The 64,337-nt window shown below is 38.0% G+C and overlaps 4 protein-coding genes and 1 long non-coding RNA gene across 6 annotated transcripts; 2 read left to right on the top strand and 3 right to left on the bottom strand.

Moving 5' to 3' along the window:
* The first annotated feature begins 10,729 nt into the window (after positions 1 to 10,729).
* Positions 10,730 to 29,083, top strand: LOC134648980 (phosphopentomutase). The gene is made up of 13 exons (XM_063503654.1): positions 10,730 to 10,830; positions 12,443 to 12,610; positions 14,570 to 14,661; positions 16,850 to 17,018; positions 18,127 to 18,203; positions 20,578 to 20,800; positions 21,494 to 21,678; positions 22,329 to 22,519; positions 23,413 to 23,534; positions 25,708 to 25,884; positions 26,179 to 26,275; positions 27,920 to 28,073; positions 28,915 to 29,083. Exons 1-13 carry the CDS (start codon positions 10,762 to 10,764, stop codon positions 29,015 to 29,017), a joined length of 1,827 nt encoding a protein of 608 aa, XP_063359724.1. The 5' UTR covers positions 10,730 to 10,761; the 3' UTR covers positions 29,018 to 29,083.
* Positions 29,084 to 31,320: 2,237 nt separating this feature from the next.
* Positions 31,321 to 40,077, bottom strand: LOC134648883 (cGMP-dependent 3',5'-cyclic phosphodiesterase-like). 2 transcript variants are annotated; one of them, XM_063503480.1, is made up of 16 exons: positions 39,887 to 40,077; positions 39,556 to 39,672; positions 38,802 to 38,897; positions 37,744 to 37,880; positions 37,090 to 37,195; positions 36,762 to 36,890; positions 36,238 to 36,389; positions 35,665 to 35,890; positions 35,264 to 35,418; positions 34,836 to 34,994; positions 34,201 to 34,289; positions 33,934 to 34,123; positions 32,863 to 33,004; positions 32,076 to 32,224; positions 31,883 to 31,979; positions 31,321 to 31,508 (listed from the first exon to the last, which is right to left on the bottom strand). In XM_063503480.1, exons 1-16 carry the CDS (start codon positions 40,037 to 40,039, stop codon positions 31,335 to 31,337), a joined length of 2,271 nt encoding a protein of 756 aa, XP_063359550.1. In that variant the 5' UTR covers positions 40,040 to 40,077; the 3' UTR covers positions 31,321 to 31,334. The 2 variants fall into 2 exon arrangements, with proteins under 2 accessions (XP_063359550.1, XP_063359543.1); XM_063503473.1 differs by lacking the exons at positions 38,802 to 38,897; positions 39,556 to 39,672; positions 39,887 to 40,077 and having other exon boundaries at positions 35,665 to 35,884; positions 37,744 to 37,860.
* A 205-nt stretch (positions 40,078 to 40,282) lies between these two features.
* On the top strand, positions 40,283 to 45,784 carry LOC134648793 (UBX domain-containing protein 1). Its single transcript, XM_063503354.1, has 6 exons — positions 40,283 to 40,412; positions 40,491 to 40,887; positions 41,230 to 41,414; positions 42,537 to 42,719; positions 44,962 to 45,080; positions 45,604 to 45,784. The coding sequence occupies exons 1-6, from the start codon at positions 40,363 to 40,365 to the stop codon at positions 45,645 to 45,647; spliced, it is 978 nt and encodes a 325-aa protein (XP_063359424.1). The 5' UTR covers positions 40,283 to 40,362; the 3' UTR covers positions 45,648 to 45,784.
* Positions 45,785 to 47,878: 2,094 nt separating this feature from the next.
* On the bottom strand, positions 47,879 to 49,122 carry LOC134648946 (ribonuclease Oy). Its single transcript, XM_063503605.1, has 3 exons — positions 48,966 to 49,122; positions 48,580 to 48,878; positions 47,879 to 48,381 (listed from the first exon to the last, which is right to left on the bottom strand). Exons 1-3 carry the CDS (start codon positions 49,010 to 49,012, stop codon positions 47,915 to 47,917), a joined length of 813 nt encoding a protein of 270 aa, XP_063359675.1. The 5' UTR covers positions 49,013 to 49,122; the 3' UTR covers positions 47,879 to 47,914.
* Positions 49,123 to 57,282: 8,160 nt separating this feature from the next.
* LOC134653461 (uncharacterized) lies at positions 57,283 to 58,405 on the bottom strand. The gene is made up of 2 exons (XR_010097259.1): positions 57,937 to 58,405; positions 57,283 to 57,542 (listed from the first exon to the last, which is right to left on the bottom strand). It is a non-coding gene; the product is annotated as an uncharacterized LOC134653461 (long non-coding RNA).
* Between the last annotated feature and the right edge of the window lie 5,932 nt (positions 58,406 to 64,337).

Here is a 64,337-nt window from a genome sequence, read left to right as displayed (position 1 = left end):
GGACCCAAGGATGGATTTAAGAAGTGGAGCCACCGAGATTTTTGATGTAAATTTTTAGTATCTACGAGGGGCGTTCAAAATATTCTCGGTATTGATATCTTACGACCTCTTCTAAAATTTCTTTCGTTACTGGCCGCTAAGGTTTATTCATTGACATTAAAAAAAAGTATAATTCGAACCGAGATGGTCTTTTGTTTTTCTGCAATTGCTGAACAAACATGAACATCATGTGCGAATTAACAATGTTAACTAAATTAGAACATCGATGCGTGATAAAATTCTTGACAAAACAGGGTAAAAATCAAAAAACCATAAAAGAGGAAATGGATTGTGTTTACCGTGAGTCTGCTCCTTCTTTATCTACCATTCAAAAGTGGTCAAGCGAGTTTAAACGCGGAAGGGAGAGTATTGAAGATGACCCTAGACCTGGCCGGCCTGTAGTAGCTACTTTACAAGAAAATATTGATAAAGTGGAAAAACTTATATTGAAAGATGGTCGAGTGAAGGTAAAATCTATAGCACAAGTAACCAATCTCTCTATTGGTACCGTACATGATATTATACATGACCATCTTAATATGTCAAAAGTAAGTGCAAGATGGGTTCCGCGAATGCTGACTCGGCTTCAAAAAGACATGCGTGTAGCTTGTTGTTCCGATTTTATTGACCTGTGCGGTGAAAATCCTGATGAGGTGCTGCAAAGAATAGTTACTGGAGATGAAACCTGGGTTCATCATTATGACCCAGAGGGTAAACAAGAGTCCATGCTGTGGCACATTAAGGGTTCAGCTCATCCCAAGAAGTTCAAGGTCATCCCTTCAGCTGGCAAGGTCATGGCCACGATATTTTGGGATTGTGAAGGAGTATTACTAATCGATTATAAAGAAAAAGGTGTAAATATCACAGGACAGTACTACGCTAACATTCTACGTCAATTAAAGGATGTAATTAAAGAAAAGAGGCGAGGAAAGTTAACCAAAGGTATTCTGCTTCTGCATGACAACGCCCCCGTCCATACTGCTCATATTGCCAAGGCAGCTATTGTTGAATGTGGGTTTAAAACTGTTACTCACCCACCGTATAGTCCGGACTTAGCCCTCAGCGACTTCTTTTTGCTCCCCAATCTTAAAAAGGATCTGCGTGGAAATAAATTTTCTGACGATGAAGCATTGAAGGCGGCAGTGGAGGAGCATTTTTACACGAAAGATAAAAAATATTTTTACGAGGGATTAAAAAAAATAATTGATCGATCTTTTAAGTGTATGAACATAGGGGGGGAGTATATTGAAAAATAAAAATATCAAACTTTTCGTACTTGTTTGTTTTCATTCTCATACCGAGAATATTTTGAATACCCCTCGTACATCATTTTAGTTACTAGGCCAAGTTTGGTATCGTTTTCGTATAAATCGGGGATGCCGAATTCATTTATGATAATTATAATGACACAATTCCGAAGTAAAAACACATAAAATATGAAAAAAATACTTTATTTTAATTCCTCTTCACGCTTAAACTGCTAAACCAATTTAGTAAATTTGGTATAGAGATGGTTTGATTCCCAGGGAAGAACATACTTTACATACTTACATACTTTTAATCTCAATAATAATCCCTTAAGGGAAGCTTAAGGGTGTGAAAAGGGAGGTGGAAATTTGTATGGGGATTCAATAACCGCTGACCCGATTTAGATAAAATTTGGTATAGAGATAGTTTGAGGCCAGGGGAAGAACATAGGATAGGTGGTTTTTATTCCAAAAAAAATCCCTTAAAGTGAAAGGTAAGGTGTAGGATTGTATGGGGAATCAATAAACGCTGAACCGATTTGGATGAAATCTATGTCTAAATCTTTGATTCAGTTGAAAATGATACTAAACTTGACTTAGAACCTAAACTTAAAGAATTATTAACCTCAGACGTCGCAGACGCTTAAAAACCCCTCCACCCCCCACCTGCATCAAAAATCTGGGTGGCTCCACTTCTTAAATCCATCCTTGGATCCTAAGGACCAATCCTGCCAAAGGAAATCTCTTGTTCATGCAACGCCGTCGTTAACTTTTTTGGTCTCTGAGCACACCCGACTGTACAAGTACATATTAGGAACTGCCTGTGTCCTGATATCAAAGTCATAGTTTTATGTTCAAAACAATTTCTGGTTTAAATTGACGATTGATTGGATTGTTCCCGTATACGCGTGTCGTCCTGGCGCCTGGCGTGACTCCTATTATTTGTACTGACTCGTTAAGCTTTTAAGCACCTTCCACACTGTGGAGCGGGCTTTACGTTTATAGTGGTACTTACATTTCACCTTTGTTACTTCAACATCTGAACTTCGCTTCGTTCGGTGGGCTCCAAGTGGGCTTCCAGTAACCAAATGACAATCGTTTTTAAAGCAAACGTCAATCGAAACTTTAAAAAGTTACTTAATTACTCACGTTATTTTCCGTTCCCAACTACTGTAATCACGTTTGCCATTAGCATCACCATCCCATAGAAAATTTAAATATGGTGTGTCAAAGGAATGTCTTATTTCAAACATAGACAGAGAGAGTCATATACAGTATAACACCCAAAAGAAAAGGATGAGTATAGTATTTTTTGTTCCTATTTACTGACAAATTGGTTTGACCATCTATTATGTTTTCTTTGATCTATATGATGCATTTTTCTACTGACAAAGTATATATAGCTGGTCAACCAAATCCTGTCAGTAAAAAAAGGCGCGAAATTCAAATTTTCTATGGGACGATATCCATTCGCGCCTACATTTTTCAAAACCGCCTTTTTCTACTGTCAAGATCTGGTTGACCAAGTATATGTTTGCCAGGGTAGGTATAACAGCCGTAACACATTACCACTCCGTTCAAGGTCACGGTGCGCCGCACCCATAAGTTAGACCGAGGAAGACATATCTGTTTCTCGCTCTCACTTTTGGGGGCGGCGCACCAAGGTCGCGGTGCGGTAGTGTGTTACGACTTGAACGTTTAACTCCATCCTATAATTTATAATGTAGTCTGTCAAGCCATTTCTGTCAGTAGAAGCAAATGTAACTCCGTAGATGTAAATTCTATAGTCCGTCAACCAAATCTTGTCAGTAGCAATGTAAAGCAAACTAAAGTAGGGCAACACTCAAAGAGCAGTATTGCGCTAAGAAAAGCAGCAATGTACATCGAACCAACAGTTTTTTTTTCCGCTTCTTAATCGTTGCAGGAGGTCTTTGGAGGTTTATTATAAATACTGGAAGGCACTTTAGTTTGTTAATACATTATTTATTATTTAATTCACAAACACAACATTTCATGACGGCTTTTGGAAGTAGAGTAATTGACATTCTCAAGTTTGAATTAAACATCATTCAAACTTGAGCTTCTGTATTCAAATTAAATGTGTCAAGCCAGTGTCGATTGCATATACACCCTCTACATACCAACACACCCCCTCAATCGACTCTGCTTGAAGCATTAATTTACAGCGCTATTCTTTAGTTAGGACAATATTCCAATAAATAATTTCATATAAGTACAATAATCAGAAAAAACATAACACATCCTGTATATTTCCCTCATATTACATCACCCTGTATATTTCCCACATATTACATCATCCTGTATATTTCCCACATATTACATACATGTAATCCCCATTCAACAAATACATTACAGTAAATTCTCATTCAACAAGATAAGTACTCAAATATTCCTCCACTCGATACGTCACCACAAATTATCTATAATAAACGTTTTATTCTTCCACTCTTTAATAAATCCTTTATTCTCCTGCTCGACTCATCAACAATAATCCTCTTCTATATTTCCTTTATACTCCCACTCGATTCTTCCATACTAATCATATTATATAAAATAAAACCTTTATTCACCGACTCAACTCTTCAACATCACTAATAATCTATACCTAATAACAATTCTAATACCAATTATAAAATATTAAAATACAGACTTAGAAACAAAAAACTCAAGGATATTTATCAGAAACGATGTAAAATGTACCTATTAAAGAGAATGTTACTCTTCTTCTTTTTTTTTTTTTTGTGATGGATGAGGTTAAATAATGATTCAGTTACACTTTCTACACTTACACCCCCTTAAGTGAATCATTATTAAGCACCCCCTCAATTTTGAATACATTTTGTTTCTAGAATCCTTGATCCTCAAGTTTTCTTTCAATAAGTACATATTTCTGTATTATAATATAAAAGTTTACACCCTATAAAAAAAAACTTACATACTACGATATAATATAAAAGAAAAACCCCGACATTTATTCAAAATAGTTATTAACGTTCACTTTAGCCCGCACTTATACTACATTGTCTACACTCAATAGCTCACATTATCACTAAAACACTAATCTTCGTTGACATTTTTCAAATTTTACAGCTGGTAAACTTTTCGTTAGTATATCAGCCAGCTGTGATCCAGTTGGACAGTATTTTACTGTAATCTGATTCTCGTCGATTTTCTCCTTTAGATAATAGTATTTTACGTCTATATGTTTGCTTCTTTTTCCCATGATTCCTTTCTTCATAAGCCAAATCGCAGACTGATTATCCACTCTCATCTCAACTTCGAGTTTTTCTTTGGTTATCTCATAGATCAGATCCCTTACGAACAGTAGTTCCTTACAACATTCTGCTGCTGCTATAAATTCTGCTTCTGTACTGCTTAATGCGACTACTGATTGTTTTCTTGAGCTCCATGCCACTGGTCCACCATTCAGCCAAATCACAAAACCAGAAGTGCTGCGTCTAGTGTCTGGATCTCCCGCAAAATCCGAATCACAATAACACCTGAGAACTTTATCATCTTTACTAAAGTGAATCCCTTTTTCTGCTGAACCTTTAAGGAATCGCAAAATTGTTTTAGCATTGTTTAAATCATTTAAATTTGGAGAATTTTGATGCCTCGAACAATAACCTACGTGAAAACTAATGTCTGGTCGCGTTTTATTCGAGAGATATAACAATGACCCTATCATCTCGCGGTAAAGCTCATGAGACTTTGTATCAACTTTAACAGATGGATGTTCTTCTATTATAATCGTTGGGCATTTACATTCTTTTGCATTTTCAAGATTAAATTTTTTTATGATTTTCTCACTATATGTCTTCTGAAAAATTTTAATCCCCTTCTTATCTTGCTTTATATCCAAACCTATATAATTAGTTACTTCATCTAAAATTCTTAGTTCGAAGGATTTTTGAATTGTATCTATTATATGCAATAGATCTTCTTCTCTTTCTCCGAGTACTAATCCGTCATCGACATATACTGCAAGGATAATTTTCCTTTCACCTTCCATGACAAAGATGCATTGATCAAGTTTCATTTGTTTAAAACCCATCTTTGTTAAGAACTCTGTAAACTTGATATTCCACATTAGTGGAGCTTGTTTTAAACCATACAAGCTCTTGTTTAGTTTGCATACTTTGCCTTCTTTGTCACTGTAGCCTTTAGGCACCTTCATATGTATATACATTCCTTCAAGTCTCCATGTAAAAAGGCCGTTTTCACATCAAACTGCTTCATCTTTAGACCTTTCGCTGCCGCAATTGATAATAGAATTCTTAAAGAAGTAGTATTGACTACCGGACTATATGTCTCATCATAATCTATTTTGTACTTTTGTTGAAAGCCCCTTGCAACTAGTCTGGCTTTATACCTACCATCAGACTTGACAGTAAAAATCCACTTGCTAGTAACTAATTTCCTTCCTTTTGCTTCTTGTTCATCCACAAATGACCACGTCTTATTTTCTTCAAGTGATTTAATTTCTTCTTCTATAGCTTGTTTCCATTTGTCCTTTTCTTTTGATTCTATTGCCTCCTCGTAGGTCAACATCGATGCTTCAGTGTCATAATTCATTAAATAATCTTTATATCTATCGGGTAGTCTACGTTCTCTGGCAGGCTGAACTCTTCTATTTTCATTATTATCACTATCATTATTTCGATTACGATTACTTTCAACTCGATTTTCAACTAGTTCAGTATCAACAGGTTCTTCATTTCCATCATAGTATTCTTCATTACTTTCTTCTTCTTCTACTTCTCGGTTTGTTTCACTTTCATTTATTTCAACTTCATTTGTTTCATTGTTATTTGTTTCATTGCCATTTGTTTCGAATTCATTTGTTTCTACTTCATTTGTTTCATCTTCATTTGTTTCGTCTTCACTTGTTTCACTACTCAATCTTCTCAAATGAATATCGCCTTCTCGAACACTCTCCATATTTCTACTACTCATTCTTTTTCTTAACATTTCACCTTCTCGACCTTCATTATTGTTGACTCTACCACCTTGATTTTCTTCCTGTCTATTAACTTCTTTATTTCGTGTTGTGCCTTCCCTAACCGTCTCTTCATTCTCTTCGAATATCTTCCAAAGACCTCTAATGCTTTCATCATTTTCTTCATTTAGATATATACCTTGCTCGTCTTCATTTATTCTTACATCCCTGGCTCTTACAATTGTTTTCGTTTCATCCACCCATATTTTGTAACCATTTCTGATATAGCCAATCAGAATTCCTTTATTACATCTAACTTCTAACTTTCGTACACCTGAGTTTATTTTATAATAGGCTGTTGAACCAAATCTTCTTATATGCGATACATTTGGTTTGAAGCCAAACCACATCTCAGCTGGAGTTTTGTCTTTACCTTCGGTGGGGCTTCTATTTATTAGGAAGCTGGCAGTTGTAAGTGCTTCGCCCCATAGATAGTTTGGAACACGGCCATCGAATATTAATGCTCTAGTTCTTTCTAACAGGGTTCTATTCAGTCTCTCCGCTTTTCCATTCAGTTGCGGCGTGTAGGGTATTGTTAGATCTAGAATTATTCCTTTAGAGTTGCACCAAGACATTAGATTATTGTTCGAGTATTCGCGTCCATTATCGCATCTTATTTTTTTCACTTTTGAATTGAAATGACTTTCCGCTAAAGTCACAAACTGTTTTATTTTGTCAAAGGCTTCACTTTTAAAAGTAATTAAATAAACGACACAAAAATGTGTAAAGTCATCTAGGAAAGTAATAAAATATTTTTTGTTATCCCAAGTGGGAGTTTCTATTGGACCGCAAACATCCGTATGAATTATTTCCAAAGGGAATTTAGCTTGAATTCTATTGTTTTTGAAAGGTTTTCTAGTCATTTTCGCTTTGACACATATTTCGCAAAAATGTTCTTGATTTGCCCCCCCAATTTTAATACCGTTTACCAATTTAGCTAGACGCGGCACATCCGATACGTGACCGAGCCGGCGATGCCAGATATCGACATTCTCGGAGAACAATACCTCTCGAACGATATTTGCAGAAAATTCTGTTTCATAGAGACCGTTTCTAGTTTTATAACCAGTAAGAATAATATTATTATGTTTCTTTACAGATACCTTATTTCCAGCGAAGAGTACAGATGCACCGTGATCAGTGATTGAACTTACAGATATCAGGTTTCTAGAAATTGCAGGAACATATAGTACATCTTCCAGTTCAAAAACATTTGTGTTGACTGTACCTATTGCTTGAGCGACGAGGTTCTCTGCATTGGCACATCTTATATCTACATTTATATTTTCTGTGGAATTTATGATATCATTATTGTAAAACATGTGGGAAGAAGCACCTGAATCAATTATAGCTCTAGTACTAGTCGTGTGTTTTATTTGTTCACTCACCAGGCTGAACGTACGGCAAAATCTTTCAATGTGTCCCTTCCTATTACATTTCCTGCATATTTTTGTAGAAAAACATTCACTGGAAGTGTGTCCACTTTTATTGCAAATGGTGCACTTTTTATTAAAGCAGAATCTCGCAATATGACCTGGCTGATTACAGTTAAAACACTTCTTTTCATTACTTTTCATGGCCTCTTCTGTTTGTGGATGTATTTCTGAGGGACTACTATCAAATAGCTTAAGTTCTTTTTGAATACGTTCAATGAGAGTATGTATGGTTTGATCAGATTTTGGAGTTACCTCCCATACAGTTCTAAAGAAATTTAAATTAGCTGGTAAGATTGTTAAAATCTTTTGTATAAGCATGTCATCATTTATTTTATTTGTGGTAGACTGTAGTTCGAAACACATATTTTGAAGTTTGCTAATATCCTGAAGTATATCTCCGCTGAATTTATAGTTGTAGAATTCAATTACCTTTAGGTGGCTGTCTTTTTCCACTTTGTAATTAAAGACAACATCTAACTTATCGAAGATATCCTTTGTAGTTGAGCAATTAATAACATAATGTAAGATATTCTCATCTATTGATTTTAAAATAAAATATTTAGCCTTTGCGGCTTTACCTTTATCTTCGCTGTCTTCTCCAACTCCTTTGACGTCCAGAAATAATTTTGCTAATTTACGCCACGTAGGATAGGAGGAATTTAAATTCAATTTGTTTAGGCAATCCATATTCTCCATCATTTAAAATTACGAACGGTATACTGAAACGTCAGACTGGTTGCTAGCCTTATTTTGTAAACAACTCCGTTGCTAGGCTTATCTTCTGAAATATTTGTGTACGAAAGCGACGAAAGCTGAATCGTTTTCCTGAAACACTAAAATTACTTATTTTACTTTATCTTCTGGGCTCCATAACCTCTTAATCGTTGCAGGAGGTCTTTGGAGGTTTATTATAAATACTGGAAGGCACTTTAGTTTGTTAATACATTATTTATTATTTAATTCACAAACACAACATTTCATGACGGCTTTTGGAAGTAGAGCAATTGACATTCTCAAGTTTTTTTTTTTTTTTTTTTTTTTTTTTTTTTTTTAATGGCGTTTATTCTCAAGTTTGAATTAAACATCATTCAAACTTGAGCTTCTGTATTCAAATTAAATGTGTCAAGCCAGTGTCGATTGCATATACACCCTCTACATACCAACACACCCTCTACATACCAACACCGCTGAGCGCGCCCTGCGTGCGTACGTCAATTCAAATTGTCACTCGCGGTTTATTGAAAAAAAATTGAAACATGGACGGACAATTTAAAAGCGATGTTAAAACAATGTTAATCAAAATGATGAACAAATTTGAAGATATCAAAAACAACTCCCTATAGTAGTGCTTATATTCTCTTTGTTCCCTATCTATGTCTTCTAAGTTTACTAAAATAAAATCATATCAAAATGCAGATAATTAGATAGTGCATATATTTGTTATTTACAATATAATATGCCACTTGTTAATGTAAATTAGTGTACTGTTCTGGATGAATATGACATACCTGTGTAATTTTTTTGATTGGTATATATTGTACAATATACATATTAAAAATAAAACAACTGATATTTGGGTGTTTATTTAATTTAAAGGTAAATAAGATAAGGGTCACTTTTCGACTTGGTTGCGTTTTACACGTACATAAACCGCCATAGGTAAGTATTGTCTGAAAAGATACTACCTACTACGAACGCCTTATATTGGGCAAGATTTAATCCTGCAACAAACATGTATGGATTAGGTAGATATTGCGAAAGAACGGCGATATAATCAAGGCTCTTAATACTGTTTAAAAGGTTTACCTTTGTAAATAGTCACAACTGATTGCTGAAAATATTAGACATGTGGGCCTATGGACGGTTTCCAGGACACAATTTATGGTCTTGTTGGATAGATTTAGGCATAGGTACGTTTTAATTTTATTTATGCCTTTTAACCCTAAAACAAAAAAACTGAACATAATCTTAAAAGTTCGAAAGAGTTCTTCCAATACTTGTCATAACCTCAATTTTTAGTAATGTTTACCATCAACGAGCATGATTGTACATTGTAGGCCCCTTAGCTTTGCTTATTCTTATTTAATGTATTGGTATTTAATGGTGACAGCAGAAATATCTCTTGAAACAGAAACGATTCAGAATGAAAACCAAATGAAAACAAATAAGGTGACGGCTGTCATTCACGATCCACATTCCACAGATAAAACACAGATGACACGCGTTTTGGAATTATTTGAACACAGTGTTGCTAACCCGCGATTTTTCAAATTTGCCGCCTTTTACTACTGACAAGATTTGGTTGACGGACTTTATTAGTCTAAGGAAAATACGTGCCTCGCAAATCAAGAAAAAGTTATTCTTGAATAGATGGCGCCAGACTTTTGGCCTATACTCGGGTATATGGCGTTGGCGACACCATATGATATTTAAATATTTTAAGACATTTCAGTGAAAGAACATGGGTGAAAGTTATATGGCGTACTATACTTGGTCAACCAGATCTTGACAGTAGAAAAAGGCGGCAAATTTGAAAAATGTAGGCGCGAAGGGATATTGTCCCATAGAAAATTTGAATTTCGCGCCTTTTTCTACTGACTTTATGGACATTTAAAGAATGCATTTATTTTGACATTATGTGTTATAGCCGCAAACTAAACGCAGCTGAAGTGTCAAGTCTCAAGTGTCAAACGTTATCACACATTTGTGTAAAACTTACGTTGCTCCTTAATGCATTATTTTAAAGGCTATTTTACAAAAGCTTGATTATTTGTAATCATTGTTGAATTCGATTCTTGTCGATAAAATAAGTTTAGATTCGGAGACCGGCCACGACGGTAGCGGCATTTTCAGCAATTATTTAATACAATAAAATTCAACAACGTTTTCTCTATTTGCCTTGGATGTGTTAAATATTCTCAAATTAATTATAATTATTAATAAAAAATAAAACTGAAGTTTGCCCAAGAAAGAAGAAGAAGCTTGTGTTTCACACAAAAATATATAAATCCGGCACAAAATGCAAGTTTGTAACAGTGGAGACCTAAAATTAGATGCTGCAGTGGAAGGATGGCTAAAAATAGATAAGGTAACTTTTTTATACACATGTAAAATTTTATTTTATTTGTTTGACAGTATGAACTAATTATTCGTTTCTCTCATAAGCTCTAAGATCAGCAAGGTCATTTTAATAAATGCACCACTGGTAGAAACTTGGTTTTATTGGATGGTGTGAGGTACTTAATTACAAATTGAATCTGGTTTGTTCTGGAGATTCATGCACTCTCAGTTAACTTTGGTGAGATCACTGACACTGTGGCTTACTTATAAATTAATAAGCTATGAAACTTAAGTTATGTACTGCATTATGAAGATAATTTACTTATTAGAGATAAATCACAATTACATAATATTGATCCAAAAGCATTGTTAAACCAGAATGGTTTGTCTCGATACTCCATTCCGCACTACTTAAATAAATAATTATACAGTACAGTACTTAAAAAACATCTAATTCGTAAACAACATAATGATTGCAAAAATTCACAAACTGAGCGCAATGATGATGAGCTAATGATGATGTCCATCAGCATCATTCCCGTGTAATGCATTATTTCCCCTAAGAACAAGCTGATGGACTTCTGTGATATTTATAAGACCTATGTACCAACACAGCTTTGACAATAAAGAAATCTTATCTTAACTAATTAAATGACTTTCTATTAAAATATTTTAATTTGTGTTTTTTACAAATAGTAGTCGGAAATTTCTACCCATGACATGGGTAGAAATTTCTCAGGAGGCATCTGTCGCATAAACGGAGGACCCTGGTTCGATTCCAGCCCTGGGCACTGGAGGCCTTAGTAATTTTTTCCTTTGTACATGACATTTATTTCGATTATAGGTAATGTACCATTTGAGATTAATATCCGCAACATTCTTGTTTTCATATGTAATTTTTTCTGATGTTAAAAAGCTTTTCCACTTGAGTCAAGATTTTGGCGTGATGCTTTCAAAATTTCCTTAACCTTGCAAGGCCCATTATATAGTAAATGGTAAATTGGATTATAATTTTTATTTGTTTAAGAAAGCAATGAATCAAATAAATGGTACCTCATTTGGTCTGTGGAAGGTTCTAATTAGACTGACATGGAGTGAACATTGTAATACACATTGAGTCTTAGGATGAAGCGGATTACTGTATTATAATTAGTTAGCACTAGGGTTTGCAATCCGGATCCAGAATGTATGAAATTATCCGGATCTGGATCCGGATCCGCGGATCTTGCCATACATTTCGGATCCGTCGTGCAAACCCTAGTTAGCACTGATATTATCCAGCATCACTGACACATAATTAGGAAATATCTCACTAAGCAACCGCAACACTTTCAAGTGATTCAGGTCACAGGATATTTTTCAATACCTATTAATATTGTTACAAAATAAATAAATTATATTTTACGCTACGCTCAAGGTTCATTTTTGGAATCTTTCGCTTGCTCGGGTAGGTATCAATATTAGTACGAGAGGTTAAACTATTTGCTGAAATTGACTTTTAATATTTATATGACTCTGTAATTAGCTAATTTCATTCTCATATTGGTAAAAAAGTGTAGCGCTTCATTATACTTATTGTTCACACTATACAGTGTTCAGCTACCAAATATTCAATAAACAGTACTGATCCTATCATGTAGAATCCAGATACAAGGAGGGAGGTCCTCGACGACATAGCAAACTCGCGATGGGACAAGCTGCGCGAGAGCATGCTGAAGCGGCAGAAGTTCGGCACGGCGGGGCTCCGCGGCCGCATGGGCGCCGGCTACACCGGCATGAACGACGTGGTCGTGCTGCAGACTGCGCAGGTCAGTGCCAATTCCATAATTTAAACTGCCTTTGCGTACCTGTACCTAGTGAATAGGCTTATACTTACATAGCTCGTTCGGGTTATGAATGCAGTAAACTACATTTTCATTTAATTAGGATCGATTGATAGTAACTTAAAAGGGTCTCTATTGTTTCCCAAAAAGTTTTAAGTAGTAGTAGTAGTAGTAATCACTTTATTGTACACAACACAGATTTACATACAATTTACAGAAATAAAGGTGCAAAGGCGAACTTATCCCTATAGGGATCTCTTCTTTTAAGTCATAATGTATTGTATCGTTAGTCATAATTTGTTTGGTTTAGAAACGGGGTTCAGGATTGCCATAAAACAAACCTAACCTACGAAAATCCTGAAAAGTTAACGGTTTCTGTTTTAAAACTAATGATAATATGACAAACAATACATTATGACTTAAAATTTTATGTGAAACAAAGGGACTCCTGACTTAAAACTACATGTATAGTAAATATACCCAGAGAAGCGGCATAGATTTATTTTTTATTGTACAAAGGAAAGTCCTCTTTTTTACACCAAATATCACATTGGATGCGGATTCGCACGCCGCTCCGGTGTGTAAGGGTGACATCGCTATATACGCGCATAACGCTGTTACGCTCATGCCCCGGAGCGACGTGCAAATCGCAATATTCACATCAGTATGATAACCGCAATAGAAGTATAATAGATATGTAATTACTTATATCGAAATTTCACATTATGTTTTTAGTACTTTCCTGCTACTATTTCTCTGCTAAGTTACGTTGATCAGCCCGTCGATTGTGGTTGATCTTGATGCTATCAGGCCTTGATCTTGTATAGCGAGCTATTTCGTTCAAAATTAATAATATTTGTTTTTTGTAGAAATGACAACTGAAAATGATGTACCTACAATATACATTATCACTGCTTTTGTTATCTAATGTCAGTAAGGTGGAACCCCTACCGAATTCATATCGATAAGCTGTTAAATCATAAATCATAAATTATTTATTTGCGTGAATAGGGTCAGATTACAATTGTTATATATACCTACATAAAGTTTCTCCTAATTCAACCGTCCACAAACAGCATGCAAATATTTGTTGTATTTCTTAAGTACTATAATAAAACATACATTACATTATGTACTTACTGTGTTATAATATACTGATCGTAAATATTAAAGTTGTCTCGATATTACAATACCTACTGTTACATAAAAATAAATATCGATCCATATTAAACTTTCGTGAGACATATTTCAAACTGTTTAGACGACAACGGTTATACTCACTTGAATTTTTAGTCGCTATTGGCGACATGTTTCGGGCCCTTCGGGGGTCCTTCTTCAGGCTAGAGTGCTCGCGGCGACTGCAACTCGTGCTAAAAATTCAAGTGAGTGAAACCGTTGTCGTCTAAACAGTTTAAATATAGATCCCTACTAGTTAGAACCGATTTTAATGAAATCATTCATTTCATAGTACTTGGGTCAATCAACTATTTGTTTGTTGTTATTCTGTCCCATCAGCGAGAGAGTTAGAAGAACGGCTGTACCATGTTCTACTAACATGCTCAGTAGATGTCCCATTATGGAAAGGTCTTTTAACTACCATAAAATGCAAGTTTGGTTCATTTGAATACGAAACACTTCGAATTTTAAGATTTTTAAGAGTGACTCAGGAGACCGTAACCATAGCAACGTGTGACAAGAAAAAGTTGATTAACCCACTTATAGTTTTTATCAATCACTAATTCACCATCTCCATAAAATATATATAAAACAGTTCCATTACTTAGATACCTACTGACAGACAACGCATTGCGTCTCATGCGTTCGAGCGCTAAACTACGGCGGCAGAAATGAGTGCCTTTCATCCCTTGGTTAACAATCTACTATTCCTATCTCGAGAAGCCAGATTAATGCATCGAATGTGTTAACACCGAATGTTCTTTTCAGGGCCTATGCTCTTATATCCAGAAGGAATGCCGCCAGAGTCAGCTGCACAAAGGCATCGTCATCGGATACGACGGCCGATACAATAGTGAAAGGTATATAAGTTGTTTCACTCACTATGGATGGCGGCAAGCGCGTTTAACCGTACAGTGTGGGAAACGACTAACCCGACAGATTTTAAAGATGTATTCCTGACCACATTTAGATACTAAAATGTTACCTATTAAAAGTTTTCTGAATTCGGTCTGGTTTTAAAGATAATGATGACAATCAATCAATCATTTATTTCAAACATAAGCCCATATAGAAATAGAATAGAAATAGAAAATATTTATTTGGCGTAAAAACACATTAGGTACAACGGATAGGATGCCGCTCAGCATAAGCAGTGTCTGTAAGACACTAGCGCGGTTTTCGGGGCACCCAAAATTAAAAGCTAAAACTTAAAACTAATACATAAACAGAACAAGACAGGACAGACATATTACGAGTATCTTATACCTTTAAACGAGCAATTCTCGGGGGCGAAAAATCGATCTAGCTAAGTCTTATCTCTGGGAAAACGCGGATTTTTGACTTTTTGTATGTTTTCCGAGGAAAGCTCGGTCTCCCAGATATTGTCTTCTTTATATCGTATTTGCTCCTTATGACCTCAGGAAGGCATGGTTATAATCTGTCGGGTTACTCGTTCCCATCCTGTATAATCGACCAGAATAAAAAGTAAGTACATCAAGTTGGACCTGCGTCCTGAGGGTGGTTGACTGTGGTTGCCAACTCTGAGTATAAGTTTCAAATTTCAACCTCTTACTGTTTTCGTGATACCTACCTATTTAGAGCCCGTTAGCAGACAAACGCACAGATGGACTCTACATTGAACACGTTTTGTTGTGATTAGATAATTATGTATTGTTTAGTAAATTGCCTCCATTGGCTCCATTTAGAGATAAGCTATCGGCTGTCATAAAAACACTACAGATTTCATCACAAGAAACGGTATGTAACAAGTAATTTACACTTATGTTAGCAGTACGTGACGTAGACGCTCGTGCGCTTGCTAATAATCTGAAAACGATGTTATTGTGGTCACCGTTGCATAACGCATTAGGTACAGATAAATGAGAATAGCTTTAGCTACGTCGTTCGTGTCTGTGACATTGACGCTCATTTGGCTGCTCTTGGGTTTTTTGTTACGCTATTAAGTACTTACTTCCTTGATTTTCGTTAGCAGTTCCTTGAGTTTCGTTGCGACAATTTCGTAATCTTATTGTAAAGATGTAAGAGGTTTACCGAGAGTCAGTAGTAGTGTTTCTATTACCTAGTTACCAACTAAAAATTTAATAGAAACCTCTGCCCTACCTACTACGTTCGACCAGTAGCATAAAATTGAAAAACTGTTTCATAATTTCGTTAGGTACTAAATAAAAAGTGCCTCTGACAATGGGTTTTCAATTCAATGCATTTGCATTGTTTAATAACGTACATTTCAAAAACATAAAAAAAAAACACACACACACACACACACCTAAAACTAATTAGACCTAAACACGCACTAATAATAATTGTAGATAAATATCCCCATGCAAGCCTATCAAAAGGCCGAGATTTATAGCCCGTGAATTTCAACGAGATACAAATAACTTATTGTAGATAGGTAATACCTAATTAAAAAAAAAACCGACTTTTAAAAACTTCAAATGCCATCATTGTATGATCTTCCTCATCAATTCCACTTCACAAATTGACTTCAATGGATACGAAATCAGTATAGTCTATATTATTAAAAGAGTCCCTTCGCAATCTCCAGGATCTCATAATCAGATCCTGATTCAATGACATCGAGGACTAGAATCGAGATTTGCATTAAAGTGTGAAGGTCTCAGCCAACAGGTAATTAGGCGGCGGCAAACCATGAGCTGTGAAAGAACGCTATCAAGCGATTTTTTCAAGCCCTGTATTAAAAAAAGTTCTAATTACAAAACAAAAGACTTATGACGTTATACATAAACGCGCTACAAGCTTCAATAAGCTAAAAATTGCTTCTCTTAATCTGTCACTAACCCCCGACACAAAAAGAGGAGTGCTACCTACCTATACGTTTGACGCCAATGTCTGTCTGTTGCATCGTAGTAGCTCTCAAACGGATGGACCTACAAATTTCTAATGCATAATTTTATGATTAGATTAATTACCGTAGGGTTTTTTTTATGTTTAATTTAATAGTCATTTTGACTTATGTATTTGTAAGACAAGCAGAAAACATATACTTATTTAAATTTCTCTCAGGTTCGCCGAATTGACCGCCCGCGTGTTCGTGTCCGCGTCAATCCCCGTGCACCTGTTCTCGGCCGTGTGCCCCACGCCGCTGGTGTCGTTCGCCACCATCCTGCTCGACGCGGCCGGCGGCGTCATGGTCACCGCCTCGCACAACCCCAAGGAGGACAACGGGTACAAGGTGATCTGATCTACCATGTTACAATTGTGACATGTATCCGTCCCCGTGCACCTATTCTCGGCCGTGTGCCCCACGCCGCTGGTGTCGTTCGCCACCATCCTGCTCGACGCGGCCGGCGGCGTCATGGTCACCGCCTCGCACAACCCCAAGGAGGACAACGGGTACAAGGTGATCTGAACTACCATGTGACAATTGTGACATGTATCCGTCCCCGTGCACCTATTCTCGGCCGTGTGCCCCACGCCGCTGGTGTCGTTCGCCACCATCCTGCTCGACGCGGCCGGCGGCGTCATGATCACCGCCTCGCACAACCCCAAGGAGGACAACGGGTACAAGGTGATCTGAACTACCATGTGACAATTGTGACATGTATCCGTCCCCGTGCACCTATTCTCGGCCGTGTGCCCCACGCCGCTGGTGTCGTTCGCCACCATCCTGCTCGACGCGGCCGGCGGCGTCATGGTCACCGCCTCGCACAACCCCAAGGAGGACAACGGGTACAAGGTGATCTGATCTACCATGTTACAATTGTGACATGTATCCGTCCCCGTGCACCTATTCTCGGCCGTGTGCCCCACGCCGCTGGTGTCGTTCGCCACCATCCTGCTCGACGCGGCCGGCGGCGTCATGGTCACCGCCTCGCACAACCCCAAGGAGGACAACGGGTACAAGGTGATCTGAACTACCATGTGACAATTGTGACATGTATCCGTCCCCGTGCACCTGTTCTCGGCCGTGTGCCCCACGCCGCTGGTGTCGTTCGCCACCATCCTGCTCGACGCGGCCGGCGGCGTCATGGTCACCGCCTCGCACAACCCCAAGGAAGACAACGGGTACAAGGTGATCTGATCTACCATAACGAGCTTACGAAATCCAAGCATGCCGTTCGTCATCTCGTTGGAGCTAATTATTCCGTTACGCGCTTTGATTAAAGCTTGGTTGACGGCAGGTTGTTAAGTCAAGGCATGAATAGTAACGTGTCGTGTTTATAATGTGCAATAACGAACCTTGTTGTAGTCTATCGTGTTTACATGGTGTACCAAACGTATTGTAGTCTAGCAGTTATTGATTATTTTGAACCGATCGACACAATCGCTTATTTTTTCAGGTTTACTGGGGCAATGGATCACAAATTACAGCTCCCCATGACCAACACATATTGGATGAAATATTACAGTATTTGGAGTAAGATTTATTTTAACATTATCTTTTTCGTTAGCTTAAAAAACTAAGACTACGACGCGTAGCCCTGACCGAGAGTTACTCCGTGCCCTTCCTCGCCTATTCACGGAGTCAACCAGGTAAATTGAGTACATTTTTGCATTCGATTTGCAGGTTTTTTCTATAAGAAGGGCAATCTACCTAATTCAGTGTTTAACATGAAGCAAAGAGTTATAGATTGTATAAGGGGAGTAAAGTCTAAGAAAAAAATCGTGGCCCTGAGTTGGACAGTTTAACTAGAAGGGCTATACGGGGACATATGTTTTGTGGAAACTGAATTGTCAAACGTAAACTGTTGATATCCAGTTACCGAATAAATGTATGCTGTCAATTTTGAGGCGGAACATTTTAGACTATTGTGGTACCTCTTTTCCTCTTCTGTTAATAACTCCTTGACGAGTACGTTAGTAAACTCTACACCGTGTTTTTTTAGGGTTCCGTAGCCAAATGGCAAAAAACGGAACCCTTATAGATTCGTCATGTCTGTCTGTCTGTCCGTCTGTCCGTCTGTCTGTCCGTCCGTATGTCACAGCCACTTTTCTCCGAAACTATAAGAACTATACTGTTGAAACTTGGTAAGTAGATGTATTCTGTGAACCGCATTAAGATTTTCACACAAAAATAGAAAAAAAACAATAAATTTTTGGGGTTCCCCATACTTCGAACTGAAACTCAAAAAATTTTTTTTCATCAAACCCATACGTGTGGGGTATCTATGGATAGGTCTTCAAAAATGATATTGAGGTTTCTAATATCATTTTTTTCTAAATTGAATAGTTTGCGCGAGAGACACTTCCAAAGTGGTAAAATGTGTGTCCCCCCCCCTGTAACTTCTAAAATAAGAGAATGATAAAACTAAAAAAAATATATGATGTACATTACCATGTAAACTTCCACCGAAAATTGGTTTGAACGAGATCTAGTAAGTAGTTTTTTTTATACGTCATAAATCGCCTAAATACGGAACCCTTCATGGGCGAGTCCGACTCGCACTTGGCCGCTTTTTTTTATTTCCGTTAATTTCAAGGGTGCATTTCAAGTAACTTTCTCAAAGACACCGATATTCTAATTAACTCCATTTCGGAGATAATCAATAATTTATTTTTTTGCTATAAGGCCTCTACAAGCGTGTACACTTGCCTTAGGGCCGGTTTACATATTAATTAGTGTTTAGAATGAGTTCATTCATTTTCTACTAAACTTAAGTACAATCTCGGTCGATCGATGTTCGAAATGACATTGATAAGTATGTCACAGATTTCAATTGTTTGGTTGAGTTAAATGTAATGCCCGTGTTACAACCACGCTATATGCTACATGTAATTAGTTTATAAACATATTTTTTTTTGTAAAAATAGCAAAAAAAATAAATTTTTTTAATTAACTATGCCATTTAGTTCTCTTAATAGTATTTTATGCAACCGTTGTTTAAGAGGGGTCAAAAAAGGCGAGTGGCGTGAGTAACAATTTGAGGCGAAGCCGAAAATTGTTAATAAAGACGCCACGAGTATTTTTTGACTCAGTTAAACAACGTTGCATACAATACTTTTTCTACGACCAAACACTTACTTTGATATAAAATTGTAAATTTAACAAATATTTTTCATGTCATCTAGTGGACTTCTACCTACGGTATCTACCTGTTTTTAGTGATTCTTGTGCTATTACTGATATTTCTTCAAGCGTAGACACTAAGTTTTTGTCTTCATCCATTTGAACTTGAAAGACGCACTGTTTTTTAACACAAAAGTTAAGTTTTCATTCGACAGGCATAATAGTGTTCATATTCAAGATTCACAATATTCAAGAAGTAGCAAAGAATGGAGGGTACGAGCGGGAAAAGAATGAATGAAATTAAAAAAAAATATGTCTATGGTTCACTTATTTGTCAGATATGACATTTACTCCCATAAGCGAGAGCGAGAAAGATATATTTCTTTCTCGCTCTCACTTATGGGTGCGACGAACCAAGGTCGCGTTGCGGTGCGACAGTGTGTTACTACTATAAAGTTGGCAACAATGTATTTTTTAAGTGGCCATTACACGAAATATTGTAAAAGAGCCAAAAAGATACTGCGTGTATGCACAAATGCTTTTTTAGGGAATAGACTAAAGACTTGTCTTGACAACTTTAAGATAGGGTTTTAAAGATGTGTGCACGACCCTTTAAATGACAAATAAAAGTACGGGAGTAGAAAAACGTACTAAACCATACCCCGAAGTTAACGGAATTCAATAAAAACACGGTGTATATGGACAAATTGTAGTTCTGATACCCAGATAGAGAGTTTCCTGATACTCTTGTCATCCTATTATTTTTTCTTCGTTTGTTTTTCAGTATACCGGACTCTCACTGGGTGACAGAGGGCGTGCGTAGCCACGAGCTCGTGTCGGACTGTCTGTCGGAGGTGACGTCGCGCTACATGCAGTACATCGCGGACAGCGTGGGCCCGGAGCAGCGCGCCACCAACGCGCGCGCCGCGGTGGACACCGTGTATAGCGCCATGCACGGCGTTGGATACGATTATGTGGTGAAGGCTTTCGAGTCGGCCAGTCTGAAGGTAGGTATTTCTATTTTTTTATTCGGTAGACTGAAATGACAGTTAATAGTATGAAATGACATTTCATGTTCATACTATTAACTGTCATTTCTGTCTACCGAATAAAAAAATAGACTTTAGATCTTATGTCGGTAACCTCAGATTCGTAAGCTCAGCATAATAAGGCAGGCTGAGAATACGATTTTCGTATTTTTACGATCGCCTACTAGACAGGTGATTTACAATTTTTAGGGTTTCGTAGCTAAAATAGCAAACACGGAACTCTTATAGTTTCATCATGTCTGTCTGTCCGTATGTCACAGCCGTTTTAACACTTTTAACCTATTAAGCTTTATTTTAATGAATTTTGAATTTTCTGTATTTTGTAGCCGCTACTTAGTTTAGAAGATACATAAATCATTAAAAATCAACGTCATACGATAGGTCTTTAAAAACAACTTTATGATTTAAATTTTTTTTATTAAGTGAATGTTTTGAACTTTATCGGTTGGGCTATTAACCTGTCGTTTCCCACGATATGACGTCACCCATAAGCGTTCTGGCTCAAATATGAGCCGCTGGGAGCTGACAGATTAACGAGTTTTTCCAATTTTCTTTTGCTTGGCTTTTTCCTATTATACGAAGTAACGAAACCCTCTTATGCGGGGCCCGACACGCCCTCTGCCGATTTAATGAATGAATGACTTGTTTCAGCCGCCCATCAGCGTGCCGGAGCAGCAGGACCCCAACCCCGAGTTCCCGACCGTGGTGTTCCCCAACCCCGAGGAGCCCGAGTGTCTGGAGCTCGGCAAGCGGCTCGCGGCGCAGGAACGGGCCAGGCTGGTCCTGGTCAACGACCCCGACGCCGACAGGCTGGCTGTGGCCGAGTTTGACCGGAGGTACTTAAATTAAACTTTGTGGTGTTGTTATAAGGTTATATTTAGCTTGTACAAGAAGGCCTGGCGGTCTAGAGCTAAACAAGAGACACTCGCACTCTCGGATTCTGACGCTGATAGGCTGGTTGGGGCGTGGTTTAACCAGAGGTATGTACTCAAATTATATAAACTTTGTGGTGTTGTGATAAGGTTCAATTTTATAACTACAAGAAGGCTAATAGGTGTCTCGAGCTAAGAAAAAGATTTGCTGAGCAGAAGGGTACTAGCGTTTGTAATTGCATTCTGCGGTTTACGTGATAACTTGATAAGGTTAATATTTAAAGTCCATGGAACCCGACGCGACTAGTACCTACAAGTCATCGAGCAACAAGCCCTAGATTAATAAATGTAAAATGGCACTCTTTGGATAAAGCATTTAGATCAAACGGTTAGCGGACTTGAAAGAGCTAATCGTCATCAACGACCGTCATTAAAAGGATTATTTTACATACCGTCAGGTGACAAGCAAAAGTCACTAATTACTAAAAAAAATTTAAACAAAAATCAACCTTCTTTTCGTACTAATATGGTTCACTACGGCTATGAATTTGTGCTGGTACTTAGTGAGTTTTGCTTGTCACCTGACGATACTATGTGTAAGGTCCTTGTTTCAGTTTAAAGAAATGGAAGGTGTTCTCCGGCAACGAGATGGGTGCTCTGGTCGGCTGGTGGCTGCTGAAGCACGCGACGGGCGACGGCGACGACCGCTACGTCATCACCAGCATCGTCAGCTCCAAGATGCTGCGCGCCATCGTCCGGGGCCGCGGCCACTTCGTCGAGACGCTCACGGGGTTCAAGTGGATGGGTCAGTGTACACACTATTATTACACATTGGGATATCTGCATATACAATAAACTACACTTTTCATTGCACGTTGACTTTCAAAATTGTTGTGGCAAAAACCGACCTAACTGGAATAGTGCGGTATAGTACGATAGAAGTGCGGAAAAGAGGAAATTCGAAACGAGGTGCGATAAATAAAAACACGACCGAGAGGAGTGTTTTAAATCGACACGAGTTGCGAATTACCTATTCGCACGTGTATCGTACAACGTTTTACAGTACGTATGGCACTTTAAACTTTCGACATACGCACGGAAAGTGCTATTTCCCGCACTAGTTCGGGAAAGTAGCACCATATGAACTGTAAATAAGTTTTACAGTACTACTTTTCCGCACTAGTACGTAAAATAGCACTTTTCGTGCGTATGTCGAGTGCCATATGTACTGTAAAACGTTATTCGATACACGTGCGAATAGGTAATTTGCAACTCGTGTCGATTTAAAACACTCCCTTCGGTCGTGTTTTAATCTATCGCCACTCGTTTCGAATTTCCTCTTTTTCGCACTTGTATCGAAAATAACTATTTTGTCAAAAACAAGATTTCTAATGTATATATAATAGTTATTTTCGATACAAGTGCGAAAAAGAGGAAATTCGAAACGAGTGGCGATAAATTAAAACACGACCGAAGGGAGTGTTTTAAATCGACACGAGTTGCGAATTACCTATTCGCACGTGTATCGAACAACGTTTTACAGTACATATGGCACTTTAAAGTTTCGACATACGCACGAAAAGTGCTATTTTACGCACTAGTGCGGAAAAGTAGCCCCATATGTACTGTAAATAACTATTTTGTCAAAAACAAGATTTCTAATGTATATATAAATTGTAGTTCCATATTGTTCTGCAGGCAACACAGCGTTGCTGTTAATGCAGCAGGGCAAGCACCCGCTGTTCGCGTTCGAGGAGGCCATCGGCTACATGTGCTCCCCGCGCGTGCCGGACAAGGACGGAGTCTCCGCCGCCGTGCACGTAAATATCTGTCTATCGTAACGTAGACAATAGGCTACATGACTAATTTTTAGGGTTCCGTAGCCAAATGGCAAAAAACGGAACCCTTATAGATTCGTCATGTCTGTCTGTCTGTCTGTCTGTCCGTCTGTCTGTCCGTCCGTATGTCACAGCCACTTTTCTCCGAAACTATAAGAACTATACTGTTGAAACTTGGTAAGTAGATGTATTCTGTGAACCGCATTGAGATTTTCACACAAAAATAGAAAAAAACTATAAATTTTTGGGGTTCCCCATACTTCGAACTGAAACTCAAAAAATTTTTTTTCATCAAACCCATACGTGTGGGGTAGGTCTTCAAAAATGATATTGAGGTTTCTAATATCATTTTTTTCTAAACTGAATAGTTTGCGCGAGAGACACTTCCAAAGTGATAAAATGTGTGTCCCCCCCCCCTGTAACTTCTAAAATAAGAGAATGATAAAACTAAAAAAAAATATATGATGTACATTACCATGTAAACTTCCACCGAAAATTGGTTTGAACGAGATCTAGTAAGTAGTTTTTTTTAATACGTCATAAATCGCCTAAATACGGAACCCTTCATGGGCGAGTCCGACTCGCACTTGGCCGCCTTTTTTTATGGTATCAACCGATCGGGTTTGTTTTTAGGATCAAATGTCTATATGGGACCCATTGCATTCAAGTAACACAAAAGTCAGAAATTGTAGTCAAAGGCCGACAGTCGCAATTCACTCGCGAAACGCCCTATACAAAACGGCCCCTTGACGTCATCGCCCATCTTGTAGTATGGACAAAACAAGAAAATTGCGTTTTTGTCGGTGAAATATTGCGTTTATGTATATAGTTGCTATACAATATTTTTTTGGATGAAATGTAAGGAATCGAATGGTACCCTGACTTTTATCGTTTTTGGAAGTTAAAAAAAACTTAAATTTTGAAACTTTCGGGTCCTGTATCACAGAATAACTAATAGTACTACCGTACAGAAAATTCACTCCTTTACGAAAGGCAGTTTTAGGTATAAAATTATACCTATATCGCCGCCTGCAAGCAAAATTGAAACTTATAACCGCGCACGAACCGTGAATGTTCTTTGCGCGCCGCAGTTTTATGACCATCGGCACGGGGTTATCACTTGACAGGTTTTTGTAGGTACCTATACCTACTGATTTATTATTTTAAGATAAATATGTAGGAATTCGAAACGTTCATTCTGTAAACATATTTTTTTTATTCGGAGATAGTATGTCTGATTCTCACGGAAGTAGGTATGCCACAGCCGTATTCCTTTGAAAATATGTCGGTCAGTTCCTAATAAACAACCAATATTCAATAAATGTAGGATGTTTATTTTAGCTATTACTAAGACATCCGTAAACAGAACAATATGTTTTATACGGATTAGATCGAGATTTAGGTTTCGAAGCCATTATGTCCACCGTCTTTTCAATATTGCGCGAGCGCCACGTGACACGACTATCGTGCGAGCCGAGCGGCAGCCCACTGCCTTACGCCCGTTCGTTGGGCGCGCCGGCCAAATGTACCTAAACTGCGGAGTGACACCCCCCTGCCTGTATTTTTGTAATTTTTCAATATTTTATTTTAATATCCACATTATTGTGATAAATTGCTCGTTTGATATCTATTTTACTAGATTTTGTTATAAAATTCAACATGTGTCATCATGCCTATTATACGTACTGAAATATGTTCACATCGTTTCTGGATTTTTTGGAAAAAATCTATTAACCTCGCATACGAAAACCTGTGCACAATAACTGCGGTTGCTTCGTATAAGATCACATCGCTAGAAGGTAACTATTTCGACTTAAGTGTCTGATCTTCCAAAGAAAAACGTTATAGTAACTAATTTGAGTATCGCAGTCATTACACTGAAGCAGATTCGCACGTTGCTCTTCTATGTGAGCGAAACAGCGCTATGCACGTATGTAGCATTACTCGCTTGAACATCGCAAAGCTGTCAGTCAGACGCCACATCATTGAAGTGTCAAAACTGAAGTTGAACTTTATGTATATGCACGTAGGTCGATGTTGCTCTGTGGTCTGTGACCGATTAATCGGTCTTTGGCGTTGAACCTACGGTGCGGATAGATCGGTCATTGGCGTCCAAAAGGTTAAAACGGTTGTTACTAAAGTGACTTGTTTTTAGGTGGCTTCCCTCGCATCGCACCTGTACTCGTCGGGCTCGTCTCTAGGTGAGCAGCTGCAGGCGCTGTACCGCGAGTACGGCTACCACGTGTGCCTCAACGGGTACTTCATCTGCCACGACCAGGCCGCCATACACGACATATTCGCCAGGATCAGGAACTACCATGGACCGGCCAAGGTACCTACCTACATTTGTTTGTTATACAAAGTATTAGGCTAGGTTCACACTGCGTTAATTTTTCCCGTATACCGTCGTCAGAATCGTTCATATGCTAGACGGCTTTCCCGTGTAAACGTCGAAAGTTGCCATACAAATTTTGCTGTTACTACGGTATTCGATAAAATCCCGTATACGGTATACGGGAGAAATTAGCGCCGTGTGAACCTAGCCTTATGCGTGAGTATTACGCGTCTAGCTGTAACTCTCATGATTTTATCTTGATTTATTAAATGCATTGCGTTTATGTTTCAGTACCCGCAAAAAGTGGGATCATGTGAGATCGTGTCCGTCAACGACTTCGCTGCCGGCGTCAAAGTTCCCGAAGAGAGCACAGACAACCGGCATCTAAGTAAGTCCTTTTATATTTGTCAACATCAAAATTAACCTTTTCAGCGCTTTTCGTCCCACGCTAAAATGTGGCTTATACCCCAAATAGTTGCAATATTAAGAGCGAAAATAAACCTTATCTGTCAGCAGGAAAATTGCTTTGACAGCGACCGTCATAGCCTTTTTAGTGGCTGTTGGCGTCATGGGCACGACAGCACTCGACCACTTTAGTGGCTCTTGGCGTTGAAAAGGTTAATAACACAAGTACCTAACACGACGTGAGCGCGACTTTCTTTGATCGTACATGTAGGTTGTACGAGTAGGCGTTGCTTAAAAACATGTCGCAAGTTCTAATAATGAAACCACTATCGACAACGAAATATGGACCGAATAAAATATCATATATGTACAAAGAAAAAGTGACCAAGGCCTAGTTATTTCGGTTTATAATTTAATATATGTAGTAGTGTTTCTACTTGAAATAACCCATATTAAAATACATATTTATAAAAAAAATTGTTCTAATAGTAAGGAAATATGGCTTTATACCATTTTCATTGGCATCCTTGGTTCAATTTCTTTTTGTGCTTTCAAGGGGCTTCAAGTGAGTTTTATCTATGTACGAGTTTTTCTTATATCCTATTAATGGTTTTTGTAAAACCAAGAATCTTAAATATTATTACTCAATATTGCTTAAAATTTTATACTAATTGTTATTGCTTATAACTAGATTGCTACGAGTAAGTACAGTCGCCATCAGATATATCGGAACGGCCAATGTGTTCATAAGTATCCAAATCTTATGTCATAAAGACGAGTCATACATTTTTGAGCACCTTGGTCGCTTCGGTATTTCTGATGGCGACAGTCCACGTGTTACTAGTGAAGAGCTTACTAATAGTAAGCTCTTCACTAGTAACACGTGGACTGTAAGTAAGTTACTATATACCTATATTTCATACAATACATAGTGTTACCTACACAAAGACATTCATATGTCTCTAGGGTGTAGGGGTGTGTTCTTTAGGGTCGGTTGCACAGTTGTTGCACCAGTGTTATCGTATGGGGAGTTACGTTGATCAGTCCGTCAATAGGCTACATGACTAATTTTCATTTATGGTATCAATGGATCGGGTTTGTTATTAGGATCAAATGTCTATATGGGACCCATTGCATCAAAGTAACACAAAAGTCAGAAATTGTAGTCAAAGGTTACTTAGTCGCACTTCACTCGCGAAACGCCCTATACAAAACGGCAAGGGAACGTGACGTCAAGGTCTCTGGGAGCCCATCTTGTAGTATGGACAAAACAAGAAAATTGCGTTTTTGTCGGCGAAATATTGCGTGAAATATGTATATAGTTGCCATACAATATTTTTTTGGATGAAATGTAAGGAATCGAATGGTACCCTTACTTTTATCGTTTTTGGAAGTTAAAAAAAACTTAAATTTTGAAACTTTCAGGTCCTGTATTTTTGTAATTTTTCAATATTTTATTTTAATATCCAGATTATGGTGATAAATTGCTCGTTTGCCATCTTACTAGATTTTGTTATAAAATTCAACATGTGTCATCAACCCTATTGTGCCATCGATCATTAATGTTTTCTGCTGATCTGCTACTGACACGAATAGGACACCTATCTAATAAGAGGTCGTTGAGCAGATGTGCTGGGCACGGGTCTGGACCAGGACTACACGAGCGGCGAGATGGTGATCCTGCAGTGCAGCAACGGGCTCGGGGTGATCGTGCGCACCAGCGGCACCGAGCCCAAGCTCAAGTACTACACCGAGCTGGTCTGCAAGGCCGACACGCTGCAGTGAGTACCTACGTATAGCTAGACGGGATATCTAACAAGAGCTCTTTCACTCACCGGGACCAACACACATACACAAATAGAATATTGTAAAGGATGTCCCAAAAAGGACGCAAGATTTCAATTTGCCATTTTTGTATTTTAGTGCTGGCAACCCTAAAAAAAACTATTTGACAGCTGAATCTTTAGGGTTTGTAAAAATGGCGGGTTATACGAAAGATCAACGCGTTTTTATTATTGAACATGTTTCAAAAGTAATGAAAGTTTGGCGGGTACGGTTCGAAAATTCCGTGCAAAATATGGTCGGAATATTGACTTGACTTCATCAACTGTGAGCAGAGTGGTTGGAAAATTCAAGGAGAGGGGATCAATTCATGATGTTCATTCCACTGGTCCCACAACCACTCATGCTTTAAAAGAGGAAATTCGACGCTGCATTGGAGAAATTCAGCCGCATCTATGCAAAATGGTCATAGAAAATTTTGACAAAAGATTGCGTATGTGGCAGCAAAGCCTAGGAGGACATTTGCCTGACGTATTATTCCACAAATAACCCTATTTTATGTATTTCAAGATTTTATATACAAATATATTATAACGAAAAAAAAATGTGTTTTTCATCAATTTCAAATTCTGCGTCCTTTTTGGGACACCCTTTATTAATTGTGATATGAAAATCGCTAAAACTGGGTAGAATGTTTTCTTTTATATTTTATTCAGATTTTATTGGAGCGCATAATTGACAAACGTTATTTATTGAATGAGATCCCAAAACAAAAAGAACCATTTTTCATTCCGTCTAATCCCTACAAGTCCATAAACCATGGTACATACCTATTTCCAGGGAACAAGAACAGATGAACGCCAAACTGAAGGTGATGGTGAAGGAGTTCATGGAAGAACTCGTGCAGCCGCACCAACACGGGCTGATTGGAGAGATCGCTTAAAACTAACAGAACGAGGCACGCCCTTGTATTATATATCAATTTTCTTGTGATACGATTGACCAAAAAACTACAGCGCCACTTGCACCATTTCACTAACCCGGGGTGAACCGGTTAAATCAGGAGTTATCATGATTACCAGTACAATTTGACATTAGGTTAACGGTTTAACCGCTTAACCCTGGGTTAGTGGGATGGTGCAAGTGGGCTTACTTGTTAACCTCGAATAATCTTAAATTTTTGTCAATTTTTAAGCATTCCATTGAAATTTCTCATCAAATTCGTAAAATAGGTAAATGTATTTTGTGTGTTTGGTGGTTTTATACCCCGCTAGTGTGATGTGGATCCTCCTTTGTTTGCATTATTTATATGAGAAACAAGCCATTGTCAGTCTATAACTTCTTTAGAAGCGATATAACAAGTTTACACTTGTACTTTAGCGTGTACTTAGCATTTACTTTATAGTAAATTTATTACAAATTGTACAAAATATTAAAGCTGTTTTGAGTGGATGTATCGTTTCCATGAATATTGTAACTAACAGCTCAATAACGCAAAGCTTACTTTAAATATGCAGAGATCTATAATATTATTAATATTGCTAAATAATTTGTAGCTAGATATCTTGCCATGAATAAATTACATAAGGTCAACCGAGGTAAACGTGTCTTTTAAAGATTTCTTCTAAACGGAACATTTTAGAACTATTGCAACCTCTGAAGTGTGGTCACTGAACTCTTAATGCAGACGGCTATAATAGTTATAATATGTTGCGTTTCGAAGACATTCAAATGACGCATTTACCACAAGAGACGCATTTACCGCGGTTGACCTTAGTACCTATTTATTTCCAAGTGTCCGAAGAAACGGGACGATAGAAAGAAATCTCTCTTAATAACAAACGAACGACACCAAACCTAAGTTACCTACATTATATTCCGGTGTAAAAATGCTACATAGACTAATTATTGTATTACGAAATAAGTAGTCTATTTTTAAATGCCTATAAATTATTATTATCTTAAGTACTAGGTCTTCTGCTTTCGTCACGCATTCTACATTGAAAGCCACCGACGATTGTGACTAATGTAGAATGGGTGACGAAAGCAGAATAGGACTAATTTAAGAACTTGACGAAAAACGAATGGGACGACCCAAGACGATACCAAGTACTAAGTGTGGGTATTAACATTCCCATATAATTTTATTATGGAAGTTAAACATATTGGAGGAAACTTATTAAATGTTAATCTGAACGCTTATTATGTTTAATTTTGCATACATACATAAAAATACAAAGTTTAAGTTAGATTATATTGGTGTAGAAGTACTTACCTACTGAATATTATATCAACGACGTGATTCGAAAAATGTGTGAAAATGGTGTTTAAAAACGAAACATGTTCATTAATTATGTCGGTCACACTACCCTTGCATTTGATTACCCACGAATTTAATCAGCGATTATTTAAAATTATTTTTTGTAGGTTGGTAATAATTACAAAATCCACCAAAGGTAAATAAGTGCCTAATGTTGCTAAAACTCCACGACTTATACTTAGAAATGTATGTAGTTATTTATTATTTATAACATGTAGGTACTTACAAATAAAACTAATAATTATACAAAATGAAAAGTGTTTCATTCGTACCACAATTTAATTTAACGATAGGGAAACAATTTAAAAAATTACTAACACAAGTTTAAAAGTTTAAAAAGTTATCTTCTATAATCTGACAAGTCTGGCAAGCAAGCTTTGTCAGTAGAGAAATAAAAAAATGTAGGTAGGCGACGAATGTGATGTGGGTCAAGCTCCCCTACAAATTTTGAATTTCGCGCCTTTTTCCTACTGATGAAGCTGGCTTGCCTATACCAGGGATGTTGCGAACATCCGCATCCGCAACCGCGGAACATCCGCATTATTTTCAACATCCGCATCCGCATAAAATCGATGCGGAGCTTATGCGGATGCGGATGTCGAACAAGTCGGTACAGGAACGTCTTAGCGGCGGCGTAAGTGCTAGGTAATTTCGTCATTACCTATAACGAAATCGTCTAGATCCAGAAAAGTCGGCGAAGTTACTGTTTATTAAATATAACGCACCTATATTGCTCAAATACTAAACGTTTGGTTTTTTTAAATAAAAAAATACTAAAAATTTAATATTTGACGTTTTCTAAGTACCTAATCTTGACATCCGCATCCGCGGATGTGAGCCTTTAAAAATCCGCATCCGCATCCGCACCCGCGGATGTCAAAAAATCTGCATCCGCAACATCCCTGGCCTATACCTACACTACACCTTCCCGGCATGAGCACTAGTCCTCCTCCGCAGCAGCGGCCGCCGCCGCAGCCGCCGCCGCCGCCGCCTCCTCGGCCGCCAGCGCTTCGGCTTCGAGCCGCAATCTCTCGCGCTCGTTCAACGCTGCTTCGATCAGCGCGTCCAGTTCTGGACTTAACAGAACCGAGAGACCCGAAACAAGTGGCGACACCTAAAAAAAATATTTTTGACAAATGTGACAAAAATATTTCATCCACGTGTACCTGGGCACAATAATACAGGTCGTAATAAATATGATACGTCATCACTAGGTACATAATATAAAACAAAGTCGCTTCCCGCTGTCTGTCTGTCTGTATGTTTAGATCTTTAAAACTACGCAACGGATTTTGTTGCGGTTTTTTTTTAGTAGAGTGATTCAAGAGGAAGGTTTATGTATAATTTGTTAACCCGTGCGAAGACGGGGCGGGTCGCTAGTAAAATATAGTACTTAGGAGCTCTACCCGCTAGGACAAAACCAAAGTTAGCTACTGTATATTTTATGGACAGACCAATTTTGAAAGTGGTAACAGTGAAATGCCTTACCTCAACGAATATATCTTTCGATCCATCCCAAAGCACCAAGTGGCTTTCGAGAATCTGTGTAGCGGTCCCTATGACGGGAAATATTTGTCCAAGCATACTATAAAAAATATGTAAGCATATTAAAATGTGGCATGCATAACTTCATCACCGTAAGGCGATTCAAACACTCAAAGCTTAAAAAAACATGGCTTACTCATAAATCGGAATAACAGTGTCAGTGATAAACTTTATCTCTAGTTCAGGAATGACGGTCTTGTTTTTTGGGTCCACGAAAATTGGAGGCGCATCTCCAAGGCCCTTTTCTGACTCATCTTGGTTGAAGAACTCTGTTAACACCTCCGCCTGAAATTCACATGTTAATGTTGATTGTCTTCAGCGAAAGGTACTCGTAGAAGAGGTTCAAGTTGTTTCAAAATGACAGGCAATTAAATGAAATTTGAGCCGCATAAGAGACATTATGACTAAGTATTTAGAGCACTCAAGCAACACTTCTCGTAGAATAGAAATGATTATGACAATGAATGAATCGGGGTTATAATTATATACCTAATTTTTATACTATCTGGTAAAATACAGGTATACTTACTGTGGAATACATAGGTAACGCTCAAAGTCACAGACAACCTAACATTATATTATGTTTCTAATTTTATTACCTATGTAATTTATAACACAAATTATTAAGGGAAAAGTGCAGCTTGAAAATGTACAGTCACCGCACGGGATTGTTATGCAATTTAGGGTTCTTGCTAAATTGGAAATTCTATAGCGTAAGTATAGAACAACCAATTTAGCTAGGACCCTGATAAATGGCGTAAGAATCGCAGAGCGTGATGGTAAATTCATTTAAAAGATTTAAGTACTTACCACATCATGCGTGGCCGGGTTTCATCGTGTACAGTCTTTATAAAGTATCCATTGGACGTTTGATTCAACCTCATTGAAAACTCCTTATATGTAAAGCTGACGAAAAGACTCACCGCAGTCTTCTTCACGGAGCCCCAGTCTTTTATCTGATCGCTGAAATCCGCCGCGTTCATCAGCAGCGCCTGCAGACCGGCGATGTGAATTTGATTGCCGATGAGGTAGTCGCTAGCTATCATCTTGTATTCGTTTAGCTTTCTGGGAGAAAATATGCAGTTGATAAAAAAAATATTATAGACAAATGGACAAAACGTCGTGTGTTGTCAACCTGAAGCACATCATCCTCGTAAGTTATAAAAAACCCATTAATTAGACTCACTTGCAATCCCTGTCACACTTACGTACCTACTGGACATTTTTCTAAAAACTAAGAGATTTCATTTCGTAGGGAGGTATTATATTTTTCCATTTTAATACCTAAGACCTGACGAATAATCTACGAATTAAGTACAAGAAGTGCGAATACAGTCAGCAGCAGAATTAGTTGCTAAGCGGGCGAGGTGTTCATAATTACCTTGACGCGCTCTTATTCTCTTAACAATAAAGTCGCGTCAAGATTATTTTGAACACCTCGCCCGCTTAGCAACTATTGCTGCTGACTGTACAAGATGGCTTGTAGGTATAGTTTGTAGCTTTCTAGTAGACCCCGAAGGCTTATCCTATTGTCTATTGTTCAGTAAAACCGCACGTGCTACTTACCTGCAAAAAAGGGTCCTAATTATTCTATTTGGCACCTGAGCGCGGGCTAGTCCAACGCTCAAAAAACCAGTGTAGGTGCGCTCTCCGATAACGCGCCTTTGTTACGCATCTCGATGACACATTTTAGACTGGTTCTGTAGCGTTCGACTCGCCGGCACTCAGTAACCGAAGTACCGTTTTTTTATGCAGATGGTTGTGGCACGTGGCACGAGCGGTTTTTCTTAACAATAGACAATAGGATTAGCCTTCGGGGTCTATTAGAAAGCTACAAACTATACTCGCACTTCGGTAAGGCTTTACTCGGTACTCTGTATGGAGGATGCTCACATCCTGCCCAAGTGGTATCTCTCCGTATTGAATATATTCATTACACTAGGTATACCGAGCAGGCTGAGTTGTGTTAGGTTAGGGGCCGTAGAGTAACTGACTTGTAGTAGTTGTTCAGGTCGGTGGCCAGCACGAAGTCGCGCAGCAGCAGCAGCGCGCGGTCGTAGTCGCGCCGCGGCAGAGGCTCGAGGATGTCGCAGCCCTCTGTGTTGAGAATGCTCACTGCCTGCCCGAGGTGGTGTCTCTCCATCACACTACCCTCGCTCGAATATAGGGCAGCTAGGGCAGTTTCTGGTCAGAACGCAAAGAGCAAGTGTAATATAATTCATGACTTAGGTTTATTGGAAAATAATCTTTATTTATTATACCTCCGTTAATTTGAAAACTACTAGCAGTTCCACGGTGGTCCAGATCATGGACTAGGCACGCTATCAGGTACATCAATGCTTGAAGATCGCTGATAAAGAACACATATTTTATTAGTTTAAATTACTTATTTTAATAACACTGGGAAAGTGAGAAGTTGGTGAGAAGTAGTAGTAATAAAACCGGCCAAGTGCGAGTCGGACTCGCGCACGGAGGGTTCCGCACCATCAACAAAAAATAGAGCAAAACAAGCAAAAAAACGGTCACCCATCCAAGTACTGACCCCGCTCGACGTTGCTTAACTTCGGTCAAAAATCACGTTTGTTGTATGGGAGCCCCACTTAAATCTTTATTTTATTCTGTTTTTAGTATTTGTTGTTATAGCGGCAACAGAAATACATCATCTGTGAAAATTTCAACTGTTTAGCTATTACGGTTCGTGAGATACAGCCTGGTGACAGACGGACGGACGGACAGCGGAGTCTTAGTAATAGGGTCCCGTTTTTACCCTTTGGGTACGGAACCCTAAAAAGTAGATATCGTCATTATCGAAGAAGAAAAAAGCAGCTGCTGATACTTTTCTGGAATAAATCGTAGGTATCTTTACTTCTGAAGCTGCTTTCATGTTTCAACTTACTTAAAATATCCACGTTTCACCAACTGAAAGTTCATCAGCGCGGCGTAACCCCACTGAGCTACGCTGAAGGCATGGTACCAGTTGTGGTATGGCACATCTCGGTAACTCTTTCTTACTTGAAGCACGAAGCGGACCAGCTTTGATTGCTTCAAGTTGAACCTAAAATAATATAGGTACCTACTTATGTTTAGATTTCGACCATACCTATATACCCATTTAGGTACAGTGGGTCGGCTTCAGTAATATCTCCGATATCATTAATTTTCACTGAATATGAATGGGGGGGGGGGTGTCAAATCAATAAGTAGTTCAATCGGTAATTCGTTTGATCCGCACTGAACGCGACATCGTATAAAAACCAAAATAAAACAGGTCAAAGAAGACGATAAGTAACTTCTACTACCTAAAGATATTGCACTAATGATTACTTTCGTATAAATCCCAAATCACTGAACATCTTGACGACCAAACAGGGAAGCTCTCTCAGAGGCAGACCTCGCGTGTTGAAGTGCAGTGTTGAGAACTCGGGAATGTTGTGGAATCCCTTGCAGTCCAGCACTTTAGACATTTCTGCGTCGTTCACCTGTTGAATCGAATAGTTATATACCTAAGCTAAATTTTAGTGGAAAGGCTCTCCACAATCGGAAATAATTTATTCCATTACTAAATGATAAATGGCAATACGTGTATATAACCAAGCCAACACGCAATAGTGGATCTTGAAGCAGTTGAAAGCAAGGTTTTTTTTATTATAACCCCGAGTGAACGTCTGCCGTTGTTCTGACCGTTAAGCTACTAGGTACATACGATAATACACGTATTCGCTTACCTCAATATGATACATGTTCAGTTCATGACCCCGGATATTTCTGATGCTGGCTTCATGTATCTTCTGATACACCACCGAGTGTATGATGCAGACGCCGCAGTACACGCTGAACGAGAGTGCCATCTCCTCGTCCAAGGCGCCGAAGTACGGGTCGCCTATCTTGTTGATTAGCAGACCGACACCTATGATCCCTTGCTGTTCACGAATCGGGAACGTCAGACTGGTTCTAGAGGTGAGACAATTATTATGCTTGAAAAATTATAAGGAAGATGAAGTCACGACAGTCCCAATATTTATATTAAGTACCTACCTAGGTAATATATCTGGGAGACCGCGAGCTTTGCTCGGAAAAGATCAAAAATGCGCGTTTTCCCAGAGATAAGTAAGACCTAGATCGAGTTTTCGCCCCTGGAAACCCCCAATATAGCAAATTTCATCGAAATCGTTAGAGTCGTTTTAAAATAACACTTGCGCTTCCACTGTGTCTAGGTATCAAAATCGCTGTCAACTTAGCTTGCAAGGTCTAACTCTAGCAGGTCTTGTGGCTGTCTGTAAAAACAAAGGAGGGCGCACTTAATGTCGATCCCCGGGCGACTGTCGACATTGGGGTCGTAAGCTGGGTGTAGTGCAGCATTCCTCGCGTTCACGATGGCGCCGGTTTGTATCACTTGCCCTGCGATCCCGCGGTTCATTGGAAACCGTCGTTCGTACGTTTCGTCTGTACCCTATAAAAATAAGTTCGTAAAAATTGATAAATAATACATTTTTCAAAGTTAAAATATCAACCGATTACGATAGTTTTATTTAAAAAAAATATGATGTTTTCTATCGTCAACTCAACTACCTTACTCCTACCTAATAGAGCTGCCATCCGCCCGGGTTTCCCCGGATTTGTCCTAGTTTGAAGGCCGTCCAGAGAGGTTTTCAAAAAGTGACCACGGAAAACCTGGACACTTTTTAGAATGAAAAATAAAGCGACACGTCCGAGGAAAAAAATACTTTTTGTACCGATACTGACTGAAAGAGCAAGACACGTACGTATATTTCCGTGAGAATACGATGGAAAACAATTATTATGCACTAGGTACATCTTGTACCTTCATGTAGCAGGTCTCAACGAGCTCCATGCGATCCAGGTCGACGATCATCAGCGCGCAGAGCTCCGCGTCCACCACGCGCTTACCCTGGTCGGTGGCCAGTCTCATCAGCGAGTCCAGTGACGCCACCTTTTCGAACATTTACCCTGATGCATTATTGGATTAAAGTCTATTTAGTCTTCTATTTCCGTTCACTAAATAGCTATTAGCCGCTAAAATCGAATCGTTATCAAGCTTCCGCGCTAATATTTTTAAATTGGTCGCCTATTTTACCTATCTGCACGTGTCAATACAATAAGATTAAAATTATAAAATTGTATTTAGGTACCTGAGTGAACAAACGCTTTGCGACGCGCAGGAGCTGCTGGCACTTATGTTTCACAGACTTTTCGTGTTCTAGATTAATAGTCTTCTTTACAGTTGGCCAGCATAGCCTGGAAAACAATCAATTGAAGTACATTGAAATTAAAATAAAAGACTCATGTTGGTCTTCTCTTCTTCAGTCGGTCCCTCAATACTGAGGATCGTGACATCATGTCCTTCTCTTGAAGACCAGGTTCCTCCATAGGGTTCTGTTCCCCGCCAAGCGCATGGCCTCGTGCAGTTTTAATTGCATAGGTGCCGTAATTTGACAGAAACAACAAAGTGAGGTATTACTTCGTGGTCTCGCTCAATCATCGGAGCGACGTGCGAAGTGCGAATCGTATCCAATATGCTACAGCGCCTAAGTATTTCTTTCCTTTATAATTTTTTACGAGTTTCTCTCCACGACTTCGTCTGCGAAAATATCCTATGTCCTTCCCCGTACCAAACCAAATTTCATCTAAATCTGCTCACCGTTTTAATCGTGGAAAGGTACCTAACATACAAGCATAATACAGAGTCATGCACTTTCATATTTATGTATAGGTACCTATTAATTATATAAACTAAGTAAGTAATATTCGTGCAGATTCAAAATGTGCACACGAACTCAACATACAGAAAGCACTCGTAAACATAGGTGACGACATGTTCTTCTTGTTCCTTCGGCGAGACCAAGCACACGACGAGCGCGAACGGTTTGCCTGCCACCGGGACCATTGTGATGTGCTTCTTACTACCGCTGTCTTTCATGAACTGACACAGGGAAAATAAGGCTTAGAGGTAATTAGAGTTCCGTACCCAAAGCGTAAAAACGGGACCCTATTACTAAGACTCCGCTGTCTGTCTGTCTGTCCGTCCGTCCGTCCGTCTGTCACCAGGCTGTATCTCACGAACCGTGATAGCTAGACAGTTGAAATTTTCACAGATGATGTATTTCTGTTGCCGCTATAACAACAAATACTAAAAACAGAATAAAATAAAGATTTAAGTGGGGCTCCCATACAACAAACGTGATTTTTGACCGAAGTTATAATAAGCAACGTCGGGCGGGGTCAGTAGGTACTTGGATGGGTGACCGTTTTTTTGCTTGTTTTGCTCTATTTTTTGTTGATGGTGCGGAACCCTCCGTGCGCGAGTCCGACTCGCACTTGGCCGGTTTTTTTATCTACATTAGCTGGTTAATTATTATATATTTTAAGTAAGTTTCACCAAAGAAAATTAAATGTAGGTACGTAAGTATACCTAACAGTGTGCGCTTTTACACTTTACCGTGAATATTGACATCCACGATAGTCCGTTCTCGTCCACGGTAGGTACCTAATCTAAAAGTGACTGCATACACAATCTCATGGACTTATGTCCGCTGCTTTATCATGAATCATGACGGCGGACGGCCACCGGTTACCAAATGTGTAAGGAAATCTGGTACCAAAAAACATTCCTTTTTGTTACCAAATGTGTAAGGAAATCTGGTAACAAAAAAGGATGTTTCATACAAACTTTCTTGGACATTTTGGGAAATATGGTGGAAATTGTTCAGCTTCATGTACTTCACCAGCATACCAATTTTTAAAGAAATCTAAGTTGTGATCGAAATGTACAATTTTTTTGAGAAATGCTCATTGATCATTAGTTAAATATCGAAATTTACGAAATCTATCAAAATATACTTACAGGAGAAACAATTTTTTTAACGTCATCATAGAAATCACTGAATAACATCGACTGTTGATACGATGTTTTAATAACTTTTATGAATTTTTGACAATCCTGAAAAAATGCCCAAGTACAGTCAGCAGCAGAAGTTGCTATATAAGCGGGCGAGGTGTTCAAAATGATCTTGACGCGACTTTATTTTTAAGAGCATAAGAGCGTGTCAAGGTAATTTTGAACACCTAGTCCGCTTAGCAACTTCTGCTGCTGACTGTACGTACAATCGTACATAAATTATTTTGTAAAAATTATCGGTTAAAATACATTGTAATACATACCTACATAGATCATCAAGTGGGTGATGGTAGGTGACACATGTGTATAATCATATAAGTAGTACCTATATAAGGTTATGTAAGTGTTATTTTAGTTAGACAGATTATATCCCACATCCTATCACAATAATAAGGAGCCGTTTGACTTTTCCTCTACATCACATGGCGACCTTACTAGTGCGGCGTGGTGCTGCACTCTACCGCTCGAATAATACCTATATGCATGCATCACGTTTCCTGTCTTTGTCGTCTTCTCGAAGCGCGTCTCCATTTTGAAGGAGCTGCATTAGGTACTACATACATATATACGGAGACGACATCCTGCATACGTGAATTCGGGTTGGCTTGGACGAGCTCACAGTTAAAACAGCATTTACCTATAGGTATAGTATAATGTGGATTGTTCAGTAAATATGTAGGTATAGGTGAATCATACTAACCAAAAGTTTATTTTTCTTCCCTAGCGCTTTTTTGCCAACGGCTTCGATGTAGGCTTCCGCGCGCTCGCCGTTTACTATCACTGCGAATACCAGCTCCGCGTCGCATTCCTCGCTGAGCTTTGTATCAAATAGAAGAGATTAATACGTTAAATACGTATTTAGAACCAATTAAATTATTTTCAGAAAATATTTTAATTAGTTTTAATTTCAAGTAGAAACACTACTATATAAATTATAAAATATATACCTACATATGTACGAAGGGTGACCTTACGCCGCAGTGGGTTATTTGGACTCTGTTAAATAAAGTGTATATATAGTAAGTACATACGTAAGTATTTATTTTAGTTTGCAAATCAGAACAAGCGTCGTCTTCCAAACTTATAATTAAGTCTAGAACTTTCCCGGGGTCGCTACTTTGAATACGACTAGTTTTTTTGATACTCGTCATGTTACATTCTACAAAAATAATATAAATTAACATGAAATTAACACAACTTTATTTTATTTTACCGCCATGACAATCTGTCAACAGTGGTTTACTTGCCAGTAATTACGTATTGGAGTTTTAGTTTAAGACACACATTGACATTACTTGAACGATTTTTAAGTGTTTTTATATGGATCTTAAACTAACTGGACAATCATGTTTCAAACAATAATATTTTATCTGTTGCATAATGACAGTCAAGTGATTATATACTCTTTGATGACAGTCGGATCGGATTTGTTAGAAACGAATTCTGAAAACAGCTGATAAAAAGGGATTTAGTTTATTTTATGTATTGTTAATCTTCGGGCACAAATATGGCAGAAATACAAACTCTTATGGAGATGGGCTTCCCAAAAGAAAGAGCGTAAGTATGCGACACGACCTATTTCAAACACCTAGGTTATTATTTGCAGACTAATACAAGGACCTTATTGTATTCTAGGGAGAAAGCTTTAGCGGTTACTAACTTCAAGGGTGTTGAGCCGGCTATGGAGTGGCTGTTAGCACATGCTGACGACCCTGTGGAAAGCGTTGGAAATACGATTGGCTCGAGTTCACAACCAGAAGCGACTGCCGCCGAACCGGCGAGGACTACAGAGGACCCGCCGGCGTCTGAAGCCCCGGGGGCTGAGGCGAAGTCTTTCAAATGTGATGAATGCGGGAAACTTTTTAAGAATCGGGACGAAATGGAGTTCCATGCGGCGAAGACCAATCATAGCAGTTTCTCCGAGTCCACAGAGGAAAAGAAGCCTCTCACAGAAGAAGAAAAGAAGGCACAACTTGCACTACTCGAGGAGCGAATGAAACAGAAGAGAAAGGAAAGAGAGGAAAGGGATAAGGTATTATTTATATTCCTTTTTTTATCAGGTTAACCTGTCAAATCCCACGATGTGACGTCACCATAAGCGTTCTGGCTCATATATGAGCCGTGGGAGCTGACGAGTAGCTATCTTCACATTTTATTTGGGATAAGGATAATTATTTACTATTAGTATAAGTTTAATATCTTATCTTATAATTTAAATAGAAAAAATAATTACTAATGAGTTATTATAAAGTGTCCCCTGGGACCTAAATATTTGAGATTGTAACCAGTTTTATACATAATAATGATTATTTCATGGTACTTAGTCTAGCAAATCCAGAATCTGGTCAATGTATTTCACCTGTCTTCATTCTAGGCCGAGGCACTGGAGCGGGAGCGGCTGCGCATCAAGTCCGGCAAAGACATGCAGGATGCTAGGTTGCGACTGCAGGAGCAGGAAATGCAGAAACTGGTGGAGCAGCGCCGGCGCGAGAAGATAGAGGACCAAAAGGCCCGTGAACGCGTGCGAGCACAGATAGAAGCAGACAAGCAGGCTCGGAAGTAAGCTCACATTCATTTCCTAAAAATTTAGTTAGGCCTTTAACGTTTTCTGTAAAATCTAAAGCATCACTAGCTTCTGGCCAGTAACACATGTGAGTCCATTTTTTTATATGGCAACTATTTAACTCAAATAAGCTCTTATTTTGTTTCATTGTAAAAGTGTTACCAGGTAAGGCTTTTTCTTAATTTACCATATTTATTGTGACATAACTCACTGCCTGGGGCAAGGTTTCTAAAAGTATAGCAAGTGTAATCTTTACTTTACCCCAAGGGATCATTTTTGGCTATGGATCAAGATCACCCTATAATATGTGTGGTTTAGAAGCAAAAGGTGCTACTTCATAGAGGTGCGAATTACTAGCTTTGACTTTAAAAATGATTAGTGACCCCCTGCATAGAAGTTTGTATGCAAAGGTGTTAAGTGAACAGTATTGTTGACTATACATGTCTTTAAGATAAAATCTTTGTAAAATTATTAATTACATTATGTAGTCTTGGAATAATTAATTCTAAATTCAGAGTCCGATATGGATGGCCACCTTAAGCCATTTAAACTTACCTTTTTACTGTCCAAACTGTAATGATCACTCTTTCATTTGAATATTGATAGAAAATAACAGAGATCGCACGAAGAACCGACAACCGCTGGGGTAAACGTGTTCTTGAGTGGAGACCACGACTCGGCAAACGTAGTGTAGGACGCCCTCCGACCAGGTGGGATGACGATCTGTGAAAGACTGCAGGCAGATGCTGGATGCACAAGCTGAGGACAGGGCGCTATGGCGCTCTTTAGGGGAGGGCTATGTCCAGCAGTGGACTACTATAGCCTGATGATGATGATGAACAGAGATGGAGTTCCTGTATATGTTGGCTTTATTTTTTTCTTATAATGTAATATGTATAATCTACTCCATGGCTTCCATGTTTGTATAATATCCATGTATCCATGTAATATGTAAGTACAGAACTTAGTAAGAGGAAATATATTGTTACATAGAATAAGCAGTTTTTCATCTTATGAATAAGGAAACTATAGGTCTATTTACGGCTGCTTAATCTACTGGTTAATGTTAAAGAATGACTGTTTGTTTCTCAATAAAAAAAAATCTGTTCTTATTTCAGACTAGCAGCGGCAGGGCAGCCGATCCCGGAGGCCGCGCCGGCGCCGGCCCCGGCCCCGGCGGCCGCGCCGGCGGCGCCCGTGCCGCGCCCGAGCTACGAGCAGGCGCGCATACAGCTGCGGCTGCCCGACGGCTCGGCGCTCGCGCACACCTTCGGCGCCAAGGAGCAGCTCGCCGCCGTCAAGTACGTTTATTCCTATTGTAGACTTAGGGCCAATTGCACCGACCACATTTAATAGACTGATCAACGTCAGCCGGCGCGCCCCGGCGCTTTACTTTGAAACTTTACATACAATAAAATTTTGCGTACTCTTTAACGATGGCTAACGGTTTGGTGCAACCGACCCTTATTCTGCCATTCAGTACCATTCATAGAACCTTTCCGAGCATATTGGAGGAATAGTACATTACTGCAGACGCCGGGAAAGAAGGGCTTGCCGGGTGAGTAGGTATAGCCGGCCGACCGTAGGGAGGCCGGATAGTGATACGAAGCCGGCAAGACCTTTTCACGGCTAGGCATGTATAGTGCTTTTCTCAAACATGCAATGAAATAAAAAAATACACCACTCAAAAAAACAAATTTATAATCTTTATAATAAAAATCCAACTTCACAACAAAAGTTTTTTAATTTTTCTTCCAATCCCGCCATAATTGTTTTTTTTTTACGGAAGTCGTCCGTATTTCTCGTGTGTAGTGTTCGAATAGACCTTATTAGGGCCATTATGTACACAATCTAATAATAAGAATCTCAATTTCTATAAATAAAATAAATGCAGAGGATTTTAAATATTGTCTATGGTCTCTGGTGACTTACGTATAGACAAAATTTTAAATTTATTCATCAACACATTGAATCATACAGATTCGTATTCTTAATATCAGTACGTTCGTGTATAACAGGCGTTAACACGGATATTTTGGTCCGATAACCATTCATTCACCAAAAATATAAAATATATATATATAATTCGGCTGTTTAGTCTGTTCATCATAGAAGGTAGCATCCTATAGAAGTGGTCTACGCGTGCCTTCGTGAGGGACAAAACATATAAATTCGACCAATCATAACGTTGCATTGCGACGCTATGATTGGTCGAATTTATTTGCTATGGTGGGCAACAAATGAATTCGACCAATCACGGTGGTCAATTTACGGTGGGGAATAAAACAAGATGTGAGACTGTGACAAGGACAAACAATAATAGCGCTTTCGCTTCTACTCCTACTGAAAGATACATAAGACTATCCCGTTCTGTCAGTTATCCCCACCACTCATGCCCAATCCAGTTATACTAGATTCATGCTGTTCATGGACACAGACCCCATGTTTACATTAGGATTTAAAAAAAATTACTTCCCGGCCTAGGCCTTCAATTTCGTATGAAATTCCTTTACAGTTCTTTGGAGTTGCTCCGCCCTAAACGTGATACTTCGAAGCCTGATATAACGCCCGGAGCGACGACATTTCATTGCATGTTTGAGAAAAATAACTTTTTCTCAAACAGAACTGTAAAGGAATTTCATACGAAATTGAAGGCCTAGGCCGGGAAGTAATTTTTTTTTTAAATTCTAATGTAAACATGGGGTCTGTGTCCATGAACAGACTAAACAGCCGAATTATATATATATATTTTTTGGTGAATGAATGGTTATCGGACCAAAATATCCGTGTTAACGCCTGTTATACACGAACGTACTGATATTAAGAATACGAATCTGTATGATTCAATGTGTTGATGAATAAATTTAAAATGTTGTCTATACGTAAGTTACCAGAGACCATAGACAATAATTAAAATCCTCTGCATTTATTTTATTTATAGAAATTGAGATTCTTATATCAGATTGTGTATAATGGCCCTAATAAGGTCTATTCGAACACTAGACACGCGAAATACGGACGACTTCCGTAAAAAAAAACTATTATGGCGGGATTGGAAGGAAAATTAAAAAACTTTTGTTGTGAAGTTGGATTTTTATTATAAAGATTATAAATTTGTTTTTTTGAGTGGTGTATTTTTTTATTTCATTGCATGTTTGAGAAAAGCACTATACATGCCTAGCCGTGAAAAGGTCTTGCCGGCTTCGTATCACTATCCGGCCTCCCTACGGTCGGCCGGCTATACCTACTCACCCGGCAAGCCCTTCTTTCCCGGCGTCTGCAGTAATGTACTATTATCCCTATTGTAGACTTAGGGCCAGTTGCACCAACCACATTTGACAGACTGATCAACGTCAGCCGGCGCGCCCCGGCGCTTTACTTTGAAACTTTCCATACAATAAAATGTTGCGTACTCTTTAACGATGGCTAACGGTTTGGTGCAACCGACCCTTATTCTGCCATTCAGTACCATTCATAGAACCTTTCCGAGCATATTGGAGAAAAAGTTATTTAAATTAACATTTAGTTTGTTACATCTTGCAGGCTGTACCTACAGATGAACTCACAAGGGTATGCTGCAGACGACAGCTTCAAGCTCATGACCACTTTCCCCAAGAAAATATTTACGCCCGAAGACTATGAGAAACCGCTAGAGTCACTAGGTAAGACGCGATATGGTCTCGCTTTTACAAGTTTAGTTTCATATTAACTTGCAAGTTGCAATGTATTATGTAAAAATGTTACATATTGAAAGAAATAGAAATACTTTTTGGCAAATGCTTGATATTACCGAGACCTGTTGCTAACGTTGACGGAAACATGTTGCACTTATAGAATTCTCTTGATAAGTCACTGTAAAGTCAATTGATATTTGGCATCGACGGCTTTAACAAAAAAGATAATCAAAAGAAATTCAGCCTCACTCGTTATTTTACTTTTTACTATAGGTATACTGATGTATTATAAAGCTTGTATTCTACCGGGGTTATTAGTGTCAGGCGTCAGGCGCGAAATTTAATGTACCTATGTATGGGATATCGATCCTTATTCGCGCTTATATTTTTAAAATTTGCCGCCTTTTACTGACAAAGCTGGCTTGCCAGAGTATATTCAGTTCTCTTTTTTAATATTCGCAATGCTACTGAGTTAAAAAAATAATAATGATCTAATTTCCTTTGCTTCCAGGACTGGTACCATCTGCGGTGATTATAGTCTCTCGAGGTCCATAAAATGACTAAATGCAATCATTCTCCATTTTATATTTAATTTGTAAAAGCATTTGTATTGATTCGGGATTGTATGAACTAAGATAATGGTGGTTTATTATTACTATTACTAGTAAATAAAGTGTCTTGTTTCTAATCTTAATCGATGTATTTTATTCTAAAAAAAATAATTGAAGTGCCCACTACAAAGTTGCGTTAGTTATAAGCATATTTGCAATTAAATAGATTGATAATAATAAGCATTAGGTACCACTTCTACTTATCTACTAAACACATCAACTTGAGTATTTATTTATGTAGGCATAGGCAATAACTTAGGAATGTTAGGTCCTCGTGCCTTATGAGTTGCGATAAAAGCGCTTCGGGCAAACGTATAATGTAGGTAGGTAGGTACATATGTTTATACTTTTACGCGCCTTACATCCTTCGAGTCGTTTCGTGACAGCCGTGGCAGGGACTATATATAGCTATTTATGCAATGATATGATAAAGACACGGAAGATAAAACCGTATACAAAGGGTTAGACACCCTTCCATGATCGCGTTTTTCATAGAAGCAGAGCGAAAAACTAAAATAGTAAATAGAGCCACCTAAAACAATTGAGGAACGTAGCTTTGAACATGCTTTGAACGTAGGTGGTAGAGGTCTTCTATATTTACTAGCTAGCCATTGCTCATAAAATAAAACAACACATAAAAATTCATTATTTATTAATAAAAATAGACAAGAGTTATTTAATTATTACAATAATTTCAGTGTTAATTTCAGAAAGCATTACTAAGCAAAGCGACTTGATCTTGAAAACCAAAAATCTGTTGTTTTTAATACCCCCACGGGGGTTGAAAAAGAGCTATGCTTTATAAAGTTTGCAAGGTTGGTAATTTGGAGTAAAAACAGTTTCTCTGTTTGATATAGCATATAGGTAGGTCATCACTGTCATCGGGTAACAATATTAAAAAGTTAGGAACCAGAACCACTAAACTTGCTCTAGTGTTGTAAATAAATGCAAACTTCTTAGACTTGAATGAAATAATTTATGTTAATTGGTTTTTGAACTAAAGAAAAGTAAAAAAAAAAACATTAGCCCATTTGGAGTGTCCTAGAATAAACAAATACATAATTGTAATAGCAAAAAAACAAAAACGTGAATGTATTAAGGTGTATTTGGGTAAAGCCGAATACTTCAAAATGTCAGCATTGTGTATTTGCGTCTCACATTTTGCTTCATGAGAGAGTGAGACGCAATGCACATTGGACAGGTGGAATACCACCCTAAGAAAGGCAAGAAGCAGAAAAATCATACAATTTATAAACAGACTAGTATTCTTACATACTACTTAGTTAAAATACTTATTATGTAGCAATTCATTTAAAAAATCTACAATGAATATTGTAGTGACATAAATTATGAATTTTTTCTGCAAAAATGTGCCATTTGCAGCAATAAATCGAAATATGTTATCTAATTTACTAACTGCAAACATTTAGCAATCAACAGTTTGAATTGATTAATTAAGATGTGTTATTAGTTGGCAATTATAAGTGCAATTAGGTATTTATCTTTGTGGCTAAAAATAGCTACTATGCTATTAATTATAGATTATAGTTCAAGATGTTTGTCAAAGAAACAACCAATTAATTGATGACATGATTACTTACACAAAATTGACATAAATAATAAATAAATAACAGCATTTATCATATTATTGTTGTTAACTTTCTGACATTTAAATTAATCTTTTAACATAATCAACACCAGAGTTAACATAAACTGAAAGATTATCATTATTATCAATTATCATATTTGAAATGAAACATGATAATGATTTAGTTTATGTGACGCCTTGGATTTATAAAGTGATATGTATTTGAATTTATCATGAAACAAATGTACAGTTTGCAACTTTGCACATAGACTATGAGGAAGGAAGTGTGAGCCCCGCTAGACTCCCATGCCAGGTGCATGGCATTGCACAGCCTTCCAGTTCCTCAGTCTCTGAAACTATGACTATTTTTATGATATAGGAGGCAAACAAGCACACAAATTGCCTGATGGTAAGCGATTACTATTGCCCACGGACACCCGCAACACCAGATGGGGTTGTAAGTGTGTTGTCGGCCTTTAAGATGGGAGTATGCTCTTTTCCTGAAGGTTTGAAGGTTGCATCAGCCCAAAAATACTGCAGACGACATTTCATTCCAGTTTAGCTGTGCGAGGCAAAGGCAGATTTCCTGTGCAAACTGTACATCTCCAAATTAAAGAAACAAATTATAGAGTGAACCATTGCAACCAAGTTATCAGTTTATACCACTGTACAAGACCAGAGGTGGTACTGTATGGCAAAAATAAGACTTTCTGGGTTCGGTCACAGTTTGTGAGTACATTGTCACTTGTTCCATGTACCACACCGTCACAGTCAACAAGCTTCAATTCCTTAGAGAAACAGATACGTATTTCAAATAAGCTGCTTATACCTTTCTCTTTTCTACATTCCACTACTGGATTCACACCAAGGTGAACCCTAATTGCATTAACTATATCCACTACATCATAACCCTTGTTCACTGAAGGTACAATATCTGCTTCGCTGAGTATGTTTGTTAAATTATAGGTTTTGTAGAATTCCAGGCCCCTGGTGAAGTATTTAAGTTCTGTATTGAAGTTCTCGAGGACCTCGGCAGCACAGGTACCATGCTTGGTCCATTCATGAGCCCATAGGGAGTATGTAGATGTGCCTAAAATAATTAGTATGATATATAAATTTAAATTTTGTATTAATCATTTAGAAAAAGCTTTGTAATTGACTGGTGTAGCAACTAAAGTTACATTTTACTATAATCAGAAACAATGTATTTTTCATGACTGACCAGCAAGACGAAGCAAAAGCAAGTGAATCAACAAAACAAATTATTTGTAATATTAATAGTATTTACCATATTCAATATTGGTCCACACATCAGTTAGTTCAGTTTCAATGGGTTTAACCGCCTCGGGATCGAAATGTGCAGAGCGATTGCAGAAAAAGGGTCCCAAAGTACCGTATTTTGTCGGCCAAACCCCATGGATAGAAAACGAATTCGGAACACTTGGCATTGTACATTTATGTGAAGGACTCTTTTCTTTCCACTCCTCACACGAAGTTGTTGGCCATTGTTGAGTGAAAATTAGCACGTCCCAATGATGATCCGTGTTGTCCTGGTAGCCCGATTTTCTTAGATGTGCAAAATCAAAGCTAAAATTGTAACGATTGGGTTACTTTCACGAATACGAGATGTGCCATGAAAAATACTAAAGTCCTTCTAAAACTGTAAATTCTTACCATGAATAAAGCACCAATATTGTTAACACACATCCAATTGGAAACATTTCGATAGCTATTTGATTACGACGATGGAATAAATAAACATTTACAATAATTTTCTATATTTTATTTGTCTACGTTACGTCCGCCAGCTAGACGTTCAAAACTATTTACGATTACGTTACGAAACGTCATTAATTCTGACATTTGTATTTCAGAGCGATCAGTTTAAGAAGACTTATTTTTTTTTTCATTTGGATAAAATAATTAAATTTATAATATACCAAATCAACCAAATCTTGTCAGTAAATAGGAACAAAAAAAACTATACTCATCCTTTTCTTTTGAGTGCTAGTACTAGTGTTAGACAAAGATAGTATGATTCTCTCTGTCTATGTTTGAAATCAAACAGACCTTTGACACACTATTATAGCTGGTCAACCAAATCTTGTCAGTAAAAAAAGGCGCGAAATTAAAATTTTCTATGGGACGATATCCCATCGCGCCTACATTTTTCAAATTTGCCGCCTTTTTCTACTGTCAAGATCTGGTTGACCAAGTAGGTATATATGACTATATCTAACGTGTTTCCAACACATGTCGCTAGGTGTCGTTAGTGTGAACTTGATATCACGATATCACGTAGAGTCCGTGCGGAACACGCGGAAAGAGAAGAAGTCGTGGAATGTATGGGGCCCACAGAAGGTAGGATCCTATTAAAGTGGCATACGCGTGCCTCCGTGAGGGACAAAACATAGGCAATGCGACACTATGATTGGTCGAATTTATTTGTTGCCCACCATTAATACCATAATTCATACTAATTTATGGTGGGGAATAAAAAAAAAGTGAGACTGTGACAAGGACATACAATAATAGCGCTTTCGCTGCTACTCCTACTGAAAGATACATAAGATCCCGTTCGGTACGGTCATTTCCCCCCACCTCTCATGGGGCCCAATACATTCCACGACTCTTCTCTTTCCGAACAGACTCTAAAGGCCCCAGTACACGATGGGCCAACGCCGGCCACTCCAAGGGACGCAGCCATACGGTAGAATGAGATAGCAATATCACTTGCTCCCTCTAACGCATAAATGCGTCCCTTGGAGTGGCCGGCGTTGGCCCATCGTGTAGAGGAGCCATTATATTCTTTCTCCGAAATGTGTTAAATTTTTTAAACATCAGTAAGTGTTGCCATCTAGACGAGAATAGACCAAAGGTATGGTAGTCCGACCAGTGGGTCGTGTCACAAAAAAAACGCGGGAATTTCAGTACAAACCAGGTGCGGTTTGTATAACCAGGTGAGGCAATAAAATTACTATGAAATTAAATGACGGCTTGAAACTGACAGCTTATTTGATAGGAAAAAAAGTTGCCATATAAAGAATTTAAAACGAGCAACAATGGTTGCACTCCGGGAGTGCCGATAGAAGTGAAAACTCACCTCACTATGTTACCGACGGCCGGTAACACGATACATACGTTTAGCGTAGGTATTCTATTTATTTATTATATATGTATTATTTTATCATTCTCAAATAAGATCACACTTTTTCATTGACTCGTTTATTTACATACTGCCATGACAACGTCAAATTATTTGAACATACGAGGGTTGTTTGAGAAGTAACTTGGTTTCATATCAAAAAATAATAAAATTGCAAATGTATTTATTTTATTTCTCTACGTAATCCCTCCGAAGTTCTACGCACTTGTCCCAACGAGTCTGCAACTTCTCTATGCCTTCACGGAAGTGCGTTTCTTCAAGGGCCTCGAAATACGCATTGACCTCCCATATAACCTCCTCATCGGACTTAAAATTTCGCCCTAAGAGAAATGTTTTCAGTTTCGGGAAGAGGTGATAGTCCGACGAAGCCAAATCTGGTGAATATGTGGGGTGTGGAAGAAGTTCCAATCGTAACTCCGACAATTTTTGTGCAGCGACACGACTTGAATGCACCGGAGCGTAGTCAGGGGCGTATTTACCCTAGGGCCAAGGGGGCCATGGCCCGGAGCGGCAGACCGCGGGGGGCGGCGAAGCCGCCTCCTCGCGGCTTTTTCTGGGCGCCTTTTATAATCAAACTTAGCTATATTTTTTATTATATTTTAATTGACATTTAAATTAATAAACAAACGAACGCATCAAACCCCACCAATTGCTTAAAATATCTACCAACAAGTACCTAAATTAAGCAACATTTTCGTTCAAGAAGTATTAGTACGGCGCATGTAGGGCGTGATCACCGCCTACGAAAATAAAATGAGCTTGAGGCAACTAAGCTTACTCATAAAAAATAAGGGCCTTAAAGAAGCATTCCCATATGTAGAAATTGCATTGCGCATTTTTCTTTGCACCGCAGTGACTAATTACAGTGCAGAACGATCATTTTCTGCACTCAAAAGAATAAAAAAATTATCTACGCTCCAGGGCCCGGCCAGGCGGCCACATGTCAGCGGTGCGACGCCGCCGCCGCCGCGCGGCGTCGCCCGCCGATGCCGAGCGGCGTGCGGCGACGCGTGCGATGCCGCGCTGCATAGTAAAATATAAAATTCGACTACCAGTTGTTTGATGGATCCCTTCATAGCGATAGCGGTTCGCCAAAAAACGCTGCAAATGGTGTTAAAGGTATGAAAATCGGTACGATTGATCTTTAGGACATTTGAAACAATTTGACCCGAAGCACCAACAAATAAAAAAAACGAGAGGATTTATGACGTCATCTTTTTTTGTATAGAATAAAAAAAAATTGTTTAGAAACCTATCGTGTGTGGTATTACACGAAAGGTCTTTCTGAGCCGATTCCAAAAATATATCACATCATTACATTTGAGTACATATTTTTTTTTAATTATAATAAAACTAATTTTCAAGACATACCAAGTTTGAGCTTCTCCAGATACAATACCGTTAAAATTGTTTTGTAAAATATACCTCAAATTATACCTAATATCCACATGTCTAATCCTAATAAATCAATTTTGAAAATATTTACATTTAGTTTTTTTTTTTAATTTTTAAATATCCTCATATTAGGTATAATTTGAGGTATATTTTACAAAAAAATATTGAATGGTATTATCTGGAGAAGCCCAAACTTATTGGTATGTTTTGAAAATTATTTTTATTATAATAAAAAAAAATGACTGAAGTGTAATGATATGATATATTTTTAGAATCGGCTCAGAAAGCCCTTTCGATTAATAGCACACACGATAGGTTTCTAAACATTTTTTTAAAATTCCATACAAAAAATAGTTGACGTCCTTATCTCGTTTTTTTATTTGTTGGTGCTTCGGGTCAAATTGTTTCAAATGTCCTAAAGATCAATCGTACCGATTTTCATACCTTTAACATCATTTGCAGCATTTTACTGAATTTCTCGGTGTACTGCCAGCGCTATCACACGTGTTCTGCTCTTGCTGCCGTTAAGAAGCGAAGAAATAAAAAAACAATTGAAAAGAAAAAATTGGGTGAACCCATATCTTCGTATAATGAATGAAGATGGAAATCATTTCAAAAGAAAATACGAGGCGTTGAAGATGACTGAAAATAAATTTTACAGTACATATGGGGCTACTTTTCCGCACTAGTGCGTAGAATAGCACTTTTCGTGCGTATGTCGAAACTTTAAAGTGCCATATGTACTGTAAAACGTTGTTCGATACACGTGCGAATAGGTAATTCGCAACTCGTGTCGATTTAAAACACTCCCTTCGGTCGTGTTTTAATTTATCGCCACTCGTTTCGAATTTCCTCTTTTTCGCACTTGTATCGAAAATAACTATTATAACTAGATATTTTCGAATGTCTGTGCCGTGTTTTGAAGAACTTTTAAGCAAAATATCACCTCGACAACAGCAAGAGCAGAACACGTGTGAAGGGATTCATGGCTGATCAAACAACTGGTACCTAGTCGAATTTTTATTTTTTACTATGCAGCGCGGCATCGCACGCGGCGACGCACGCCGCTCGGCGGCACCGCTAAATTTTGCGGTGCGGCGGGCGACGCCGCAGAGCGGTTTGCGGCGCCGCTGATGTCGCACCGCTGACATGTGGCCGGGCCCATCAGCGAAGAGCGCCTGAATAGCTTAGCTCTTCTTAATATAGAAGCTGAGCTGACAAACGTTTTAAATTACGACAGCGTCATTGATGATTTCATCAACCAATTTGTACATAGGAAAACAATGTAAATGCCTATGTGAGTAAATGTTAAATGTTTAGTTTTTTTTTATTTCACACCCCAAAGGTACTTGTTGCAGGTTTCTTCCTAAATAAAATACTTTATTGTCACTGATGAAGGGGGGCGGCAAATCAAAATGGCCCGGGGCGCCAAATTTGTAAATACGCCTCTGAGCGTAGTCATGGTGGATTCTTTGGCGGGAACTTGAAAAAAGTTGTCGGAAAATTTTCGCTCCAACTTTTAGAATTGCGATTTATTAGTTTAAAGTAGTTGAAACTAACTTAACTTGTATATATTTAATGTAAAATTTTGTAAATAATTATAGTTAGTGTATAAACAATGGCAGGTGGCGAGGGGGGCGGGGAAAACCCGCCCACCCTCAAGCGCTCCAAAACCGACGGCCAAGGCGGCACGGACGATGGCGGCGGGGGTGAGCAATCTAATAGTGCTTATTTACCGTACTTTAAACCGGACTACAAAAGACTATACCCTGAGAACTCGGGAAAACTAGAATTTAAAGTTTTTGTCGAACATGTGGACGCAAAGGACAGATTGGGAAATAAAAGTCCAATATTTCTCAACCACATATTCACAAATGGCATAAAAGGTGTAACGGCTATACAGCGCGTAAACGCTAACAAAATTGCAGTCGTTTTCAAGCAATATAATAATGCAAACAATTTTCTAAACAACACTGCATTTTTGACCCAAAATAACATGAAGGCGTACATACCGGCGACCCAAATCGAAAAAACTGGGATAATCAGATTTGTGCCAGTCAATATCTCTAACAAGGATTTATACACAAAGTTGAGCTCTATTTATGAGATCATAGCGGTTCGCCGCTTCACGAAAAAAGTCGGACAGGATCGTGTTCCCTTACAGACAGTGAGCATTACGTTCTTGTCTCATGTACTACCGGACAATGTACAGTACGATTTATTCTCGTACAGAATCTTTGAATATGTGCCTCCACTACTGCAATGTTTCAAATGCTTTAAATTTAATCATGCAGCTAAAGTATGTAACGGAAAACAGCGTTGCTCCATTTGCTCTGGCGACCACTTTTATAAGGAGTGTGACAAACCTAATGAGTTATGTTGTGCCAATTATAGCGGCCCCCACTTGGCAATTTCAAAAGCTTGTCCTGTAAAACTTAAAAAAATAATGGAAAAGAAGACAAACATCACATATGCTTCTAAGGCTGAAACGAGAAAAGTTGAGTTTCCGGCTTTACCTGACAAAAACAAAACTGTAAGACCTGAAAAAACCCCAAAAACACAAACGCAAAAAACCGTTTCTTCTACACCAGCAGAAACCCCTAAATTTGACATTAAAAAAGAATTGTTACAGAATACAGATTTAATGAATGCACTGGTTAGCACTCTTATAGAATTAGCCAACAAGACCGATTCTAGCCCAATCACTAATAGTTGTATTAAAGATATGCTTATTAAAAACATTAAATAATGGATCCTACACACATTCGTATTGCTCAATTCAATGTTCAATCTATTTCAAATAAAAAACCGTTGCTAATTAACTTTTTAAAAGTAAATAATATTGATGTTTGTCTTCTTAATGAAACCTGGTTAAAGCCAACTACTGCTTTTAGAATACCTAATTATAATATTTACTGCAAGTATGGTAACAATGGACGTGGCGGAGTTGCTATACTTGTTAAAAATATATACAAACATACTTTTATACAGACTAACTTTTATGAAAGTATTCAAAATGTAGCGATCTCTATTGTGACTGACTTAGGGCCTTTATCAGTTTTATGTGTGTACTGTCCACCAAACCGTCCACACATAAGGCTAAATAGACTTAAAAATATAATTGAGAAATTACCAACACCTATAATAATAGCAGGAGATATCAATGCACATCATACAGCGTTTGGTTGCGCTACTAACCAATCGCGGGGTAACACCCTGTTCGATATTATAAGTGACTTAGACTTATGTATCTTAAATGACGGAAACCCAACTACAGTTACTTACCCCAGTCGAAATCCTTCAGCGATCGATGTTAGCTTCTGCAGTGCGAGTATAGCACCTATGTGCGAGTGGCAAGTCCATGATGACCCTATGGGCAGCGATCACTACCCTACTATAGTCAGTATATTAACATCTCTTGAAAAATATCAAATAAATGATCCAATAGATAAATTTATATACACTAAAGCTGACTGGAACAAATATAAAGAGCTATCAGAAGAGGTATTCTCTAATTTTCCTTTAAATGAGAATAATGATCCTATACAATTATATGACAAATTTAGTTCTGAACTCCAATTCTTAAAGATACAATGTATTCCAAAACTTACTAAAAATACAAACTTTATTAGCAGACCGCCGGTTCCTTGGTGGAATAAAAAATGTGAGGATAGTGTCATTAAAGCCTATGAGGCATTAAAATATTACAGGGCGAATCCATCTTTAGAAAACTATATTTCGTACAAGAAACTTAATGCTCTTAAAAACGCACAATAGCAGAGGAAAGAACTAGTAGTTGGCGTAGTTTTTGTGCTTCTTTAAATCGATGTACACCTATTGGGTTAATATGGAACAATATTAAACGTTTTAAGGGATTAAAATCTAAGCAGATAATTAAAAATGATGAATTTATAGAACCATTTATAACTAAGTTAACCCAAGGTTGTAGTAACGATCCTAGCTCTATAGAAAGTTTATTTGAAAGTAACAATGAGAATAATGAGTCTAAGTATCTTATTGAACCTTTTACTTGGGAGGAATTTGTTGTAAGTCTGCAATCTAGGAAGAATACTACCCCAGGCTTAGATGATATACCATACCTGCTTTTAAAGAAGCTGCATGTTAATGGTCAACAAGTTTTGCTAAAAATAATGAATTTACTTTGGTTACAAGGGAAAATACCTCAATCTTGGAAAACACAATGTGTAATACCTATTTTAAAACCAGACAAACCTCCTAGTGAGGCCAATTCTTATAGACCTATTTCTCTATCATCATGTATTGGTAAAGTTTTTGAGAATATGATAAAGACTAGACTTGATTGGTATGTTGAGGCAAACAATATACTGCCTCCATTTCAAAACGGCTTTCGACGAGGTAGAAGCTGTTCTGACAGCTTCATATCTCTTATATCGGATTTAAAATTAGCTAACTATAACAAGTCACATGCTGTTTGTATATTTTTAGATGTACAAGGAGCATTTGACAATGTTGATCCTACAATACTTGTTAAAGTTCTATCTAATATTAAAATCCCTGGGAAATTATGCAAGTGGATATTCAATTTCTTAGACGATAGAGAGCTATATGTAAAATTTAATAACATACTCCATGGACCACGACAAGTTTTCAAAGGCACAATGCAAGGAGCAACGCTGTCTCCTCTTCTGTATAATTTGTATACTAGTGATATTGACTCATTTGTAAATAGTTCTAATGTTAATATACTGCAATTTGCAGATGATCTTGTAATATATTCTATTAATTCAAATTTAGATGTAGCTAAAGCACATATTAATAACGCACTAAATGAACTTTATGTTTATTATAATAATTACTTACACTTAAAGATAAACCCTGACAAAAGCAAGTTACTAATATTGAGCAAGGACACAACAAATGTAAATATTGTATATAATAATGAGATTATTAGAGAAGTCCCTTCTCATAAGTTTCTAGGTGTAGTCATAGATAATCATTTAAAATTTGACCTACATGCTAAGCACATAATCTCTAATTCTGTTAGAGGTTTAAATGTTTTGAGATGTCTTGCCGGTATATCTTGGGGCGCAGACCCTCAAGTACTATCCTTACTGTATAAAACCCTTGTCAGAAGTCACTTTGACTATAGTTTTCTTGTACATATGAATACTGAACACACACATAAATTAGAAATAATTCAAAATAAGGCAATGCGAATAATATCAGGGGCAATGTGTTCAACCCCTATAAAAGCAATGGAAGTAGAGACTAAAACAATGCCTTTACCTGTTCGATGGGTGTTGTTAGCTTATAGATATTTAATTAAGATATATGCTAAAGATAATCAAAGTGTAATAAGAAGTATAAAGGGTCATCCCAGGATCCCTAAGTTAACAGCATTACTCTTACAGGTGGAAGCTAAGTTTTGTAATATATATAAAAATGAAATTTGGCCATGTTATGAAGATAGCTTTAATAGTAAACTTTTAAACATTACAGTATGCACAAAATCTATCAATAATAATACTGACTTTCTACATTTCTTGTCACAAATTCCCAATTACTATAAGTTATACACAGATGGTAGTAAAGCAGAGTCTCATGTCCGAAGTGCCGTGTATGATCCTCAAACTAAATTTGTACAGAGCTTTAGGTTGCACGATTTATGTTCCATATTTACGGCTGAAGCGTATGCTGTATTTGAAGCCCTGAAAGTTATAATAAGAGTGTCAGAATATAAGCATTTCTTTATTTTCACTGATTCACTTAGCTTAATCTATGGATTACAGAATAATCAATTGCATTATAAAGATAATTTTATCTTGTATAATATTAAAAAGATGTTATTACAATTGAAAAACATTAATGTAAATATAAACTTTATGTGGATTCCATCCCATACTGGTATAACAGGCAATGAAGCTGCAGATAAAGCTGCTTATTTAGGTATTAACGAATTAGATGTAAGATGTAGTACTAGAATTCCACTAACTGATTGTCAAGCTTCTGTTAAGACTGATGTTGTGAAGATGTGGATAGATATATGGACTAAAGATAGAGAGACAAAAGGAAGATGGTACGCTAGTATTCAAACCGACTTACCTGGAAAGCCTTGGTATGAGAAGATAAAGATAGGAAGTCGTAGCTTTATTACCACAATCAATAGATTGAGGTTTGGTCACAACTGTGCACCAGCGCACTTAGCCAGATTTTCGATTATAGCCGATGGTACATGTCCTCACTGCCAGAATGGTAGCATTGCAGATGTTGAACACCTTATATTTAAATGCCAAGTGTTTGCGTTTGAAAGACTCATCCTTGCAAGTGAATTAAGTGAAGTGTTTGATAATAATGTCCCCCGCCGCCTCAACGACATTCTTAAAAACGTTGACAGTTACGTTCCGTTATACAAGTATATCAAAAATACAGCGTTGAAGATTTAAAGTGAAGTGTTTTAACAAAATTACTAGTGCATTCTCTGCCATTTAACTCTTTAAATGAAGTGTTTTAAAAATAGCAAAACAAAGACTTGGCTTAAAGGACTCGCATCCAGGCCATAACTGTTTAAAAAAAAAAAAAAAAAAAAGTAGTCATGGTGAAAAATCACATTATTTTTTGCCAAACCTGGACGTTTTTCAGCTATTGCCGCCTGTAACTGATCCAAAAGTGATGCGTAGTATGCTCCAGTTATAGTTTTTCCCTTGGCCAGGTAGGCAATTAAAAGTATCCCTTTGCGTCCCAAAACACAGACGCCATCACCTTTCCAGCAGACGGAATGCATATGGCTTTCTTTGGAGTTGGCTCACCATGACCAGCCCATTGTTTCGACTGATGTTTCGTCTCCGGGATGTAGTGATGGATCCAGGTTCCATCCATAGTAACAAAACGGCGAATAAAATCTGTTGGATTTTTTTAAACACCTGCAAATTTTCATTAGATGTTCACATGCGAATACGCATTTGTTCTGGAGTCAGTAATCGCGGCACTTACCTTACACAAAGCTTTTTCTTGTGCAAATCGTCGTGTAAAATAAAATGCACCCGCTCAGAAGAGATGTTTGTGGCTTCAGCTAATTCGCGTATTTTCAATCTTCGGTCGGCTAAAACTAAATCATGGATTTTATCGATGATTTCGGGTAAAAGTGCTGTTTTCGGGACTCCAGTGCGAGGTGCATCTTTAATGCATGTCCTGCCTCGCTTAAACTCATTTACGCAAAGTCAAATCGTTCCCTAGGAAGGACACGAACTACCCAACGTAGGTAAAATCCTTTTATGGATTTGTTTCACAGTTTTGCCTTCCAAAAAAAGAACTGAAAAACTCCACGAATTCCAATTTTCTCCATTTTCCCGCGTAACTCAGACCAGTTTTGTTTGAACTACTGTCAAATGTCAAATTCCTGCCAAAAATGACATGACGCCACATATTAAATATGTTTAATTACTAAACTAAATCAATACATACAGAGTTGACGCCAACGCCATCTATACGTAGGCGAAACAAGTTACTTCTCAAATTACCCTCGTAGGTAAAGAGTCTTGAAAAGGAGTCCGCAACATAAATGTCAAATAACATTGAGTTTTTCTTTATTGATTTAAATGCCATTTAAAATATGAGTGGCCACCTTACGGGGCTTACGGTCACGTGATCGCCTTACGCCCGTTACGGCGGGCCTATGCATAGAATTAGAATAGACAAGAACAACTGTCAATCTTCAAAAGTGCGACCAAAAATGAAATGCAAGTGTGTGCGTAAATTGTCTATGTGAGATCAAAAATAGTGATGTCATGTTACAACATATTAATAATCTGTCGGTGTTTGATTGCTTTATCGACTACTTTTTCAAATGTATTATTTTAAACGTTAAAATTCTACGACATTATGATGTATAAAATAAACTAGAGATGCCCCGAATAGTGGTTTTGGCCGAATAACGAATACCGAATATTCGGCCCCTCTCTCGGCCGAATACCGAATATTCGGCATGACATGCGAACATTTTGAGTCACAATTATTATGAAACCTGATCGCTAACAAAGCTCAACCTTAGCTAAGATATATTTTTGTTGAAAAGCATTAATGAATAGAGTCAAACAAAACAGACTCATGATAAAAATGAAATGTTTTTTAATCAAGAAATGCTCAAAAAAGGGTGTTCGTATTTACCAACCTTCCAAGAACACATTATAAATATTCCTACATAGTTTTTGGTTATTTTTATTGTGCAATTTTTCTTTTTAAGTAGGTGCAACAGATATTCGGTATTCGGCCGAATAGTAGGCAACATTCGGCCTAATACCGAATATTCGGCAAAGTGGCCGAATAGGCCGAATACCGAATAGTTGCCGAATATTCGCGGATCAAAATCATTACAGCCTTATCTTAGTCTAACTCTTACTGTGTTGGAAAGTGAAGTTTAAATTTACTGCTAAACATCTGCACCTTCAAAATGGTATAACAATCGTTATTATTTGAAGTCGGTTATAAAGGTTAATATCTTAATTATGTCTCGTGAAGAAATGATTACATAGCTATTAATATACCGACAAGTTATCGATACTGTCATCTGAACATTTTGTCAAGCCCTAGCGTAAAGTAACAGTTTATGTTTTTACACAATATATTTTAAATTATTGAGTAATATGATAAAATATTAGCACACAAAGGAAGAAAAACTTATAATCAACTGTATAAACCGGCTTCTTACACTTTTTATGCTGTTAATTTGACAAAATATCGTTAAGAAAATTTCGCTCGGAATATCATTATTCCTCTGAAATGAGTATTTGCTAGGTTTATTTGGCCCCGTGACACTGAAATCCGGTACACTACAAGACACTATCTTCATTGTATTACTTTATCAAATAGTTTTCTTCCGAATTTGTGTATATTTTTCAAATTGAAAATTACGGTGATACGCTCTTGGCCGTCCGCGGCCGTCGTCAAATTCAAAAATGGTCACGTTTTCTCATTTGTAGTCTAACTCTTTCGCACTCATGCGATGTTCATATACGTGATGGCTTCCCTTTCGCACACTTCAGCTGTCTGTCAAGCGCGAGCGCGAAAATGACAAGTCTGTGGGCCTATGGAACTCTCCGCGCGAGCTCGGATTTATACTTTTATACCTACGAATCTTCCCGTTCACGGTAGAAAAGCAAGCCAGTTGGTTGCCACACGCACTCACGCACGTACGTCACCGCGTGCCGCACTGCCAATTTTTACGATAGTTACAAGCTACGTAGGTAGGTACTATTGAATTTCTTTAGACATGTAGTGTTTATTATGACACATTTATCGTTCGATATCGACATAGTTGAAATAGGAAGCAAACTTTTAAGTTATTTTGGTAGGTAAAGTTTATTTTAACGACAGTACGTTCTTAACTTTACAGCTGAAAGTACTTTTAGAGAAAGAAAAAAAAACATGCATTACAATTTTATGTAAAACAATTGTAAATTAATGATAACATACATAATTGTAGCTTTAGATTTTATGTTAATTCATTCCGCTGTATAAGTAGGTATTTTATTTATAATTTCTAAGCGTCGGCAACCCTAGCGTTGAGCCGGCGTGCGCGGTGCGGGGAGCGGTGCGTTGAAGGTCACTCCATTGTATTTTTGTGTAGGTCTCAAAACGGTAGGTATTTGCGTTTTCTTTGAGAGATAGATATCTGTTCGTAAGAACTATTATATAATCTGTGCTTACGGTCACGTGATCGCCTTACGCTGTCTCGGGTTTATCATTTTTTCCCCACCTCAAAAAGTGCCCAGCGCCGCTAAAGAAGTTTTCACTTCAAAAATAGCTTGTGTTGTGACACGACTCACTGCTCGGACTCTACCATCGCTTGAAAAAGATGTTCGACGTATTTGACTGTATTTAAAGGCCTGTCCAGACTAGAACAATTTTTCGCCAATCTTATTAAATTGTCTGATGGATGGGTCTTGTGGACGCAAACACCAATTTTTCCACCTTCACCAATTTTAAATTTATGGTAATATTTGACCGCTCTACATAAAAAAAATGCTCATAACCGCGAATACTAGCGTCACAAACTGGTATTCTCAGCGAGCCAAATTGGTGACGTCCTGATTTGATCGGACAATATAATCTGTTTGGCGAAAAATTGTCCTCGTCTTTACAGGTCTTTAAATACAGTCAAATACGTCGTACATCTTTTTCAAGCGATGGTACCATACCTTTGGCTTACTGCCGTATTCGAACTTCAAGATATTCACAAGAGACGACACGTACTATGTAGATACGTTATAGTTTAGATTTCAACTAGTTCTCTTTTGCAGCGCAATTCGAGCAACCAATGTCACTTTTACGTTAGATAGAGTTAGATATCTATTAGATGTGAATTGGATCTCTAAGCCATATCTTGTGGAAATCGTTCAAGAGTATCTCCAGAATCGCGCAAATGACAAATTTGACAGGTTACTTAGATCTTAAACATATCGTTATCGTATCTTGGCGGTGTCTAGAAGATATCTAACAGATGTCTATTTCAAAATCCGAATCGGGCCCTTCTCGTGTATGCTGGTCAAGCAGATCTTGTCAATAGAAAAAGGCGGTAAATTTTTAAAATGTAGGCGAGAACAAGGCGCGAAGGGATATCGTCCCATAGAAAATTTGAATTTCGCGTCTTTTTTACTGACAAGATCTGCTTGACCAGCTAAAGATGGTTTATTTTAAATAAATTATTTTACACCATGCATGAAATAAAGCACCAGAAGATTATTAGAGAAACGTAGACAGCAGTTATTATTAGACAAAAATTTTATTTTAATACCCGTATAAAAACTATAAAGAGTAGGTAATTTGATCGTGACGTCACATGCTAATGTTTCATATATACTTGGTCAAGCAGATCTTGTCAGTAGAAAAAGGCGGCAAATTTGAAAAATGTAGGCGCGAAGGGATATCGTCCCGTAGAAAATTTGAATTTCGCGCCTTTTTTTACTGACAAGATTTGGTTGACCAGCTATACATACATTGCTGGCTAAGTAGGAGCAACGAATTCAAACCATCGATAAAATTCCGCAATGTATCGCAAATAGCATGCGATTAAATCGGTGAGGTTTACTATGTCTATGATGTAAAATGGGTGTGCGGCAAACTGAGATCGGGCTGACGTCCTGTTTCGTCTTAATGCCGCGTTTATCGCATAAAACAACTGCGATAAGGAAAATGTAAGTAGAAGAACTTCAGAACATGATACTTACAGAATTTGCCCACTATTTTTGTTACACCTTGTAAAATTTAGGTAAGTAAGCAGGTACGGCTATGACTAAATAAGGAATCGGAAATCATCATCATCATCATAATTTTAACCTTTGTGCTTTTGTCCCGGTCTTGAGCTAGTATCTCTCTCAAAAAACGTAGGATGTTTTGGTATCAAAACCACTTTTGTATGGATTTGCAGCGCACGATATACAGGGTGCTTCCTGTAACAGGAGCAATAAATTAAACTAAAGGCTGTACTCCTCAAACTGACCAATATTTGTTCAGAAACTTTTAAAAATTATGAATCCTTTAGACTACCTCTTTTTCATACAAAATAAATATTGCCTTCAATGTACGCTGACATCAGTGTGTTTGACGTTGCTTGTCACGCTTTAAACATAAGTAACACAAGTAAGCAGGTACGGCTATGACTAAATAAGGAATCGGAAATCATCATCATCATCATAATTTTAACCTTTGTGCTTTTGTCCCGGTCTTGAGCTAGTATCTCTCTCAAAAAACGTAGGATGTTTTGGTATCAAAACCACTTTTGTATGGATTTGCAGCGCACGATATACAGGGTGCTTCCTGTAACAGGAGCAATAAATTAAACTAAAGGCTGTACTCCTCAAACTGACCAATATTTGTTCAGAAACTTTTAAAAATTATGAATCCTTTAGACTACCTCTTTTTCATACAAAATAAATATTGCCTTCAATGTACGCTGACATCAGTGTGTTTGACGTTGCTTGTCACGCTTTAAACATAACAAAATTTGCAATACATTGCGTCATAGAATAAACTTAAACGTGTAATAAAAATCAAAACATGAGTTATTTTCAAAAGTTGCTGAACAAATGTTGGTCAGTTTGAGGAGTACAGCCTTCAGTTTAATTTATTGCTCCTGTTACAGGAAGCACCCTGTATATATTCGTTATGCCGGTTATGCGGTCTATTATAATAACGGTACGATGATACATATTTTCGCGAATGTTTGAGTTGATGCGATTAAGTAGATACTCATTCTATTTTATAGCGAGCAGTATCTAATAAATAGTGCAAGCTTTACCGTAGTTTTTACGTCACTTGGTCCAGTGCGCGTCTGAAAAAGTCTAGCGTGTGCCGTCTCGAGCCGCTGCGCAGGTATCCGTCAATTACTAGTGCATTATGGGCCGGTGCAATCAACGGATCATAGGAGAAAAAGTATGGCGTGAAGGTTCCGTACTCCATGGATGGACATGATGTAAACATGAATAGTTAGCATGGATCATCAATTATAG

Source organism: Cydia amplana, chromosome 1 (assembly GCF_948474715.1).
Source record: "Cydia amplana chromosome 1, ilCydAmpl1.1, whole genome shotgun sequence".
Classification (NCBI taxonomy): domain Eukaryota; kingdom Metazoa; phylum Arthropoda; class Insecta; order Lepidoptera; family Tortricidae; genus Cydia; species Cydia amplana.
Note: the sequence above shows the minus strand (reverse complement) of the source record. Positions and strands in the feature narration are given on the sequence as shown.

Bases quoted from the DNA above. Each gene is read 5' to 3' on its own strand.
- LOC134648980 (XM_063503654.1), top strand. From the start codon at position 10,762: ATGCAAGTTTGTAACAGTGGAGACCTAAAATTAGATGCTGCAGTGGAA. The intron at 22,520-23,412 runs GTCAGTGTACAC...ATTGTTCTGCAG, and splicing joins CACGGGGTTCAAGTGGATGG to GCAACACAGCGTTGCTGTTA. The intron at 25,885-26,178 runs GTACCTACCTAC...TTTATGTTTCAG, and splicing joins ACTACCATGGACCGGCCAAG to TACCCGCAAAAAGTGGGATC.
- LOC134648883 (XM_063503480.1), bottom strand. From the start codon at position 40,039: ATGTTAATTTATATTATTTTTGTAGAATGTAACATGACGAGTATCAAA. The intron at 35,419-35,664 runs GTAAGCGAATAC...TCGATTCAACAG, and splicing joins TGAACATGTATCATATTGAG to GTGAACGACGCAGAAATGTC. The intron at 34,995-35,263 runs GTAATCATTAGT...ATATTATTTTAG, and splicing joins GATTTGGGATTTATACGAAA to GTTCAACTTGAAGCAATCAA.
- LOC134648793 (XM_063503354.1), top strand. From the start codon at position 40,363: ATGGCAGAAATACAAACTCTTATGGAGATGGGCTTCCCAAAAGAAAGA. The intron at 40,413-40,490 runs GTAAGTATGCGA...ATTGTATTCTAG, and splicing joins GGCTTCCCAAAAGAAAGAGC to GGAGAAAGCTTTAGCGGTTA. The intron at 45,081-45,603 runs GTAAGACGCGAT...CTTTGCTTCCAG, and splicing joins GAAACCGCTAGAGTCACTAG to GACTGGTACCATCTGCGGTG.
- LOC134648946 (XM_063503605.1), bottom strand. From the start codon at position 49,012: ATGTTTCCAATTGGATGTGTGTTAACAATATTGGTGCTTTATTCATG. The intron at 48,879-48,965 runs GTAAGAATTTAC...TTACAATTTTAG, and splicing joins ATATTGGTGCTTTATTCATG to CTTTGATTTTGCACATCTAA. The intron at 48,382-48,579 runs GTAAATACTATT...TAATTATTTTAG, and splicing joins GTGGACCAATATTGAATATG to GCACATCTACATACTCCCTA.